General features: G+C 33.5%; 1 protein-coding gene across 1 annotated transcript; it reads left to right on the top strand.

The window, feature by feature from the left end:
* Positions 1–15,576: 15,576 nt before the first annotated feature.
* Positions 15,577–43,063, top strand: MS3_00005078 (uncharacterized protein; the record flags this gene model as incomplete). The annotated part of the gene is made up of 3 exons (XM_012943649.3): positions 15,577–17,262; positions 34,130–34,674; positions 42,401–43,063. Exons 1-3 carry the CDS (start codon positions 15,624–15,626, stop codon positions 43,061–43,063), a joined length of 2,847 nt encoding a protein of 948 aa, XP_012799103.1. The 5' UTR covers positions 15,577–15,623.
* Between the last annotated feature and the right edge of the window lie 29,026 nt (positions 43,064–72,089).

Here is a 72,089-nt window from a genome sequence, read left to right as displayed (position 1 = left end):
AAACAATACCATAATAAATGGATGATGAAACATTTTGAACACGTCGTCACTTGTTTTCTTTTCTACCAACCAATGTATGTTGACATGTTATAATGTATTATATATAAATAAGATTAGTAAATGAAGATGTACATATCATATTTAGTTTTATGTTAATTTGTACATTAGACTGATGAATGTTGGTGTATTTTCTTTGAATGTATGAAATGTGTGAAGAGAAATTTTTCTCAGTATTGAGTTATAAGTGATTTTTAAGGTTTGAATCTTACGGTTATCAATGTTAATGATTGTAATTAATCATTTTATTTTAATATACATAGAACATTAGCGAATCACCTCGATATCCCCATTAAGTTCATAAGCATTTTGAATTAGTAGTTGACAATGGCTAGCACTGTGATGCAGGATTCTCATTTCGTCTAAATTCAAACACGTCGATTCGATGTATCGAAATCTCAGTGTCGATATTCATTGTGGGAAATTGAATTCGATATCCTCAATTCAAACGTACAACGCTTCATCGACTTACTTATCGATTTCACTATCTAGTGTAGTGGGAATGAATTTTATTTCATTTGTAAGTGTTTGGAGCTTCGTATTGTTGATATTAATGATATTTTTTGTATATAAAACGTGTGCACTGATGTTATTGACTGAAGGATTTCCTTTTAGAAAGGACATCATAATGAATTTTGGTGCCCAGTTGAATTCATGTGTTTGTGACAAGTGTTTGCAGTCTTCCATCTTTGTATTATATGAGAGGTGTGATGTCTTGTTCACAGTTTCTTTTGTTCTGCTATTTCATTGTTCGAAATTGTGTTATCTGTTCAATTCGTTTCGTCTTGACATTATGTTGCATGAAGTGACCTTTTTGTTTTTTATAGTTTGTCATTAGAGTTTTAATAAATCAATGTGAAGTTGTATACAACCAGGTTCTTTGATAAGTTTAAATAGAGCAAGAACAATAATGTTTGAGTTGTATATTGAATTCATTCTATTTCACGGTTTATCATCATTTGCATGCATGCTAAAATTACAATTATCAATACAAATCACGAATTGTCTATTCGGGAAAACCACCACATACAAATTGTATACCCGAGGAAGTTTACTACAAAATACGGAAGAGAATGTCTCAAGGATGATCGCCAACCAACTGTTTGAAGGCAATCTGTCTTCATCCGTCTTCCGTCTACGGGGGATGAGATTTCAGGGGAAATCGGTAGGTGGGTCAAGGTGACACTGAAAAGAAGCTCCAGTGCACTTCAGTTTGTTTCTCTTTATAACACCAGGTGTTAATTATACCATTCACATATAGATCAACACACTTCCGATGTCGCCTCCGATTGCATTTATGGATTAACATGTACCTGCGGTGGTAAGTTTATAGGAAGGACAGATAGAAGGACCTCCACAAGGTTTTCTAAACACATTCCTAGGAACCTGAGGCTGAGAAGGAATAAAGATTTTACAAGTGCAATTTTCAAACATCTAGATGGCCGACATGAGATACATGTAAGTGATGTATTCAAAACACAAATCTTACTCTGCTGTTACACGTTCCGGACCTTACCTGTTTATACAGAAAGAAAGTGGGATTAGCCTTTCCTTTCCATGGTATTTAGAATTTCAACTAATAACCTCTAAGATTTAAAATATTCCATACATCAGGATGACTTCAGAATGATTGTCATCTTAGACGTTTTCTACTCAACAAATCCATTCCTTCTTCTAGAGTCATTTTGTTTGTAACTAACCTTTCTTACTAGTATTATTGATATTGTCACTAGTTAAGTTGTAACGGGATTAGAATCATCATGTAGGATATTGTTAATAGATTTTGTTTTCTTTCTATTGCAGGGCAACCAAGAATAAATGCTTTAGAAGAAGAAGAGCAAGCCCTGCATGCACTAAACTTACAGGATGACTCATAAGACCATTTTGTAAACCAGCTCTCTTTTCTGTACATAATCCGCGAGTTTTAATTTTCAAATAAACGACTAGTGGTCTCCATTCCGTGTTCTCTCTGTGATGTGAAGTGTTCAGTTAACATTGTGTGTGTTGTGGCTTTAGGCCTTCCCGCCTTCCAGTGACTGATGATTACACGTGTTAATAGTTATCTTAATATTTTCATAGATCGTAATCTCTTCTCTGTGCTGTTGTAATATTGTGGCTTGGACTCATGGATATGTGTTCTAGGTTCTACGTTGTTGATGGCTAACTGACTGACTTGATGACCGGTTCATGTGGTGAATATATTTTTTAAATAATTTTTACCACGGCTTCTTTAATTGCTTACAATTCAAATGAACGTACAAAACGGATAGACAAACTTACAATCAAATACAACTTTTATGATACAAGATGTCAATTAGAACACTGCAAGTAAAACGATTATTTTGGTATTTGTACTATACTACTTATTTCAGTTTCAAAATAAAATGCATATTGAATGATAATAATAGTTGTTACATTTCAATGAGTATAAAGTTGAAGTTTTAAGGTTTCACGTCTTAGTGTAAGGTGCTTCTTCTCAGGAAAACAAATCAGTCACATTTTTCGAATCGGTACAACTTAAAAAAATATTAACGAATTTGTGGTAAAGTGTACTTTAAGTGCCGAGCCAACGGGAATGGAGAGTGATACATTTTAATTTTTGCGCAAAATCCAAAGACCATGTAATAGAACTACCTTCGTTTACTCTTCGAAACGCTCAAAATAATAACGGGGAATTACTTCTTGATATCATAGGGCAAAATGGTACTTTCAAACGTATCAAATACTTGTTTCCATCTGGTTAGGTCGAATATGACAGGCTAAACGATGCAATCCCTAAACGAACATTTATCTGGTGTCAACATAGTTTATGGACAAAGTAACTCGTCAATGCTGGTTGGATTTTTGCGTAAACTTAATCCATCCATATGGCTATAGATCAGTTTTGCATTTTTAATGATATCAGTTAGTGATGAAAACCTTAACCCTAATCTTTTAATTCCAACCATAAGTCCCTAACTCTAATCAAGAATAATGTAAAGACTTAAAAATTTATTTCTGTCTTTTCAATTATTGAAGAAGATAGACAATTTTCATCCATATGGCGAATTTATGTCATTTTTTTCTCTATTTACAGGCAGAGTAATCTGTAGAGGACATCAATAAAAGTACTAATTACGTCAAATCTCTCTGCAGTTTGTGATACTACTGTTTTCTTTTACATTAATTATTTATTTATAAAAGCTGTTTTGTGATTGATGAGATGTTAACTGGAAATTAGTCTCAGTTGTTTTAAATTCCTCTTCATACTATACGGTTACTAAACTTAGTTATGAACAATCCTGAATCAGTATCTTGTATTTTTGGTAAAATTCCTCCTTAATAAATCAGTCGTAATAAAGAAGAATATAGTCTTGTTCCGCTTCAAAAAAAGATATTTGACAACAGTGATTATTTGCTACTTTTCTTCATCTTTAAATATTGTCGACTAGTTGCACTCTTACAAATGTATGGCAAAGCACTTATTGTTTCCTTTCGGTTCAATTGAGTTTTGTTCCACAAACGAATAGATAAAGAAAATATTATTTAAACACTTATGGTATCTTGTAGAGTCGGTCATTATTTTAAGCCCATATACCTTATTCTAGCTTTCGGACAGCCCAATCTATTCGTTCTACTTGAGTCACATTCTGACCTTGTGTTATTTATTCGCTTATCAGTCTTGATTGTTTTTATATGAGTGAGTAGGTGTATGCACATATTTTATCCCATTACTCATCACATGTCTGTAACCTATTTTTGTGTAACTATAACTATTGATTAACGCTTGGTTAAATGAGAGTTGGCTTACCAGCCATTTCCACTCCTCGTCGTTTCTCTTCTTTCTATTCCATTCGCTTTATATACAAAGTATATGTATTCAAAAGTCCATTCTCGTTATTCGACTTATTTGATTCCGCTGTTGACTAACGCTATTTAAGTCAATGATTATATACGAGGATAGGTGATGACAAACATTCATACGATCTACTTGGAGTCAGATCCACGGGCCACTAAAGTGGAGAGCGCTTTCGACAACATCGTCCGATCTAAACGACGACAAAATTCAAGGGCCCCACAACCTCCGTTTCAATTATGTTGTGTAGTAAAATAATGATAATTTTAAAAGAAACATTAGTAAATAACGTGATTAATATTACATAATTAAGTAATTGAAGTGATTTCAAAAAAGGTTATTGAAATTACTGTTTAGTGAATAAATAAGCAATTTATATGTCTGTTAATATGGTGCTACCATGTTTTCATGAATTGTATTCTTTTACCGATTTAGTGATATTTTATCGATCTTTGGGATTTGTGGGGATTGTAGTATTTTCAAAGTTAAATTCATAAATCGGTTCAAGCTAGACAACCATTGAACACCTGAAAGCACTAGACAGCTGTTTCGTCCTAGCATGGGACTCCTCAGAGGTGCGCATCCACGAACGCAAGACCTCGGTCTCGCACGCAAACGCTTAATCTCTAGATCAGTCAGCTGGCATCTAAATGTGTTAATGTCTAACTTTGATCGGATGTGAGGCAGATATTCACTTCAGACAATGGATGAAGTGTTGAGCAAGATCACGGATCGATTGAAGTTAAACACTGATATTTATCGGGGAAATTTAGAAAGCGTATTTCCCTCAGTTTTGTTAACTTATCATTTGAACGTATTGTTTAGTCTGTTTTATTGAAAAAGTTTATTCAAACGCTAATGTTATTCAGTAAATTTCTGAAGTTTAAATATTCAGAAAAAACAACATAGGACCGAAATTCTCTGCGATGTCTTGAATATTCATCAAACATGTTATAACTAATATTTTCGGTCATTTTCCGGCTCAGTTATTAGGTGATTGTTGTATATTAGAGTTAATTTTTCTTAAATATTTCATTTTAACGCCTAACTGTCATAATATTGACAACTAACATGTGCTCACTAGTGACTAGCCTCGTCAGGGAACTCTCGGAGTTCTAGTGAGAAGCCATGACCAGTGGAGCTAATCCGTGTCGGGTAGAGACAGGTATCTACCTCAGTACAATGGAAGATGGTCGCGCAATTTCATGGATTGGTTGACGTTAGACATTAACACCATTGGATGCCGGCTCAGTGGTCCAGTAGGTTGAGCGTTCGCGCGCAAGACTGAAGGCCCTGGGTTCGAGTCCCACGAGCAGGATCGTGGATGCGCACTGCTGAGTAGTCCCACAATAGGACGAAACAGCCGTCCAGTGCTTCCAGGTTTCCAACGGCAGTGCAACACCAATCGGTTCATGATCTTAATCAAAAACTTAATAATCTCCACAACCCCTATACTCACAATAATTGTGTTTGCATCTGGTATGTGGTCTACGCTAGAGTGACACATTCATATAAAACAATTAAGAATAACTTCAAACACTTGAGATGAAACTTTTACTGGAAATTACACTAATATGCAGCACTCAATCATTAAATGAAAAGAAAAATGGTTGAAAGCGATAATTACAACATAGTTATTGGACATTGAAGGGGAAAAAACTCTGAGGTAGATTCTTTGCACATAATCGGCTTGTTCTTGTATTCTAATTTAACCATTAAGTTATTTATAAAGCAGCTTAAAAGTCCATTATTTGATAGTGTTATGAAATTTAATCTTTTATGGATTCGAGTTAAGTCTGAAGGTACTTTGTGTGGTGGAGGGAAACATATAGAGTAACAGTATATAAGGAAATATGGAACAACGCAGAATAAGAGAATAAGACAACTGAAAGTATATGTTGTTAGAATGTGATATCAAATATGTTTCAATGTCTGGAGACAAGTTCCATCATGATAAAACGGAGTCATAGGATGGTGAACGCTTAAAGTATGTCTTAATTAGTTGTTTGGTCAGTTGATGGAATAAATAACATTTTATTGACATCAAATGTTAATCTAAATATTCCCACAGTTAAAATCACAAATTGACCTTAGCTAGAATAACACAAGTAACCTGGAAGCACTAGACAGGGGTTGGGTCCTAATATGGTACTTCTTAGCAGTGCCCGAGCAAGACCTTACATTCCGGAATCGGACCGTGGACCATCGGTATTGCGCGCGAACACTTATCCTGTAAATCACTGGGCCGGCATCCACAACATTGCGTAATTAGCAATTAAGGATAATATAAATATACTTACGACAGGAATGAAATAACGCTGAAAGAAATACCTGGAAGCGCTTTATGTGCACTGTAGAGGAGACCTATATTAAGACGGAATGGCTATCCAGTACTTCTAGGTTTTCAGTGGTGGTCTAGTTTAGATCGACTCATGAATTCAACTGTTAAAATTGCTATAATTTCCACAAATCCCCATTCTGAAAGAAATACTGCAAAACCCATTCAATTAGCCGATAATAACAATAAAATGTATATTACTTGCATATATATATATGTTTTCATTTTCAAGTATGAACATGTTACCACTAAGTCAAACATCATAAATTTAACCTTTATCACGAGAAGATTATTCACTATAAACAATACCTATCGTTAAACGTATACATCAGAAATACAGTAGTAGGGATTTTGACTTTTCTCTGAGCACTATCATAACATTATGTGCGGTAAATTATGCATATCTATATAAATGGCCTGACAGGTATATACAACTTCTCTACACGCATGGGCATACAGAGTAGGAATGCACACACGTACACGCGGATAGATGGATGGATAATAGTTGTATGATTAGTATTTAATGTAGTACTATTAATTCAGGAAATAATGTGTTTTTATCCAGCTGAACGTGAGCAAATTCATCTGTGCTGATAAACTACTATATGTATATTAATTTAGTGACAAACAGTTGCTGTGGTTCATTTAATAACTATCTAACTTGTCACTACTCGTCAAATGAAATGCTCTACGTGACTACTCTATAGAATTTTAAGTAACAAAATAAATACAAATGAAGGGGATAATTATAATTTTTCTACATAGATGCTTTTTGCGACTAGACTGGGCTTTAATTTTACCACAATGATAAACCGACCATCTACTTTCTTCTATGTATAAGTGAGTAAAAAAAGAAAAAAATGTGAGCTTTCTGAATCCTTTCATCATATTTTATTGGTGTGCATAAAATAATAATGAGAAAGAAAGTTTTTGATGGAGTTTTGTTCTCTGAGCTGGATGGTTTGGTCGTGAAGAACAAAACTCCATCAAAATCATCCACCTGAGCTACAAATCTTCTCCACCATCTGAGAAAGAAAGTATAATTATGACACTAAAACTGATAATATTGACATTTTGTACAAGAAAAGATATTATATATTACTGATTCGACTACTGATTTATCATTGATGTTATTCCAGTATTGTTATCTGTTCTTACTAACTATAATAAATGATGTAAACTATCAATATTCAACAATTTCCATAAATCCTACTATTACTAATAAGTATGTACTTAACGATGACTAACTTCAAGAGGTGACTCCAAGAGTTCTAGTAAGAACTCGTAGTCAATGGAGTTCAGGCATGTCGATTGTGAGATGATCGTACAGCATTGTGAACTGATTGAAGTTAAAATGTAAACTGTTGAATACTGACTCAGTACTCATCAGGACTATCACTTTCCCCCTAGTTTTTTTTAATCTTGAAATAAATTTATTTGTGGAGTTAAAACTCCCTTTGTCAACATTTCAATGAAGCATGTCTCTCAGATGTGATATGCTACTATCAATTTGAAGTAATCAAATTATATAGTTTTGCGTCTTGTTAGTACTGAGAAAATGAAGAATTTTCTATAAACTTTGAGTCAGGATACCTAAGATTTAAGATATTCTATTCTTATTTAAATATAAAGTGCTATTTCTAACACATATTTTTTAGATAGATTTATTTTCGTGAAATCTCAGTGTTATACCATAGTATTTCTACTATAAGGTCTCATCACTTATTCCACATAATCAAGGATTTTCTTCCTACTTTAAGGTCATGTGACATTTTTTTAGATCTGAATGTAATCGGTAAAGTTGTGCAATATACCATGTAAGATGTAAATTCAAAGGAGCTTGTATTGCATTCTCTAACGATAAATCTACAGATAATCTGAAGAATAATAACAATGTGATTTAATGTAAGGGCTTTGTAAAGATTATTTGGTTGCATAGTTTACATTAGGATCGTAATTAGTTTAGTTGCAATAGTAAATATACATATTGATTATGTTGAAAATATTGACAAACTGCAAAGATTTCTGACTAACTTGACATTCTGAGAGTTATTTATGATGTGTTTTTTTCATCTCGATGAACATTTTTATCTCATAATTGATCTGAATTGATGCTTAATTTGATGACAGAAAGTAATTTCATTAGGTGACTGGATCACTTCATTAATCGTAGGAATGTCTATACTGAAATGTTTTAATAAAATACAATAAATCATCTTAAATTACTTTGGTTCTATTCATCATTTTCAAATACATGTTTTAACTATATTTCGTAATTTGTATAACATAGTAGTTAGAGTCCTTCTATTTTACAAAAGTAGTAGGTCATAATGTGTGTAGAAATTTACTTACATTCAAAAATATTTAATTGTTACCTAATAAAAAAACGATTACTACCAGCATTTCTGATACACAGCATTGACACAAGTGTATTTGTGTGAACTTTGGATGCGTATATAGAATCGTATGTAGATGTAAATTTGACACATGGTTACTTGAAAGGTAAACAAGTGTTTATTTGTGAATTATTCATTATATAAAACGTATTAGTAGGACCGGAAAGAGAGAACGAGAGCGAACGAGCTAGTGAGAGAGAGAGAAACTCATCATGATCAAATTATTGACCTTGTAAGGTTATACTAGAATATTTAAGCCTATTTTTGAGTATTTCAATTAATTTTTTGTTTATCTATTTACTTAGTTGATGATTCAGACTAAACAAAATGAAAGATAAAAATGAAAAAACGCCGAACTTGGATACTAATAGTGATAAGAATATTTTAAAATTTATGTTTATCAAGTTTTAAAGAGAAATTTTTATTATGAACTGACATCTATGTACTAATAATCTGTAACACATCTAATTGTAGTAGTAATGTACACAATATTAAACCCGGAACTTTGAAGTCTTTTTCATAATGAGCCAGTTAGTCGAAATCTAACAGTCCAAACAATTTCAAAATTATTGAATTCGTGATATAGCTCGATTTTCTCTCAGTGTTATCAGTGATTTACTATCTTAGTGACAAGTTGATTTATACCGCTACATATAGTAGAGATGCTTAGAAAATCTCAGTTTATGAATAAACTTTTTTCCAACTAACGTTTCCATCTTTTAAAAGTCAGCCAATTTATGCATCTCTCATAGTTGAGTGTAAAATGTTTTTGTTTACATCGCAATGTTGCTTACCTGGTAAGAAACTATTTCGGTGGTTGGTTATCACTGATACCACATTTCTCGATTCCCACTCCCCGTTCCCAATCATAAATCTGATGGAAGTTAGACATTTACACCATTGGATATCGACTCAGTGGTCTAAAGGTCAAGAGCTCAGCGTGGAATCTGATGGACTTGATCTCGGTTCCTTGTGGGGTCGAGGATGTCCAATACTTAGGAATCCCATCCTCTTATTTCCGCTGTTATTTGAATGGTTCTCCTGGTCTCCCACATTGTTCAGATATTCAAAGTACCTATATTACTTGTTTCTCTAGTTTTCAGAAGGGTAATTGGTTCAGTTATTTTCAAAGGATCTAGGCTTTCATCATGAGGTGTCTTAACTCTTCTTAGTGGAGACTCTTCAACTCCCAGGGCAGAGTTTTCTCTGGCTAGTGTGTTTTAAGAAAGTTTCTTTTCTGTGGGATTGAGTTATTAATTCCATGCTCAATCTTCCTAAATTATCCAGGTTTGTGACCGGTAGTAACCATCGAAGGGTTCCAAGAAGATTTGAGGGACCTCCTGCCAGGACGAAACAATTGTTCAGTGTTTCTTGATTCTTAGCGGTTGCCTAACTACAATCGATCTGTAATGTGACTCATAATACATTTCTAACTCTGTCGTGTCACAACTAAAATCCTGTTTTAATTTTCTGAAAGTTGGTATCTCGATTCAGACTCTGAATGTAAACTCGAAATTAACGCAATTAGAACTACCCTTTTCCAAAACTAGAAGATTAAATCCTAGACTTTTATAATACGAACCAATCCAATAACTCTCACTCAAATATTTGTTGTAACTATTATTTTATTCCTCAGATCATTTGCTAATGATTCGTTGTAACTGTTTCATAATTTATTTTCATTAGTGACTTTTAATACAGTTAACAAATTTACTTGATCATATTTCCCATCTAATTTTATCTGCGTTCAGTGTGAATTTAAGTGATTACTAAACACTACCATAAGCATACATTATTATTTAATTCGGGTGTTTATGACCAGTATTAATCTCAGTTCTAAATAAATATCTCCTTTTACATATTTAAGTTTTTTGTGTTTATGATACCACCAAATTATGGAGTTCATTAAAGACGACCAGATGTGAGGTTTTCTCCTTAACCAGTTACGTAAATGACCGTCAACAATGACCGGAAACCTTAACTCCTATTAGTTCATGTAACTCCCTCTAACCTCAGTGTTCAGTCAGAAGACGAAGATAGAAGGCTGATATTTCTTCTATCATTGTATTGTCATACTGACTTTAAAAATCTCATCAATTACTTGATCATAACTCATCATAAATGAGAAATCACAATTTGTTCATGACCAAATCATGGATGTCACAGAACTCATCAATCGGTTCACAATTAATTAATAATAATAATTTAAGAAAGATGACAATTCATTAATGGAATATAAGTTTATAATAGGTTCAAAGGTAAAAATGTCGCAAACGAAATACTTAACAAAAGTTATATATATATATATATATATATATATATATATATATATATATATCAACTGTAGAGCAGTTCGAACAGTTTCTCATTTCCCAACTGTTCGCCCACTACCCAACACCAATTTCTTCATTTTCTTTCAAATAACTACTTGGCTCTGTTTCCTACTTTTCCTTCTCTTACTCTTTCTGTTTATGACTCATCAACATAATAATTTCACTGAAATCACAAACCAATCCAAATTTTGCAATCATTGAAAACCTGGAGGCACTGGACGACCGTTTATTCCACTATGGGACTCTACCATCAGGAACCGAATTCAGATCTTTCGACTTTACGCGGGAACTTTAACCTTCCTCATACCCGACGCGGTTGAACACCACTAGTCGTGACCTCTCACTAGAACTCAGGAAATTTCCTATATAAGCTAGTCATCTATGTGCACAGTAATAATAATAATAATAATAATAATAATAATAATAATAATAATAATAATAATAATAACCATTAACCCTTTTCCATTGCTCTCATATGGTTAAGCTATTCTCTTTTTCTCTCTCTTACTCTACTGAGGTGTGAAGTCTGGCAGTTTGAACAGGTAGACTTAATCATGCTGGGTTCTGTGTTGTTGTTTGTTCACTTAACATATAAATATACATACAGTTACTAGGTAAGTGGATTACTAGCTTTCTTTTTAATTTTTCCAAATTCCCACCATAAATAACTTCGCCTTTTTAAGGAAGGCAATCTGATCAATGTCTGTTTCGAATGGAGACTAGTCACTTCATTTTCACAATTGACATGTGTTTTTAATTTTATGGTATATATATATATATTGACAATTGAATAAATCATCTTGTTTTATCTTGATTTCTAAATCAGTAGTATATCATGAATATATGTTTAATTGTTTATTAGTACATGTGTATGTGTGAAAAAAACCCAGTACGCCAACTGTGATAAAACAGATGAATTTCTACTTCACAGATAAACAAAGAACGAGAGAGAAAGGAAGAATGATGATCATACAATAATCATCATTACTGATATAGGAAGTAAAGAAACCTACCACAATGCTGTCAAATTATTTACTGAATTATGTGTATATTGTGGAGAAAAATATCATATTTCATTGAAATTGTATTTATGCTGTCTTAACGGTGTTGATGAAAATTAACAGTTCGTATAGGGGCACGAATGCACGCGTTTATATATATATATATATATATACTTATGTACATGCTTATTATTCACATATCTTCTGTACTGGTACCACTTGACTTCTTTTATAATTCTTCTCTTCGTCAACTTTCATATTCGAAATAGACAAACAAAAATTATAATTAAATAAATGAAATTACATTTTGACAGAGCACAGTAACTAATTTATAATAAGTGAATATATTATAGTTTGTTGTTTATATTAAGTACAATTATATACAGTGAATATCTGTAACATTGAGTGGTGTTTATCTGTATAACTTTGTATGTTGTATTCATTACAGATTGATCACACTTGGGGTATCATTAAAGGTCAAGGAATTGTATGTGACTGTTTTTTCTAGTAAAGGACCCCTCAATAGCAATGACCCATGACCTTACCGGGGGTCGAATTTAGAATCTCCAAGTTTCATTGCAAAGTATTTAACCATTGGAAACACTAGGTCCGTGTTCAGTGGTACAAATACAACATTAATTAAGATATGGCAAGATGATCATACAATGTTGAAGGTCACAAATGCTTCGCTCCCTAATTATTCAGACTTCAGTAGTCACTACTTCTTGCTAGAACTGTGGGAGCATTTTGAGGTAAACTACTTGTGAGCTGAGGTTTTTTTATTAATCGATTGATTAAAAATAGTAATAGTATTTGTGAATATTAAACTGATAAAAAGTTGTTGAGTCTAATGATTGAGCCCATAAGCAAAAAAGGACATCTTAGTGATATAAAAATCTTGAGTCGATTGAGATTTCAATGTGGATAAAATAATCCATAAAACGAGGTTTTACGTTATAAGTTTACTTAAGCTAGACAATCAGTGAACTATTGAAAACCACTGGAAAGTTGTTTTATCCCAATATACGGTTCATAAGCGGTGCACATTTACAATCTCATCCGATGATCAGAATCGAAGAGGTACTAGGTATTTTGACGAGCATATTGTCTTTAGACAATCAAATTGCGATCTAGTGATCCAGATTTATAATTTTAATCATTAATAATTATCTCATTCATTTAGTTAACTCCTACTGATTATGAGTTCTGAATAGAACTTTGGTCAATCTTCTTGAAGTCATTAACTAATGATTTAGTGAATGTCAGTCCATTAAATAAATTTTATATCTAAACCTAACAAACTCCATAAATTTTTCTTCCTGATAATAAGCAATTTATTTAGAAAGAGTTGGTAGATTTCTATTCATAATTTTAAGGCATATTTTTGTATGTAGACTGTTTGAAACAGGGGTCAAACCCACCCATATAATTATTGAACTTCAATTCTTTTTTAGCTAGTGGTCAACTTTCAATTTTTATTTGCAGTTAGTTCATAATACGAACTTGAACTGGGAATATGTTACAGAAATTCTTTTTTCAATCTAAATCTATTTTGAATTTGTATAATTGTTAAATCTTACAAAGGTTAGAATCTTTGCAAAAATTGTGACCATAACATCGCAAGGTATCTTCTGGTTGAGGACATCTAGTTCTCATGGGGAGTAATTAAACATTACAATCACCGGTATGGTGTTTAGTAGTAAAGATTTAGAATTTGAATAAATTCAAAAAATGGCGTTATGACCAACCAATAACATTGGTGATAACTGTTTCAGTATTATTGTACTGTATTATTAAAAACCAATGACACTGACTGGTTACCGCAGCATATCGCGAATTATTTAAAGCTAGAAATGCACATCTTTGGATACTAACACAGTGGTTACAATTGAAATGCTCGCATGACCAGGCCTGGAGATTTACTACTTGATCCCTAACAGAGTCATGAATGTACAATACTAAGGATTGTCATATCAGGACGAAACATCTATTTATTTCATCCTTGTAATACCTAATTGGTTTCATGAACATTTTGAATCCTACAAAAGTTAATGTTGTCAGATAATTGAAGTCAGTTGATTAGTTGTTAAAAATCAGAAAGAACCGAGTAGCTATTTCTTGTACTTTAACAAATAACATTAATGAGTACATATAAACTTACTCAGGATCCGACTTAGGACTATCCCAATTTATAGCTAACTCGATAGCATCAGATCACTAAATTGAAACGCATTATAGAATGCTCTCAATTTTTATTCGAAAGATATATTACTATTTCCTGCTGTATGCGAAATCTCACATTTACGTGATATATTTTTATATTGTTTCAATTTAGATTTTTAGTAAATAAAATTCATCAATTAGAAACACATTTTCACTCTATTTAAAATGTTTTTCTACCTTAGACAACAGTATCATTTACATAGGCAGATTATTAATGAAACAGCTATAAATATCACGTACATCGATTAACGCTTAAAACTAACTTCGTCCTCTTTATGGTAATTTTCTAAATTCACAAAAGTTATTTTCATGGTGGGTTGCAAATATTTATAACCATCGTTCAGAATACCTTCTAATTTGTTTAATTTAGTCAGTATGGTTTGTTAAGTTATGCTTTAGTAATCATTTCGCAGATTTTTATAAGTCCGTTGTTTGGTTGAGAACATATTTATTGTCATCACATCAACTAAACATATAGAACTTTTTTGGAAATTCCTTTGCTTTTAATGAATACTGCAGATTAGGCGGTAACTCGGCGGTTAAAGCACCCGACTTCCAGTCAACAGGTTACACGTTCGAACCTCGTTCTATTTATTTTGTTTGCTGTGGCCACCTATTACAAGCCTTCAAGCAGAATGTGGTTAGAAGCCAGGTAGATAAATCAGTATCTGGTAAATGGTTACTAGTTTAAAAAAACACGAAAATTACCTTAAACTCTTCTATCATTGAAGTAACATTTAAAAAAATATATGTCCATATTCTTTTAGCTGACAGCAGCAATTAATTACATCGAAGAAAATGAAGTTTCTAGATTACAAAAGAATATTTCTGTAACTAAGGGAGTGAGTATAATTTGAACTATGGAGAGAATTCATCCATGTCTAATAAATTATTATGCAGATAATACTAATTTATCTAATATGCCGATATTTCGGATCAAGTGTAATGATTATTGTGACTTAAACGTAATTTCACTGAAAATATCTTCACAGAATAAATTAGCTAAATATACATTGGTGCACCACCACTTTACTTGGCGTACAATGTTATTGAATTGCTATTCACTTTGTGATCACTATTATTATCGTTTTTTGTTACAGATCTTAGTTATGCTGTCTGGTGAAGAGCTACAGCCACAGTAGTGTCACGTGACTCCTGATTAGAACGTACAACCCTGGATTTATCCAGTCTACTACAATTTCATTGGTGTAATAAAATAAGATGCCATCGAAAAAGTCTATTCTGTCTAGCTATCAATTGGCCAATTGTATTACTAAAAATATATAGAATTTTGATTGGTCGATTCAGAGTAGTCTAATCGAACGCTAATTTTTGATTCGCTAACTAAAGTTGACATGCTATTCGAAGAAGCAAATCGTCACTACACGTGTTTTCGATTCGGCTATTTCGCGCATATTGCTATAAGACACTCCTGCCCTAATGGGTGATGATAAATTGGATCCATCTAAAGCTCGTAATATTTCACAAGATTGCACTGGACAGCTGGGACCATTTTGCAGCAGTTTTGAAGATCATACTACCGAATCGGATTTATTACATACATTCGAGTTACCAATATCACCAAGTCAAGATTTATTTGGTGAACCTACAACATCAAGCTCCAATAGATATTCTCCTCCCATTGGTCGTACAACGGTAACTACTCCATCTTGCTTCTGGAAAAACTGTGAATCTTCTGTTCATCAAGTTTGTGTTAACACAGATAGTGGATTTTCTAGTTGGACTGGAGGAGGTGATTCTAAAACTAGATCTCCATCAAATCTGATTTCATCTTACTGTGCCTTACCTCAATCAATTTTTTCATCACTGATATCATCCGATCGTGAAAGTGTTTTTATGCTGAATCAATCTGATCAAGCTAATTCGCCTTGGAGGCTGACACATTTAAACGAATCAGACGTAAGCTCTAGAAACTCTGTTACTAGCTCAAGTTCATGTCTAAATAATTTACCTTGTGCTAGTGAACTTAATGAAGAACTTTCAGATAGAATGTTCGTTACAAGTATAAGTGATATGATAAGAACTTCGCCAACTTGGTCTACTCCATGGACTTGTTCAAATAACTATCCTCATACATGCGAACCATGTAGACCAGTATCACAAAATGTTGTAGATATGATAGATTCGTATCCAGAAACTATTCCTCTCTCTGATTTATCATCATTTTTCTCTCTTGGATTGAATCCCGAAGGTCAAAATGCATGCAATGATTCAAACGGTTTACAGTCCCCCGATGACATTAATGATAAAATTCATAAAACAGAGAATTCCGGTAATTTCTACTCATCAAAGCCATCATATTCTGTTTGTACACATGAAAAAAATCCTTCTCATTTATTTCGCCCAATTCCTATTCGCGAAGAAAGCAAAATTCATGGGGATTTGTTCAATTCTTCAACTTTATCTTTGATAAATACACATTCTAATCGACTTACTGCCGTGCATCCAAATAGAAGCACTGATATAAACTCCAGTGCTTCTATTTCACGGCAATCACAACATGCAAACTGTCGGCCTAGAACTATATCCTATACTGCCTACTTAGACTCATCAATTAGGAAACCACAAATTAGCAGGCCAGGTTCTGCACCATTACAACGTGAGAATTTATTTATTCCCGAAGAAGATTCCGATTCAAGTGAAAATAATGAGCGTTCAGAAGAAATGAAGGACAGTTACTTCGTGCATAAACGCCGTAATAAGAAATCAACATCCAAAATGTCTACACGTAGATTTTCGCAAAACTACCAGTCTAACTCGTGTGGTCATTGCGGTACAGATATAAACGAGAATAATTTTGAGGATGCAAGCATCCTTGAGAGTGCCGATTCTACGAACATGGGACATCACAGTAGATATACGAATTGTATTTATAACAGGGCAACAAACGTAGCTGGCCAACATATATATCCAAGAATAAATTTAGATAGTAACAATTTACATATATCTCCTGACCAGTGCCTTACAAATTTATCATTATGTCCAGATTATAGATCAGTTCAACATGATGTAAGCCGTTCAAACACATATGGGAAAGGTTATTCACCGAACTATACTGGTAAATTATATTCTTTTTAACTGTTATGCCCTTTAAACAATCTATCCATTTTCATTATTCAACGTAAGAACGTATGAGTTTTTTTATATCATCGTCCTAATTGAAGCTAGTATTTGTGATGCTCGCCTTATCTACAAAGTGTTTTTATGCCCCACTGACAAGTATCCCCGCATGAATATAATATTTGGTGTTCATTAATTCAGCTTATGACTTGATATCCATAGAAAAACATATTGTGACAGAATCCAGTTCACATCGAATCAATTCCAACGTTTTTGACACTGTTTTACAGTTGAACCGATTATCTGCAAAACAGAGGACGAGTTTGCTAAACACCAGTTCGTTTCTTTCTACTTTATAGGTATGAAATATGACCATTAAGGGTAGGATATTCGTAGGTTATTAGCATTCGATTGGAGTGTCGTCGAACCATTACCCTTGCATACTGGGACCACTAAGTGAGTAATGTATATGTCAGGGGCACATTACTAGGTAGAGATGGTGATTCGATTGGTAAGGTATTAAATTTATCAACTGGGGTACTTGAGACGTGCATTAAGTATTCCCAACCACCACATACTTTGATGGACAATGTTGTTTGATGCAGGACTAGATTAGAAGGAAACTAGGGGATGCCAAATCAAATCGTGGCATTAATTCATGAGTTCATTGACTGTTGGACTAAGGCATGTAGGTAGATGCAGATTGTTTTGAGTTTGCCCGACTACCGTAACCAATGGTTTGAGTCTGGGTAACGTGGCTCAGAATCGTTTGCAATGTCACAAGTGCATTCACTTTTTGTCTTTTCTCAGCTCATGAACCCCGAAATCTTACACCTTTTCCCTGTGTTTATTATCAATAACTTTCCTCCTTGTGTCAATCGTCTTCATCAATTGTCTACTATTAATAGTGTTGGTACTTTAAAAAACTGAATATTTGTTCTGATTCTCAAAAATAAAAGAAACCCTGGTTTCACGTAACATAACATTCCCATAATCGCAATCTTTATTTTTGTAGTATGGTTTAAGTATCATTTAACTGTGTTTAGAGGAAAAATTATCAACAAAACTGTTTTGTTAATCCATTTCCTAAGTTTTCATAATATGGTAATATGCTTTGATTTTATGGAAACCGATCATCTGCATTATGTATATAAAAGGTTAAAATCAAAATATTTCATTCCTTATTAGTAGTATACACGACTGTTGTAAAATAAAATTCACGACTAGGAAAAAAATTCGTGTGAAACTGAAACACTAATCTAATTATATATTATAAAAAGCTTCGTAATTATAGGCAAATATCTATGAAGTTATACTATCTGAAAGAACAATGATGTTGAAATACATGTTTATTTATCTATTTTTTCTAAAGAAATTTGTATTATTGAATAATTGTACAGTTAAGTGGTGTCGGTAGTAGTATGGAAAACTACTAGAATGTTTTCTATAACAACATTTCGAATTGTCGTTTCTTATTCCTATATGAAACTTATGTGAGAACAAACAGTTGTTTGTTCCTTTGTAAACGGATTTGTAAAGTACTAGCCTTATTCTGGTCTGGTTTACGTGTGTAAAAACATTGAATTAATTAATTGTTTGAAGTAGACTCTTATTTTCGGGTAGAAAATTGTTAATTTCTCCTTCTTTATATAACCATAAGTCTAATGTAGCAGAGATTACAAAAATAACAGCGAAAACAATAAATCATCTTATTACTTTTGTATATCAAGACTGAAAATACATAAAATATCAAACCAACAACGTAATTGTTTATGTATTTATCAGGCAAAGAAGTATGCAAATAGTTTTCGTCACAAATCGACCTCAGGTAAAGATCCATTGAACAACTGTCTCGTATTAGTTTGAGATTTCTCAAGACCTAAAGGTCCTGGGTTCGATCCCCTGTAGTTAAGTCGTGAGTGTCATCGAGTTTTCTGATGGCCACACTGCTTCTGCTTATTAGGTTGGATTCCAGTATTGAAAATTACCCAGCTTTAATCTGTTTGCTATCATCCAATGTCATTTATAAATTGCCATCTCACGTTCAACTTGGTTTGGACAAAATATTTAGAAATGATTATTCGTTTTATAAAAAAACGATCTGAGGCGTAGAAATAAATATAAACTAATAAATCCTGAGATTTTGATTATCACTGCAGTTTTTTGTTTTATTCTTGAAACTGATTTGTTAGGATACTACTGTCTTTCAAATCTTTCAAAACTGAATCAGTTTTATTCGTACTTGATATTTAAGTCCTATATAAATTATTTTAATCAAACAATTTACGCAAACCCCAACTGTTTACTTTAATTCACTAATTATTTACGCACTCATACAGTAGATGACAACAAATATCTATTGTGTCTCAATAAATACCATTGTATTCATGTTAATTTTCATGATGCATTGAAATTGTAATCAATTTATATATAGTTGAAGGTTGGAAATACTTTACTAGGAAAATCGAGGTAAATTTAATAGGATAAATTCTGTGAAAATTGATGACTTATTATCACTGGATCTTAACATCGGTGTAAGAGTTAGTATGATACTCGAGTGTTGGCGACGAAATAAATGCGGTTTTAGTTGTTTTTTTGTGGCCGATCGACAATCGATTCTGCGAATTATGATTATTTCTTGTTGTCCATCGTATTTGACTTCGTCTTCTTTTTTGTGTGAACTGTAGGGTAAGACAATATTTATTCGTTATAAATGTGAGTATGACACATTCAAAATTACACAGTGTATTGTGTGTGTGTTATGTTTGGTACACATACTTAATGTTACTCGGTTAACTCATTAATTTAATTTTTATGATGAATTATAATATTTTCAAAAGATAGCTGATGGTAGCGTGGTTGAAATACTGGGGGGGGATGCCTATTGGAAATACTTCAATAAAGTTTCTTATATCCGATTCGTTTTAACGAATTAATTACATAAGTGAATCGTATAATGGACTCATGGGCTTTTTCTGAAAAGCTGATAATCTTTCGTACTGCTTCATGCTAAAAAATTCAAGCAGGAAAATCACGATGGTTTGGTATATTTTCTTTGTTGTCTCTATCGTAGGGAGACGCGGTAGGCGTTTCTCTAGAGTTCGCGAATCAAATATATCTTTTGTACTAGAAAAAAATATTGTCGTGGCGGAACTGGTTGGATGAAAATATTCTACCGCTAAACACTTAAAAAACGTATTTATACCTATTTTATTGAATATTCACAATATAGATGTATATGAGATAGATGTTTATTGCCTTATTTGAATATTTTGTGCCTTAAATTATTAAAAAGTCAAAAGTCAAACACACTCACCAGGTATATGAGTATGAGGCACACTCTAAGTATGGGGGATAATGATGTTGCCCAGTTTCCCGGCCCGAATTAGGTGGGACGGGTTTCAAACCTGAGATTCGGTGGTGGAAAGTAGAACGCCATAACCATTGAACCATAACTCCACTGCGAAGCGTTAACTGTAACCAAGTAAGTATATGGTAAAATGAGTGTCATTATCATCAAAGCTGTTTGTAGGTGTCATTACCAAGGTTTGACTTGATAATTTCGAATAGATTGAACATTGGGTAGATTGCTATAAATAAATAATATATTTGTAATATCCCAATGAGTAGAAAAAATAGATTGTACAATTTAAACTCGGATTAATTTTGATTTGGTTATTTGTCCTCTGAAGAAGTGGCTTACACTAAGTCACGAAACGTCAGATCTAATTTTTCTACTCATTGGGATGTTACAAATATATTATTTATTTATATCAAAGCTCTTTATTTTCTCAAACTTGATCTTACCCATACTCTTATTAGTATCAATATATTAAGTGAAATTAATCTAGTTTTTAGATTAATTAATGTGTTCAGATTTTTGTTATTGTACGATTGTTAATAAATGTGTATTACCATTACCTATGAGTTTTATTTACCATCTGAGGATTGGTAATACTTTTTTGATCTCCCATAATTCAGTAGGTAGAGAAGAAGCAGAGTTTTAATCCATTAATTATTTGACATTAGATTGTTCAAGTCAGTTGTGTTCATGATTCTCACTGTTCTTAGATTCATAATAGTAGCTAATCTAACTTATAAACCATTGGGTTACAGTCTGACTACTGACCCCCAGATCTTATCCTAAATGTTGAGTGAGGAATTTTCTATTTATATTTAATGATTTGGCTTAAGCATGTATATTTTTTACATTTAACACAAGTGGGAAGTAAAGTAGTTCCAACAAGTTTATTAAAAGTACGAAAAAGTTGTGAGATATTATTACCATTATTGTTATTATTATTATTAGTAATATTATCAGTTATAGTAGTAGTAGTATTTTTATTATTTTCGAGTTTCTCGCAATATATTGATAAAAAAAGTAAGGAGTTTGTAAAATATACTTAAATTCCTTCATTTGATGAGCCGTTAGAGTGTAATGAAGGCCAAAAATTAGTATCATTCAAAGTTTTGTTAATTACAATTTGTACTAAGCCTGTCGGATACCTTCATGGTATTCTTGTAACTGTCAGGTTGTAGGATATGTCAAGATTAATAGATACAGTGTATGAAGCTATTGTTGTGCATTAAGTTTAAAGTGAGTTTTATGCCGGATATATCCACTCTTCCTTATTAGTTTTTCTATTAACGGTGCGGTGACTCAGTAGTGGTTAGTGTATTCGACTTTCAGCCACTGAATTGCGAGGTTAAACACTACCTCACCTAATCTGATTTGAAAAAACTGGGCAGTATTACTGGCCCTTACAATTAAGGTGTTGTTTTACATTATGTGTACGAATCCGTACCTGATGAGTTCACAAGAAAACTTTAAATCACAATTTGTTAGTCTATATTCTATATGTGACTTATCAAATTACAAGTAAACTAATTATATTTCAACATTTTTACCCTGTTCACTTATAATATCTGAATTTACTGCTTCATACTTCAATATTCATATTGCTACACTCAGTCTGAATAATATCATTAAATAGTTCATTTTGACTGAGATTACCCTCAGTTTTCATCGTTGAATAAATTTGCTGTGACCATCACTTTCAAGAACTTTTTCGTCTATTTAGTGGTGGGAATGCTAAATACTAAAATGCTATTTCCACCAAAGATTTCATTGCAAGCATCCAAATTATTCTCAACTGTTTGACATGGACATGTTGGTGCGGCACAACTATACTTCCCGGATGAAAACAAATATAGGGGATATAAAGGCTAAAATGAATTCTCTAACGAAAATTACAGTCTCATATACTACACTCATTAAATAGACGGAAAAGTAATTAAAAGTGCTGGATACAGAATTGTTATTGAACATTAGAAATATCGCGGATAATGTCTACCATTATCATCTTTATTGTGGTTGGTGTAAGTCTTACTTGATTAAAAAGCATGAATATACATAAAGAACACAACAGATTACCTTGTAAAATCGTATATTAACAGTGTAACGATTTTCGATCTGAAGTCTTTGAGGCGTTTGAAATCTTCATATAGTTGAATATTGTATTCGATGTTTATTGAAATCGTTTTGAATAAAGAGCAAACACATTCACATTTTTTCATTCTGTTCTATGAATATTTTGCTATATATATCGTAACTAGTTTCATATACTCGACTTTGTCTCTCTTAATAATGTGAGAATTGCCTTTATTTCTACACACACATTAAATAATTGAAGGAGTTTTATGGAGATTGGTTTAATTTGTAGGTTGACTTGGTGGTTCAAATCGCTAAGCGTTCAATAATATGACTCGAAAGTCATGAATTCGATACACGATATAGTGGGGGGTTTGTACTCCTGAAGAGTGATCTAGTACTTCCTGGTCTTCAGTAATACCCAAGTCTACATGAATCTGTGAAAAATGTAACTTAAATATTGATTGAATAACCTACTTTTTCATTTCTTCTGAGCTATTTTCAATCGGATTTCATTCATATTTCGTTTTTTGATTACTTGATTAGATTAGTACATGAGTTTTGTTAATTCGAATTTAGTTTTACTGGAATATGACGCCAATGATCTAGTTATAGTCAGTAAAATAAAATTGGTATTTAATCACCACGCTAGGTTATGTAGGCAATCAGTCAGGTAGAATGTCATAAATCCCTCACATGAAAAATTTAATTGAAAGTTAACTACATGAATTTATATGTCTCATAGAAAGAATTACATTGGATTAATTTCTGTTCTACTTGGATCTAATTACAATTAATTCAGAACAGTAACTATCATTAGACTAAGAAAATAATTATTTGTAAAGAAAAAACAAAATCATGATCTCTGTCAGGTTGTGGATATGCACTGCTGAACAATCCCCTATACTAGGACGAAACAGTGCTTTTCGATGGTTATTTAACTTAAATCAGCTCGTGATTTCGACAAAAATCAATCTCATATATATACATAAACATATGGATAAATCAAGCATAAAAGTTGACTGATAGTTGTAAAAAGTTTTGTAATTTTTTGGTTGTTGATTTCAAGACTGAATTTGGTCATTCATTGCTATTATGATGGATTTATTGAATAGAGGCATTTACAATTCGATTAGATTTCGGTTAGTGGTTAGCAATGGAATTTAAGATACATGTTACATCCTTCTTTGATCTACATGATCAACCAAAACGCCTACCTCAGATCGAAATTTTAGCTGATGTAGGAAAAGGTTAGGCGAAAACTAGAGGCGACCAAACCAAGACATGACATCAATTCATAAAGCTATTGGTTGTTGATCTGAACAATGTTGATAGATACAGACTATCTAGTTGAGGTCCATACTATAGCGGGAATTCATAGTTGGTAACGTTGTATGGTTTTGCTCACAATGAATTACTACTATTCAGGTGCATTCACTTTTTATCTTTCACTAAGTCTCGAGCTTCAATATTATTTCATAGTTTTTATTCTTAGACTTCATCCCCTTTTGAAACTACATTTCCTACTGTGCAATCCTTCTTAGTACATCTACATTTGTGTTCATCTTGTTAATTCTATCTTGTCATTTTGAAGTGGTATGGGAATTTAAGCTGTTGCAAATTTTTTGACAGGTTCTTTGTTAATTATGACTGTCTGACTGACTGAATAATTCGGTCTCGTCAACTAGATATACGTGTATTTCAATGCTGATATTCACACTCACCTTTTAAATCCAGTACCTATGTCTTGTTTGATCTTAAGCAACTCTTGGTAGATTTTCGTCTCAACAACTAGATAGTCTCTGACAGAAAGTGACTATAACAACTTGAAGAAGGGTATTATCTCTTGAAATTCCTTATTCTTTTGAGTTCTTTAAATTTTTTTAATACTTATTAAACATAAAGTTGGTTTTGTATAGATATTTGAATAATTTGAGCAACAGGTTTAACAGTAATGAACTCTGACGTCATCTAGTAAACTAAGGCAAGTGTGGGGTGGCGATGAATGCCCTCTATATATTTTAATTATTCGACGACTGTGCACACCCTAATTACAGATTTAAATATTTTTACACTTTTCTTACTATAATGTTTAGTTCTTCCTTGTTGTAACAGAAGGATATAATGTCTAGTGTAACTTATTGTGTTATTTGGGGTAAATATTTTCATGAACAACTTAAACAGAAGGTTTAATGGTGCCGAACTGACGTCGCCTGGAAATATCATTCATTATAAACTAGAGAAGGGGTTGGTACTGCGATAAGTATCTAGTTTATTTTGATTATAGGACCAGTATACACCCTAATTACAGACTTAGATATTATCCATTTTGACACCGTATTTTCTAGTTATAACAGAATTATATCGATGCCTAGGGTAGTTTATAGTGTTATTCAGGATAAGTATTGTTTTGAATAGACATATAGGCAAAATATATTCGTTTAATACTCTTTGTTTTAAATTCTAGACTTATTGAGATTTGAACATGGGAAATGTTGAATGTCAAATTTTAAAATGTTTACATTCAACTGATTACCTCATCCATTATTTAAAAAAAACGCAACAAAGTTCATCTATATGTTAATATTCTTATGAACTTTGGTGGGTATTATCGTTCCTATTAAACTGAATAACTCAACATCGTCTTGTTGTATGTTAGGGTAGCAATTGACTTACAAATGTCCAAATAGATTTAATAGTTTGTTAAAAAGCTCGCTTTCAACCATGTCTGGTAGGAGGAAGGTATTCACTGAAGACAGTGAAAGATAGTCGCACAATAATGTGGGTTACTTGAAGTTAGACTTGTACACCACTAGGTTACAGGTCAGTGATCTAAAGGTTAAGCGTTTGTACTCGAAACTTAAGGTATAGGGGTCTGATTCCCGGTTGCGGAGTCGTGGTTTGGCATTATTTAAGAGTTCCATAGTAGGAAGAATCTGCCGTCCACTGTTCTCAGGTTTTTAGTGGTTGTCTAAATTAGATCGGTATGTGATCTTAACTCTTCATTTACTGTGCCCAATTTTCAGTAACATTGAATAATTAGAGAAATAGAGCTCTAATAACCAAAATACTTCAACAGACAGAAACCACATTTTAAATGAATGAATCCCTCACATTTTTTTAAAAACGAAGGGAGAGTAATTCATCTGATGAAGTATGTTCGAACCACACTTCACTTCGGTCTCAGAAAGTCAAGTAGTACCGTCAATCTTCATGTACACAAACATCACATTAGTCACTATTCAGTAATTAACCGGTTGCAAATATCTCAGTACTTGAGGAGTTCACTTTCGTCCCGAATAGCTCTGTGTTAACGTCTTAAATCGTGAAGTTGGGTAATGAGGGCTCAAATACCACGGTGTGATCATCAGTTCCTTTGATGACGTGATTTAACTAACACCAAACTTAGATCAGTCAGGGTTTCCTGCCAACTACTTTCAATCACCCAACACTAAACGTGTATCTGGAAGCTGATTTCGATAATCTGAATATAGTTGCTTGGTTATATTTTTCTGGTTATTAATAAATAATGATAATAATAATGGGGAAAATCCGGATAATTGACATTCAAGCATATTTATTTCACACGTGGTAAATAGGTTGTAGCCATCAGTGGAATAATCCAGAAAAGCTAGTTTGTGACTCGTCATCTGGGTGTACTCGCGTTCCGGTGCTGATGTTCACAGTGATATTCTGACGCACTCCCGTTCCTAGCGTCTTTTGCTTTAAACGGCAGTGGGTTATCCTCTGAGCCACTGAATTTAGATAGCCATTGATTTATTCATCAAATGTGATGGTTGTTATTAAGGATTTGAATTATCGTGTTGTTAATATTTACGATTGCGTTTTTGATCAGTCTCCATTAGTATAGATCCATTCTGTGTGGAACGCCATCATACAGTTATTTTAGTTTTTATTTATACATCTATTCTGTGAAACTTGTAACAAAAATGTATTTTTCGAGACAATCCGTGCAAGATTTAAATATGCTAACAAACACCAATTAAATTTCAATTGTTCTATGTATTTTAGATAAATTGGATTTGATTTGAGTAGCATTTATTGCATTGTATCCTAATAACCAAATATTCGTTTAACATAATATAATATTCAAACATTCTAGGTTGTTTGCGAGAAACCATTGCAGTTGATTACTTTTAAATCGATTGTAATCTCGAAGTAATCATTACATATATATGTCTACTACTATTATTCATTTCATGAGAATTTTTCTAACTAAAATATACTTTCATGCAAATCCACTTGTCTTTAAGTAAAATATTAATTTGGTTATTTTAGTAACAGAAATATTAGCTTAGTGAATATGACTAAAGCACTCGAGATGTTTTTAAGTGTTCGTGTTAGAATGTTTCCCCCCACACCACACATGTACACACCAGTCTAAACGAGTTGACATAATGTACTTTTTGTTTGTTGCTGGAGTGGTTGAAAGCAATTTAATAGATGATATAAACGTAGGTTACCTACTAGTTGGCACTCATTACCAGGACACATCTTCAATTTTAAGAGAACTACTTTTTCCTGTAGGATTCGAACTCGTGTTATCTAGGGTTTTTTTTGGAGGTTGTTAAATTTTGTAGTCTATGTCACGAACTCGACTTAGAAAATTGTTGAAAACGAGCAAGTACTGTACATTCGCTCATCAATCTTTATAATTCTTTTTTCCCCTACACTTAACACTTAATGATATCAAATTAAGAAAAAATTTGATGCCTAAATTCACACATTTTTTCTTAGATATTAAAGGATACATTTGAGATTTTTGTGACCACAGAAGCAGTTTAAATATAGTCTATTCACATTCATATGAATAAAGAGTGTATTTATTAATTAATTTGAAGAGGTATAATATGCATATTTACATAGTTGACCTTGAGATAGTACTCGATTGACTATTGTTCATCTATTTACATTTTTAAATGTACTTAACAGAAATTAGAAATATTTATATAAAATGATAAATACAAGTGTCATTTTGTTTAATTTACCCATACACTATGTATTCAAGTCTCTCGTACACACAGGCATACGCACTTATTCACTCACTCACTCATTGAATCCTTCGCTTACTTACATTACATACTCATGCACCTTACAGTGTGTTGATCACGTGAGCATGTACATTTTCGAATTGTTATGTGATTTACTGCATTATGATATTTTAAAAAGTAATAACTATCTGTTAAAGTTCATTCATGTCAAAATCACTACTAGTACTACTATTACTACCACTACTACTACTACTACTACTACTACTACTACTACTAATAATAATAATAATAATAATAATAATAATAATAATAACAGTAATAATAATAATAATAATTTAGAACAGTCAAAATAACATTTTTTTCTAGTCATACATACTCAACTTATAAATTCCTCAAGGTCATATCAAACAAGAGTGTATTATATCCATTATAGTTTAAATGAAATATTACTTTTCATATCTGGTTTTTAGAAACTGTAAGAAAACAAAGCCGGGGGGGATAGATTACTTTAAAATAAACTATTTTAGTCTTAATAAGAAAATAAGCAGTAATTTTTTTGGATTATGAAGAATATTTTTTAGCTCAAGATAAAGATCCAACAAATGGTGCTTTTCTCTGAGTTAGACGGTTTGAAATGAAGGAACTATGATACCCTATCCTATTGATAAAAACTACATTGTCGAGTAGCCCATCCTCTTGCGATTCGTCATGAGTGCCAACTTACCGATATGTAGTGATGCATTCCAATCAGGGATTAGTGGGTTCTTAATCAAGCTGAACTCTGTATCACATGAATAAACTGTCTACTCCAAACAACATAACACCAAGAAAAACGTATTTGAAAGTGAATATAATTTTCATTATGAAAACTGAGGGACCTAATGGAAAGTTATATTTCATCTTAATTTGGGATTTAGTACAGTGGATAATTCATTCTGTCTCTGAACCTGGGATCAAACCTAGAAATTTCGACCTTCTTGACAAGTAACAATAACACCTATAAACTATTAAATTGAAATCGAACGTTTCACGCATGTTCGATTTCGATCAATAGTTCTTTGGATTGTTGTCAATGCGAGGCGAAGACTACTTCTACCAAATTTTAAAAAAAATCTCTACGAAACCATTTTTGTCGATGAGTTATTTTAATCAAGAAATGACCTAGTGATCAGTGTTAACGTTAGCGATAGAGGCACTAAGTAAAAATGATAAGTCCGTTGATAAAGTTATGAATCGTCATTGAATAAGATGGTGTTTGGAATACGTGTCGTTACATATGCCCAACCACCACCTACTTTAAACCGTGTTTTTTAGTGTAGGAATAACTTGGAGGAAATATAGAAACAGCAAAACTAAGATGTAATATCAATTCACAAAATTATTGACTATTGGTCTGATCAGTGTTGGTAGAGACCCACTGTTTGGTTGAGATGTTCAAGACAGCCGCGATCAGTAATTGGGAGACATTGAGTGACGTGACATACAATCGGTTACAATAGAGCAGATTCATTTACACTATCATGCTCTAGATGTTGACTTCTAGTTTTCCTTCTAACATACCTTTTTGTTCTGTATTTCCGTGCCATATTCTCAATCCTTAGTCTTTTTCATTAACATTGCTACTATATTATTTCAGTTCCTTTGCTATCCATATTGTTGGTTTTATCTCATCATGTTAATGTGATCTAATGGAATTGGGCTATTGTACATTTATCTCAGGCTCTAATGTTGATTATGATCAAGTGAGTGATTGACTGACTGACTGACTGACCGGATTCTCAAATACACTCACAATATCACATATAGAAGATCAGTTCTGAAACGTTGAGTGTAGTCGTGAAAATTTCGCTTGTATTCTGTTATTGTAGTATGAATTCATTAGTTTTCATTTTTCAACCTCGGTTAATTAATAAAATAGATGACCATGTTGTTTAGTGAATAAAAAAGGTAAGGAGAGTTCAAGAGTCAAATTTCTAACTAGGATGAATTAATTGCTCAATTTTGTCACCGATTCTCCATAATTCTTCAACCGATTTCAGTGTGGGTAACATGTAAGGTTCACTACACCATACCATAAATATTTAAAGTACTGAGAAATTCATTATATAAATTGATTACCATCTCGGTAGTGTATTATGTGAATACAAATCTCAATCCATAGCATATCAGCACTCTACAGTACAATAAAAATTTGTTTTGTAGATATGTTAAAAAAAATCAAGTGAGACACTAACTTGAAATTCCAAGCTAGTTATTATCAAATTAATATTGTAATAAATACTAGGACAACATTTACTAGTCATAGGCATAGTAAAAGAAAATATCAGCACGGCAATGCATGGGTCAGACTCTTGTGTATGATGAGTCCCAAGTAAGAAGGAACGCGCATTTTGAATTCCATTGCTGACTACTATTTTTAAAAAGGTTTAATTACTACTTAGTTATTTCACCACATAACCTTCAGCCATCAGTTTATATGGGTTTGTGTACCATTTTCCTCCGTTTGTTGCCGTTCTTGTACATGTACCGTACTGAAAGAGCTCATTAAATCGCGACTTAATATTAGTTTTATGGTTTAAATCACAAGCTAATCTTGGTCAACCATGCAAAAGCACAAAACACTAGCGAAGTGTTTCGTCCTGGTACGGGGAACCTCATCAGTGTATACCCATGACCCCATGAGGGACCAAACCCTGGACCTCTAGGTCTCACGACGATCGCTTAACCGACATTTTACATATATGACTAGTCGATTTGTGATATTACTTAACCATTTCCAAACGTCATTGATGTGGCGAGGTAGCTAGCTGCCCCACACTCCACTAGTTACAGTTTCTCGCTAGAACTGTGGTAATGGCTTTTCAAAATCGACCGCTAACTAACACATGATTATTATCGCTGTTTTTTTAGTGAAATCTGTAGAATAGTAGTTACTGGTTTGTGTTAGTAATTTTCCTCTTCCGAAAAGTGTTTACTTTTATCCTCTTTATAACAAAGTGACACGTTTCTTTTTTATCATCTAATATCATCTCAGGTCAAAACTTTTTTCGAAAACAAAAATCTTTCATTTTTATGACCTTAACTAATAATACATTTAACATTCACTAACCACTTTCTTTTAAAGAAAACAAGATGGTCAGTAGATGAGTAGTATAATGGTAACGTCTTTTTACATTTTAGAGTATGATGTTGATAACGACGATGATATTTATTGGAGGATTTATTTTTCTTAAAGGAATTTACATTGATTACTCATCATTATTTTTTGCTTATTTATAACAATCTGATTATCACCTTCCCTCCCTCTATGCATCAACGTGTATGGCTACTTTTTTCCACTTATACATACATATATTAATATACACATACATGGAGATATACATTCACACAGGTGAACATATGTTTTTATATTTTCGGCTTATTTTCGTGAAAATCTACTCTGAGTAGATGACGTTGACGTTTCATATATATATATATATATATATATATATATATATATATATATATATATATATATATATGAGCTGAAATGTTTTGTTCATATATATTTATGTATTGAATATGAATTCAGTTTCGGTATAGAGAGTCACGAAGTGGTAATAATAATGATAATAGTAATAATAAGAAAAAATGATCTATGTATGACATAGCAACACTAAATGTACATTTCATTCCATTATTTCATGTACGGTTGCTATGACTTTGTATGTAAAAAACTAGACAAATATGTACCCCTATCCCAAATTTTGTTTGAACTGAATATTGTGTTGATCAATTGGATTTTTCGTTAAATAAGCTATTATGGTAACAGTAACGTCACTGTCATCTAAGGCAAAAAAGAAGAAGGAATTTCATTCTTTTAGTGAAGAATTTTTCATTAACACAATGAGTCTTTTTCTTTCAACTAGAGGGGTGAGTAGAAATGATTTTATTCCATTTCTATTTTTTCTCTTACCCCATAAGTGTGTGTGTTAGGGAAAGACAAACAATGCATTGGATGATTTTGTCTATATGGAAAACAAACTACTATATTTAGAAAACGTGTTTAATATTAATCAGATTAGAGACTTTATGACGAGATTTCACGTTGATTTTACAATAGTTTTTATCATGGACTGATATTATGATCAATTAAAAGTGTCACTAAAAACTAAGACATTGTTTGGTACCTTAGAAAAAAATTCCTTATTTGGAACTCAAACTGCAATCACAAATAATTGTATCCTAGGGATTTTAATTTATTCAGTAATCTCGATTCATTTAGAATATCTAGTTGAAATTAAATCATATGATCACTAGTAACTAATTTCGAGGGGTAATTTTCGTGATTTTGATGAGAAGCTGTAATTAATGGAGTTCAACCCTGTCGGCAGTGAGATTGTAGGATTATCACAGTTTATAAATAACGAAATGGTCTTAAACCACCATTGAGAATCTGAGAGCCCTGGGCCCCTTTTCGTCCTAACGTGTGGGATGCCTCAGCAGTGAGCGTCTACGACCCCATACGTGGATGTCGAACACAGGACGTTCAGATTCATTTTATGTCGTTTGGTTCTCGTCATCTGCCTACAACCTGGAACATTGAAAGAATTCCAATTACAAATTGAGTTTAAATTGCTTGAATGAAAGAGTTTAGTTAAAAGCTGATGGGATGACACATCAGTATTATATAAAAAGGGTATCAATAAATTTAATGTACCAAATAAAATATTGTGCATATGTATTTATGTAAAAGAGCATTCTACAACATTGATGGTAACAAAAGTCCAAAGAACAAGAAATAAATGGTTACGTAATGAATAAATGCTGATAATACGTAAGAATAAAATGAGTTAAGTTCAATTAATTAAAATAAGATTACTAATCTAAAAGACAGTCGAAATGAAAAGACGTAACTAAGTAATTAAGTGGAAGGGTTGAACAAAATTTTGTGATGTAATGAAGAAACGATTGTGTCATCATGTCTTAGAAATATTAACAGTCATCTATTTTGAACACATAAATCAGGTTTCTGACTGTTGATAACAATGGCTTCAGCAAAACTAAGATGATTGGCTGCTTACTAATCACTTTGATAGATTTCAAGGTACCGACCTGATGTCCTGTGTCCATGATATGTATAGTAATTGTGATACTTAAAGCATCTTCTTTTGTTCGACGACTTCGGAAATATATTCATACAACCTAAGATATTCTCCCCTTTCTGTTCGACCAATGTAGCTACTTTGGCAGGTATATGTAAATTTGCAGACCTATTTAACTGTAGCATAGGAAGAAGTACTTGTCGACCTTTGATTGAATTATTGGACATGTTGTTTTGTGGACTTGTTAGCTTGATATACCTGTACCTCAGTGTTGATATTCATTACACTGGAACTCAAACCTCAGTAACTTTCACTTAAAACCCTCAAACCATTATCCACTAAGCTACTGAATCTTCAGATGGTTACTGGCTTGCGACTTTACATCATTATTTAGTCGAGATAAATTTAAAACAAGGAAATTTATGCGCAGTTAAAAAAATAAGATGATTTGTAGGTTTGAGCAGTCTATCACAAGTAGGAGGGTGAGTAGGGTTTATAATGTTCTTCAATTATTGATGTACTGGCTTAAATTAATTAATTTATTATTTTTGTGCTTATTTATAATAAAGGAAAGATACGTTGACTACAAAACTGTACTTTTATAGCAATGAATACATATTTCGCCCAGGTTGAGACTCATCAACTCAATAAATTTACATTTTAATGGAGGCACAGTCATAAGCAACGTGGAACCTGACACATGTGTGCGTCAGTCCAAGTTAACATATTAAATCGGTACATTAAAATGACATAGCCAAGACAAAAGTCCGAGTAGTAGAAGCAATGACAATATCAGTGGTAGTAGAAAACATTAAACATACACACTACGTAATTAAAGAAGAAAGGATAAATTTAGAGAAAGAAAAGTATACTACAATTTTTAAACTTAAGATGTAGGAGAAGTCAAAGAGTAGATGCCTCTGCATCACTGTAACTGATTATAAGACATGTTATTTAGCATCTCCAACCATTGGTTACGATAATCACTCAGACCATAGCCAGATAGTCCGAATCTACCAACACGGCTCAAACGAATGGTAATTTACTTCATGAACTGATACCACGTCTTAGTTTGGGTGCCTTTAAATTTTTTTCAAACTTACTCCTACACCAGCCAACATCATTCATTGAAGTTTTCTGCGGTTGGGTATACATAATGCATATCTCAACCACCCTAATCAATAAAGACTGACTAACTCATTAAATGACTTGCAAACAGGTTACATGTTAATCTAAATACACTGGTGTTTGACTTAACACTAACTTGCTTACATATATTCTTGAGGACGCTCACTTTTTTCGTTAATTTCTGTTCGTCTCTTCTTTATCTCTCTGTAGTCGCTCCTCTCTGTTCCATCATTTCACTACCCACTTCCCCCATGATGAATACCATGCCAGCAATGACAAATAATCTAAATGAATTGAATAGTCACAATAATAATATACCAACATTACAATCGACGCCTATGCCTGACGTTGTACCCCGATTCGGGTTACATATGCATAGTAATAATGATACTATTACAATTACATCAAATATCACTTCACTTCATCATTCTTTATTATTACAACCAAGATGTTCATCTGTTCCACTTCTACAGCCAACAACATCATCACCAACAACTTTAGGTTTTAACCCAAATTATTCTCACTGTCAATATCGTCGGCATCAACAACCTTCAGATCACCATTATTACTGTGATCATTGTAATTTATCAACTGTACCACAATTCATTCACAACGGTGGAACAAACATGAATTTCTCGTCTACATCGATTAATCCAATACAACATACAAGTTTATTAGCGAGACGTTTGGCTTATGTTGCAGATGAATTAATGATAGATTATTCAAGAAGAAATCGATCGGGGTGGTATAATTTGGTAAGTTATGATATAATTTTCAGCAAATAAATAAATACTACGTTTGAAGCCGTCTTATGGAGATCAATTTAATTTGTAGCTGATATTTTTTACAAACGGATCTCACCACAGGAGGGGGATGCCATTAAGAACCAGGAAGCATTGGAAAGCCCCTGTTTCCCGGTATAAAACTTCCTAGGAATGCGTAACCGCGACCCAAATAGCGTTTGTTGAACCGAAAATCTTCAGGCGTCTTGGCTAATGCTTGGCAACTAATTCCACCGGACCGGCGTCCAGTGGTACTGTTCCAACTTCAATGAATTTGCGATATGATGCAATCATTACCCAGTGCCACTGATGACAACCGTTTCACTCTTGACATGTATATGAACTTCACCTGTGCTTCCTGGTTTTCATTATTGCGCTAAATGCTATCAGTCTGTGATGACTACAGGTTACCAGATAAATACTTGTTATGTGTAAAGAGATTGTAATAACCCGTTGTTGATATTCTTCACCGAATTTTTCCAGTCCTTGATGTTATGTATATATGTTTATTTAGTGGATAACTCGATATAACTTTTTGTTACAAGTTTTTATATACATCTGAGTTCTGCCCAATATTGGAATCGGAGATGTACACTAGTTTTATGCTAATTAGGACTTATCATCACCTGAATATTGTTATAAATTGTTGAAAGGTATGACTGACTTAGTCTAAGCAATCCTTGAAATCTAGGAAGGACTGAATAACTGTTTTGTTTTAGTTAGTATCTCTTTCACTGTGTTGTACATTCATAAACTCACATAGAGTACTGATCTGATTCAGTGATTTAGCAGTGTTGTGCTCTCCACAAGATATGCAGGTGTTCTATTCAATCCTTTGTTTTACGTTGTGAAACTGGATATATTACCATTGAGTTTCAAACAAACACCAGAACATCTACCTAATAATTCCTGATATTTAACGATTCTCCATTGTCCGGTATCAGTTTATGCAAAAAGTCACTTTAAAATTTCATAAATTCCTGTGAAGCATCCAACTAAATTTGAAAAAGAAACCTGTTAATGGACCTAATGAGGAGTTGATATCTGGTAGTTTTAATCCTGAATTATTGTGTTCATCATATCATCTAAGTTTTAATCATTGATTTCTACACAAAAATTGTGATTGATTGAATTACAACTTGTAAAATACAATTTCTGTAAACTTGTGTACATTTCTTTGTGTGGAATCGTCACAAATCCCTTAGAGTTTATCAACTATAAATACCATTTCTACTTTAGTCTATAACTATTAATAAACTTCAGAGATGAATTAAATCAAAATTGAAACAATATTTACTGAATGAGAATTGAACAAATATTCCAATTGTACATGACAATCAGTTGTTGTAAAATGAACTTCTGGTCTATTTAGTAATCAGCTTGCATAAATTATAGTCGACGGAGTTTGTTAACATGATTATTTTGAGAAAGATAAACTTATTTTTGTAAGATATTTCTTGATAAATGTGACTGAACTCTTGAATCGGTTTCCTAAGATCATCTAATAACCCCAGGCTAAATCTACACGACAACTTGAACACGAGAGAAAAGGAGCGAATTATAGAAGGAACGCCTTACTTCAGGGTTCATTTCTGTACAGAAAACTGAAGGTATTTCTAGCATTGCAGATGACCCTGGACTTCTGGAAGGTTATGGACCCCTACTAAAAATAGTAGCAGGGTAGGTAATCATCGAATCAGAAATGTGACACATGACTATTCACTTTCTAGGTGTTTCTGAAAAACTTTTATTCAGTGCTGATTGGATAAAATGCATCCCAGAGATTTTAGGGCCTCTCTGGACTATTTTCAAAGAATATTCTGGATCTCCCCAACATTTCTGATACCTGGATTGTTTTGTGATTTCATTTGAAATTACTCAATAAATGTACATTGGTTCAATTTATTAATATACACTTTGTCTTACCATTCGAACATTGAGGGGAGAAATTAATAGGATGAAAAGAAACAAACATAGGAATCAATGTAATAATATGAAATAATTGTATGTCACTCGAACCCTGCTTTGACACCCTACATTGGGTTTATATAACCAAAGCGATATTACTAATCGTTATACAAAACGTTTGACTCAAATTTAAGTATGTATGTGTGTACCTTTTAGTGGTAAATTAGTTTGGATTAGACACATTGACCAGTCCAAACAAAGACCTCCCTGAAGTCTGATACACTTTCAAAATTCTTCACTTTATGGAAAGAAAACAAGATTTGCACTAACTAATATTGTCTTTTTTTATTCACAATTATCAATGATTAGTAGTTTATTAGCCTACTGTGGTGTTGTTAGTAGTAATAGTAATCTTATTATCCGACTGGATAAAATCTTCCTCTCCATAAATGGTAAACTTCCATCAACCCATAGTAATGACTAACCACATGCATTCAGTACCATTATATATATTTTCGTTGTTTTGGTTTTTTCCACACATTTTTGTCATAGACTTATCTATCAGTTAGTCAGTCAGTCAGTCATAAGTAACGTAGAAATCGATGTTGTGTGGTGTAAGAGCAAGCTGGAAAAAGGCTAGGGACAGCCAAATCAAAACATGGCATCAGTCCATGAAGTCACTAACAGTTGAACCTATCCATATCTGGTCGGGGTCCGCATGATTATCGTAACCAATGGTTAGAGACTTTGAATGACATGGCTCAAAATCATTTGCAATGGCGCAAGTGTATTCAGTCTCTATTTCCCCCAAATTATGAGCTTCTATATTCCTCATAATTTTTTTCGTTTTTATTTCACAAACTTTTATCTTCTTTTCGAGTTTTATCTTCAATGCCTAATCTTTCCTATTACCACTGACACTGTTACTACCTCTATTATTCTGGGATTTGGCCTAAGAACTTCTCTCTGTGCTACTAAGGTATGGGAACTTGAACCGCTGTACATACGTACAGGTCATGCGTTGTGACTGACCGAACGTACATATATGCACATATATGCATTAGTCCAAGTTGGCACATTACCTCAGCATATCGAGATGAAATTAGAAGTATCAGTGGCAGTAAAACAAATTAATCATAGAGAAGGTATTTGAAGAATCTTGAATATGCAGAATGACGAGTATAAACTGATTTCGAAACTTAGGATCTAAGGAAAGACAAAGCGAATGCATCTTTGTCATTGCGACGGATTCTGAGCCATACCAGTCACCGTCTCCAATCACATTAGTCATGGTTGTAGTGGAGATCAGAAGCTAGACCCATGAATAATCAATGGCTTCATAGATAGATGCCATGTCTTGATTTGTCTGTTCTTAACTTTCTTCCAATCCAACACAATACTACCCAACAATATACATCAAAGTAGGCGGTGGTTGGACTCACTTAAAACATGTCCCAATCACCTCAGTTGATGATAATATCCGATCTTGTGAGTCAATTTGCCATCTTTGACTGCTACCCCACATCTAACCTTGACATTTCTCACTCAGTGGTCTCAATATTCACGTGGAGTGCTAGAACGAACTAAACAAGCTTTCTGAATCCTTACCTATTATTCATCAGACACCAACCTACTCAGAGCTGATTAAATTTGCAAGATAAATAAAAGTGGTCGACACGTCCATCTACCTCACACTCCTGACCATTATTAGTTCAAGCGTTGTCGAAACAGAGACAATGATCTCTAGTGCAATAGGATAGTAAGCATTTGAATAACTTTGTTCCATTTTTATTTAATAAAATTGTTTTAGAGTCTTATGCTTCCACAGACGGAGATTGTTCTGTTCTGATAAATATGTCTCAAATATATATGTGTTTATCTCATATCGTTGGATTACTCATACCTACCAACTTACTAACCTACCTACCTATACCTCCTATCTTGTAACTCATCTTTACTAATTTTTGTTAAAGTACAGAAGAATAAATTTCTTACAATATATGAACCGAATCAATAACTTGATATGGCTATGACTCACTTAGTCATTCACTCATTCACACACACTACCCATTATCTAGATAAATAGTCAATCATCTCAGGTAAAAGATAGTACATATATAGATAGATATACACTGGCAAAATTTCTGTTTATGTATACAAATCTAAGCATAAAACAAGTATCATGTGCTACAAATGTAACCTTGAAATTTAACCTTGAAAGTCAAGTATAAGATTTGCTTTCATTATGTATTTTTTGTTTGAAATCTTTTACATTTTTACAAGTTTTCAATAGTGTATTATGGTTTGACAAAAAAAAAGAAAATGAATTATTGTAATTAATTTTAATTTGGTCGTTTGTCATTATAAAAAAAATTAAGATGAGATAGCAACACTTTTGAAAAGTGTGTGAGTTGTCTATTTGGTTAAGAGATTATTCTTACTGTTTTCGATGTTCAATGAATGTATTGTGTTTTAATACAACTTTAATCATCCAATTCATTCAATGACTGAGTACTACATATGACAGTGGGATTTCCACCAAAGATTTCACTTCAAGCTTTAAATTCCACTACATTTGTGCTTTCCATCCAGCATTTTCTACTGCACTGTACACTGATTTATCCATAGCAAACAGTTGTGGATAATTTCAGATGCTTTGAATAAAATCTCTTTTGAAAATTACAGTTTACTGTACAGTATGCACCTACTGAACGCAACGTCCGTCATTGGACATTGAAGACGTTGCAGATGACTTCAGTTGTCAAAATAAAAGTTTCCTGAAAGGCGAGTTTTGTTTATAAATGGAGAATATTATCTGTAACAAATTACAAGATGATTTTTTGTCATGAACTGATATTCCGTGAAAAACTACTGATAACTAAAGAGCGTTATTCATTTTAAATTGAAACTTTTATAGGCGCGCTCATATTTAGGGCAACACACACAAAAGTGAACTTATAACCTTCAGGTCTCTCGATAAACACAGCGTAATTGAGCCAGTAAATCAAAATCTGGTAGTTCACACAACGAATTGATCTTTGTTCTAGATTCAGCTCTAATGAGTACCAATATTTATGTTTACAAATAAACAAATAAATAAAAAGATTTTCACACTAAAATGAAACGGTTATTCAGTGCTTCTTAGTTTCGAATGCTTGTCCGTAATGTAAGCTATAAAAATTCAACAAACTTCATAAACCCACTTCACTAAAATTAAATTGGTCTTGTATACAGTGACGTAGTTGTTAGAAATGAAAATCTTGTATCGATATTTTTAACTGACAATTAGGCACCAGTATGAATTCATCCAGGAATTCTATATTTTTGAATGTTATCTTCAGTGAACTGGATTACATTCAAATACTGTTAAATTATTACTTTTAATTAGTAGTAGCAATTTACGAACTATGAAATTTAACAAGGATTATTTATAACAAAGAGAAAAGAAATATTTAATTCAACAAATGTAGTTTTAGAAGGGGTTTTGTGGAGATTGTAGTAATTTCAATAGTTGAAATCATGAGTCATTTGAAGCTAGACTACCATAGAAAACCTGGAAGCACTAGAAGGCCGTTTTGTCCTACTGCGGGACTCCTCGGCAGTGCGCATCCACGGACCCGCTCACGAGATTCGAACCCAGGATCTATCAGTCTCGCGCGCGAGCGCTTAACCATTAGACCAATGAGCTGGCCGGCATCCAACGGGGTTAATGTTTAACTTCAACTAATCCACGAAATTGAGCGACACATCCACCATTGTCATCAGTGAGTTACTATTTCACAACAGAGCCAGTCGAACTCCACTGGTCCCTGTTTCTCACTAGAGCTCCAGGATATATATGCAGTTGAAATTAGGCGGGATCGTGGGTGGGCACTGCTGAGGAGTCCCACGGTAAGATGAAACGGCCGTCCAGTGGTTCCAGGTTTTCCATGGTGGTCTGGCTTCAATTCACTCATGATCTCAACTATTGAAATGTAGTTTTCTCGATAATCAGATTATTTTATCATGATTGACTCTTAAAATTATTATTATTATTATTATTAGCTTTATTCAACATTATATTTTTGGTACAACATAGAATTGTCAGCATAAAGTATTTCAACAAGTTTCCTTTTCTTATACCTTGATCTATTGTGACGATAAATTTTGAATGATGACCGGTTAGATGTTAGGAGTTCGGTAATCCACATTTGATTAATGTTCATTCGTTTCAATGCATATTGCCAGCCACCATGATGTCGCTGATTGTACCTTTTTGTATCACGTATAGCGAAAGGTTGTAAACTTTTCATAAATGCGCCTGAATAAATTGTGCGCACAATAGACATAATGATGTGCTAAAACAAACAACAAAACAGATAACTTGATGAAATATCTAGATCGGAGGAACAGGTAGCCCAGATATTCAAGCAGGCCGCCTGACTGTGGAATGGTTATTTGAAATTGTGTGTATTTTTTTTAAATTGGCGAATACTTCAATGTTAATTTAGACACACACGTCAATGATGCTTTATATAGAAGTGAGTTCCTCTTGAATTTAATTAATCTAGCTGTGAGAATAACTGAATTTGACACATACAATTTGATTGGTTTAAAGTGTGAAATAATTTAACAGTATTTTTTTTCAGGAATAATTTCTGATGATTAGTGGATAATATTGACTTCAGACTACTAACAATTGGTTTATCATATTGTAGTGAATGTGAATTCAAGTGGGTAAGGCCAATTTATTATTTAGTGTACAATCACACAGTAGTTTAGTAAAATGTGAGAATCATACATCAAATACATCATTTGCACATCTTCGAATTGTCTCTTACAAGCTTCGTTGTTCTTTCATTTCCGTTGTTATCTTGATTGTTCTCAGTTTCCTTCTCTTTTCTCTCCATTTCAATCTTCTCAGTCTTTTTCTCTCAGACATTCCATTTCCGACTAATGTTGCATACTACTTATATCTACAAACATAAGTAGCATACACCACAATGTCAAAGAGAAGAGAATTATCAAACTGTTACACTAATGATATTATACCATTGTTATAAGTTTGTAATGTTTCTTAAAAAAAAACACAAACAAATGTTTCATAATATACTTACTGGTTAATAGGTTACACATTAATTCACCAGGGTATAACTATTCATATCTCATTAAAATACATTTATTCTCACCTGTTCTCAGTAGTTAACTCTTAAGTTTATTAAATGGGGTATTCGACAAAAAAACAACTACTTAATTGTCTGGCGCCAAGTTCATTAACAATACCATATAAACATTTATTCAATTCAAAATAATAGTAATGATAATAATTACCATTATTATTATTATTATTATTATTATTATTATTATTATTATTTTATGTAGACAATCTCAAAATAATTCTGAATCCACAAGTCATTTTTTTAAAAATTCCATGAGAAGAGCTTATCATTGTTTGTATTTATTCAGTCAGTCAGCTGTAAGCAATGTAGAACTTGGAAACTCAGAAACTAGGTGTAAACAAAACATGGGTTAACATCAATTACTAATCTCGGTTATAGCACAGATTCCAATTAGAAAGTTTGCACTTCAGCCCAATAGTGATTGACTTCAGAGACTGATATTTGTCTTAGTTCATCCCTCTCCATAGCTTTCTTCCAACCCATTCATATAAGGACAAACTACGTTGATCGAGGTAGGCGTTGGTTGGGCATATGAAATGTATAGATTCATTCAACTTTATTATCAATAATAATGTCCAATGTAGTTCTATATATAACATTTTCGTACTGTGTTTTTTTCATTTATCAAACAGACAACCGGGATCTTATTCAACTATGGAATTAGAACAGCGAATTACAGTATACAAGCATTTTGGGGATTTTCATTGAATCTATCTTCATTGTTTACATTTACAGTCGATTATGTATTACAAACTATACGATTAATTATTGGCCAATCGCCGTCACCGCAAAACAATACAAATCCATCAGAGAATATTGCTAATCCGTCAATAAACTCTTCAAATCAATGTACCGTTTATTCCAGACAAAGTATATCAAGGCATAGTACTAATAATGACAATGATAGCGGGGCCGTTGTTGGTAATTACTCTATATTTCCTCCACATAATCATTATTATGTAAATGAATCTAATCAATCTGATCTTAGGGATTCAACTCTGTCCCTCCCCTCCTCTTCCTCTTCTTTTTCTCCTGCTATTGGTAGTATCAATCATACTGCAAGATTTTGTCAATTAAGTCCCTCTACTCAACTGTCAACATTGCCATCGTCTTATATATATCCTTACCATCACAATTATTATTACCATCACCATCAGTCCACAACATCTCAAATGCTTCTATTTCATTCTACTGATGAACAAAGTTCTAATTGTTCAGAAACAAGGTCAATTGAAACTGATCATTCGTCTAACTGTATGGCGGAAATTGGCATATCGGATTCGGATAGTAATTAAACTATCTTGTAATGATAGAATTTTAAACGTAATAGTTCGTCCTAATAACTAAACAAATGATCTTTTTCAAAAAACGCAGTACTAAATTAAAACATCAACCATCTATTTATCCCGAATATAATGCATAGATTTCAAGACTAAGGACAAGTTTGTGTTTTTCCGTTCTTTTTTTAACTATATGCTTAATATTAATGAGTTTAAGACGAAAAAATGCAAATCCAAAAATAACGACAAAAATAGGGCAAAGATTTATATTAAATTTATCTCACCCACAATACCACTACTTTTTGAAAGTGAATAACAAGATATAAATGTATGAAAAAAACAAACTATTTTTATTTGTTCGCACATAAACTACTTTGATCATCTCTTCATATCCATCATCATGTTACTTCAGATTGATTTCTCCACTCTTCTGAATGTCGATTCATCATCCCATATTGTGTAGCCTTGGACATTGATTCAATATATTTACTCATTTCCGATTGGTCGATTCTCATCGTATGCCATAATGAATGAATTTTTGTCAGCCAATCAGAATATCGAAGTGGCAGGTAGTCAGTTGACTGTCAATAAAATTATGAATGATTCAATGGACTGCTAGACAATTTCTTTTTGATCGTTCCTTTTTGTTCTCGAACAGAAACATATTTTCGACCAAACTGTTCATCAAATTTGTATTTTCCTTCTACTTTCTTATTCTATATTATTCTTATTGCCTTAATTGAATCCTGATGTTGTTATACTGAAGTAGAGGTATCTTCTCGACCAATTTTTTTTCAACCGGTTTCCTTAGTTGATTGGATTGTGTAGTCTCTTATGTCTTTTTTTATATTAAAAAAAACGGTACATTCTTATGCACTGATTATTCAATACAAATACTTGCATTTTGTTACATTGAACAGTACTCTTTATACCTATCATATTTGTTTATACGTTGTTATTGTTATTAGTGTTATATATATATTTATATTTCTATATATTTATACACATTATACACATACACTTAGGGGTCAATCTGTTTTTTTCTCAAAAGAATAAATCATAAAGTAGATTACTACTATTCTTGGCCGATTTTTTTATACGTCGGTAGGTTTCAACAAACAAAGTGGAGGACAACGAACAACACTTTTATAGTCGAGAAAAACTCTCCTTTATTAAAGGAAATAGGCTCTACTTTTTGTTTATCGATTTACATTATTATTATTATTATTATTATTATTATTATTGCCCCTATACATTTTTTAATTTTTTTTAGAGATATGCATGTATGTAATTAGTGCCCCTTTTCTTTCTCGTCTGTGAAACTAAAATAGAATTCCTATTGATCGCAAAAAATAAATAAACGAGTGAATCGAAATATAGGATTGTTCTTTTTGCTTTGTATTTTCTCTGTACATTTGAGAAAAAGTTGAGCACACAGTTACTACTATTTTGCTGTTAGTTAATTAGTTTTGGGGAAATTATGATGAGTTAGTCATATGAATCTGTTCAGTGAAAATATACATGAATGAAGGTTATAAAAACGTGGTTTTATCAAATTCAAGGTATCTTATCCACATATCCTTAGAAATACTCCCCATTCATGACAATATACTTGTACTATCTCCGAACTCAGTGTTCCAAACACCCCTGGAAATGTTTAGCAGTCAAGCTCTTCACGTATCTTATTGCCTTACGTAATTTCGTCGAATATAATTCTCGTGCTAAAATTATTTCTGGAATTCGGAGAGATTACAAGACGTCAATGGTTGTTCTTACCTTACCATTCTTTCTTGTACTCTATGCATCAATCGTCAAGTGGTTAGTCCGTCAGTATAGCAACTTCAAATCAACAACCCGACAAACATATGGAAAATAATAACGAAACCAATAGAAATCTAAGCATAAGAAATACAGTTTATAAAGGAACAAATACGATAGAAGCAATAAACGATGCGAATGATATGTAACTCCAGATTTAACGGGAGTTATAGAATAAATACAACTGGGTTACTGTGACAGGTTTTGCGCCGTGTCACTCATTTTTTCAAACCATTGATTAGAAGCATCTCATAAGACTCAATCAGGAGGTTCGGATCATCCCACATGGCTCAGATTAAGACTCAATGGCTCCATAGATTCACATTATATTCTCATTCGTACATTCATTACTCTTTATTTGCGGTCCACTCCCATGTCGGCTGATAAGCCCTCAAATACCCTGGTACGGCTAAGAAGGGATAGAGTCAGCTCTACATCTCAAAATACTCTCACATGGCCACGTGCATACAACCACTGTCAGACAAGTCTTACTCACTGCCTTCTGACGCGCGGGTGTTTTTTACGAAATTGAGAGGACGGGAAACGAATGTCCGGTAATTTGAACGGGTTGGTAGATATGGAGGATCCATCCAGGGAAGTTGGAAAACCCTGATTTTAAGCAAATGGTGCACATCAGCTCCAGTATCCTGAAGGAACAAATGTCGTATGAACCTATTACTGATCGTCGGCTACCATGGGACTGTATCTCCTTACGTTGCTCCACTACCTTGTGTATTAGACCTTCAGGTGAATGGCTTTTGGTGTTGCCCCCTAATAAAACCACCAGTTTCGGTTTTGGTACCCGGGTAGTATCACAGCCCTCACACAAGTCAATGATAACTACTACTGGCCTAGTTATTATTGTATGGCGTATATGTATTTGGTGCCCCTTTGTAGCAATGTTTATGTATTTAAATAAATACGGCCGATATTTCACACTGGGGATGAGTTGGGCACATGCTAAACTCTTAAGTTAACGAGTGCTTGTAGTTTTATCAATGGGTTTGTTCTTTTAACCTAAACTCAAATTTATTTACTCCAAAGCGAATAGTTTCCAGTAAACAAAAGCATTGACTAATTAGTTGAATATATATGTTGGTGAACTCTGTCACTTATTTACGAGAAATTTAACTTCCATGTGTAATTGATCGAAGATGGAAGTGAAGGTCATCATAACGATCAACCATTGATGTTACTTCACTTCTGACCGTTAACTCAATTCCAGTAAAACTTTCGTATTTCAAGCAAGCCTAAAATATGGATTACATTCACTTTGATTCCAAGAACCATTTGTTTAATGTGATCAGTCATAAACTAAACAATTTATAGATAATAGAGTAAAAGTATGATTGATCAACTTTAAAAGATACACACTAATATCTTATTTTAAAGCATAACAAACACTGTAGTATTTTATTTCCAGTGTTGTATAGAATTATGTCAGTCGATCAAATAAAATTTAGCCACTAAACTTTAAATCACTTTACCCTATAGTATTATCATTTTGAATACACTGAATACAAAACAACTCGACTAATTAATGTATCCAAAGGTAACATTCTCCAGGGTGAGTTTCATCACGAACTAATGTAAGCTGTAAAAAAAACAAAAAATCGAAGAACAATGGATCAATCATTCTAGTCTAGTTTTGAGTCTACTTGTTGTAAAACTTCAAGATCTTGGGTCCCACCCCTTGTAGTCTTGCTGATGAGTTCTGTTATAAGAGTGACAATACTCAGGTAAAAAAATAATTATCTAGAGTTCATTGATATTTCTATGGTCTATCAAATGTTTGACAATCCATAGATATTAGTGTAAAGAATCTGTGAATATTGTTGAATTTCATAGTTCACAATACAAGCTAACCTTAGACAACTATTGAGTACCAAGAAGCGCAATACAATTATTTTTTCTTCGTATGGAATTCTCATGAATGTTCATTTGCGACCCTACCAAAGATCGGAACCAGGATATCCAGGTCTTAACCTTCTGGCTACTGAGTGGATATCTAGTATACTAGGTTCCTAATTTCGATCGACTCGCGATTATGCGCAACTATCTTCTAATGCCACTGGTCGATAACTATAAAATATGTAATAAAAACTATCTTTACATTGATGGGACCACCAATCGGAAAATAAATTTGAGTTGGTCGGTTAGAAAAAGGTGGAAATGTTTTCCATCATTAATTTACGCGGTTATTTCTTTACTTCCATAAGCCCATATTTATAGGAAGTGGTTAGGTTATAAATTAATGTTTTAACTCGTTGGTTGGTGAGATGTAAAGACTTTGCTACTCTCGAATATCGACTCATATTCGAACATAATCTGAATACTCTTATTCTTTTGGTGGAGCAATCCGTGTAAAATCTCTGGATATTTTCATAATGTAATTTTCATTTGGCTAATAATATATCTGTATAAGTAAACCCACATTTATGAATTGGAGACTAGATGCTTACTCTATGATCTTGTAGCGGTAAATAAATCCCCAAAATCAATAGCTCTGTAAGTCTTCGACATTGGATGCTGACCAAATTAGTTTTAATGAACTCACCTATCTAAAGGTGCTCGGTCATGCATCCACACCAGATCACGAGTGAGAACGCCATGCTCAACATTCCCTGCAATCGCTAGTCAGTCTAGATCAATCAATTCTCGATATATTGATAGCCTATTAAATATATCTTCGAACCTCCTCGCTTCTGACATTTGATTTTACTAGGTGGGTACGATTCATAATAAGTGTTACTGGTTAAAGCGTTGTCAAACTCCAAATACCTGTGACATCTTCAATCTAAAGAAATTTGATGTTATATATAATAAACTGATTAACGGATATAATAAGAAAGATTATTCATATTTTGTAAAAGAGAGGACCTTGAATGATTGTTTTAGAAGTCAGATTTATGATACAACTCATTCAAACATTTATTTTAATATGTTAAAATGTCAATTGGTCATTGAGAGAAATGTCACAGTAAAGATTTTATACATAAATGAAACAATTCAAAGAAATTTTAAAAAAATTTATTTCCAATCGACAATAATTTTCTGTAATCATAGACTAGATGTTTTCTAATTATATTTATGCATTTCTGTAAAAAAATAAGGTGGAGGGATAAAATCGCATTTACAATTCATCACTGTCGTATTAATCGACTGGGTTATATTATATACAAACTTCTTGTGAGAACAAAAAGTGAACGTTTTTAAACAAGTCAGTAAACTTTTAGTTATAATTCTATTTAAGTTGGATAATAGTTGTTAGTAGAATTCAGTGAACTAGTTTCGTCCTATTTACGATTAGTCATCTGGATATACTTGAGTCTCAGTGTTCATACTAGTTGTCAAATCTTGTACCTTTCTTTTCAAAAGACTATGAGTAAACCGCTCACCCAATGAGTTCAGATGTATGTCTAAAAAATAGAACGATTATTTACGGTTATTAACATCAACAACGAAATAGGACAAACCCCTTCAAAATAAAATTCATAACTGCTACACAAGCTATCCGCTGTTTTAGGCACATACTAGTTAGAATTTTAGTCTAAACTTTACAGAAAGAAGCTTGAGCATTCACCACTAATCGGTCTTATTTCTTTAATCTTCTCAATAATACTTATTACTTTGGTTATTTTAGTGACAATTACTATTATTACGTGCTTTTAATTCATATTATTGATTATTTATGGTTGTTAAATTTTTTCTGTAATTTTCTTTTGTTCGTTGCATTATTCTTATATATGATTACCTGTGGTGTTTGAATTAACTAACGATCCTATTCTACTTGTTGAATGCTCGATTTCAAATTCTAAATACAATACATTCGTTCGTGCTTGTGTCTTAATTCTTGATCCCGACCGAAGCTGCTACCTTGACGCGGTGGTCTGGCTAGCCTATCGTGATGATCCAACCGAGCTATATTGGCTGGAACATATGTTCCTGTAGGTTCTACCATGCCGGGCAGGTCGATTGGAGAACGGTAAGACTAAAAGCAGCAACTCAAGGTCTGAGGGTGAAGTCGTACTGCTGACTGTAGAGGGGTGTGACAGCAGTAAGGTGTTTCCCTCAGACAACCAGCATCTGTAGCGATGCTGCTTTCCCACAAGGAGGGGTGGGGTTAGAAAAGGTCGACCTTAAAAATGTCACACCTCACCTTACCTCACGGATTTCTGTCTACGGCGGTAAGGCCCTTTGAAGAACGGAGCAAACACATTAAAAACCTTCCACGAAAAGGCCGTGCGCCACTGGCCTCAAGCAGTTGTCCCTTGGGCTCTGCGGTCACGCTCCCAGGTCTTTAAGACCAACACTAATCTAATTTCCTTTTCAGGTTCCTCAAGAAATACCCTTCCACGGTGTGGGCAGCCGGGAAGTGACACCAACCCTCATACCCGTAACAACACACGAGACCAAGTTGGTCACATTCAAATCCTTCCTACACCTCCTAATACCTCTCTTATCTCCGTGACCAACCCTCCTCACGTCTCTTTATCACCTCGCACCGCTAGGGCAAACGATTCGAGTACGCGGAACGTTATTCCTGGTCTCCTGAAACCACGCTCCAAACTACACGTAGGAGCTTTTAACGTCCGAACACTGTGCCAAATAGGACAGCAGGCTTCCTTAGCTAAGACTTTGGGATCTCGCGCCATCGATGTGTGCTGCGACTCCGAAACGCGCATACAGGATCCGAGTAGCGTCATTCACTTGACCTCACCATGCCAAAATAAAGAACCGACTCGATTCACACTTCGTGTATCTGGAAGCCCTGATTCTGCTTCCCGTGGCCTCGCCGGCGTAGGTATAGCATTGAGTTCTAGGGCAGAACTAGCTCTCTTAAAGTGGATCTCAGTAGACAGTCGTTTGTGCGCTGTCCGACTAAACGGAACAGTGAGGATCCGAAAAGATAGGGACACTCGTCGTTGCTTCTTCGTCGTCTCTGTCCATTCTCCCACTGACTGCAGCGCAGATGATGTAAAAGATGAGTTTTACAGAAAGCTCTCCGATCTTCTCAGAAAATCTAGGCGCTCGGATGTAGTAATAATGGCCGGTGACTTTAATGCTCAAGTAGGTAAACTAAGCGATAGGGAAAGACACCTGGGTGGATCTTATAGCATCGTGGCTCAAATAACAGATAATGGCGACTGTCTGTTGCAGCTATGCTCAGATAACCGCCTGTTCCTTGCAAATACTAACTTTAAGCATAAGGAAAAACATCTTTTAACATGGCGACCCCTAATTCGTCCCAACGTTGGACCCAAATAGATCACATCGCTATCAGCCACCGATGGAGGGGCTCGATAGAAGACTGTCACTCATTCTGGAGCACATGTTTAGATTCAGATCATGCTCTAGTACGAGCGCGTATCTGTCTGCGTCTTACTGGACGTAGGAAAGACGCTGCAAGGAAACCTCTTAGGGGCCTACTTAATGATAGTCAAGCTAAGAGTATATTTCAGGAACAATTAGAAAAACAGTTAGGCAGCCATGTATGTGATGCCCACCTCGAGGCAGCACGGAATGATATACGAAAAGCTGTGGAAACGGCAGTGATATCTGCTAGTACGGTAACCTGTAAGGTTAGGGAGAAACACTGGATCTCAGCAGCACCTATCGCACTGATAGATGCTCGTGAACTCATTCCATCTGGCTCTGAACATAATGAGGAGCGGAGTCAACTTAAGCGCAAGCTGACAAGAAGTCTACGCAATGATCGTGAACAGTGGTGGGTAGCGAAAGCAAGAGAGATGGAAAAGGCAGCGGCAATAGGTAATAGCAGACAATTGTTCAGACTTGTTAAGGAAACCGGTATTAGGAAACCGACTGTTAGCGAAACACTCTCAGAGAAAGATGGATATATTATACATTCTCAATCCAGGAGATTGGATCGATGGGCAGAACACTTTAGGGATCAGTTCAACTGGCCTTCAGCCACACTTCAGTTTCCCAAGATCTCCAGTCAACCTGAATGGCAAGTTAATGTAGGTCCTCCGTCCCTTTACGAAGTTGAAAAAGCCATAGGAAATCTGAAGCGAGGGAGAGCAGCAGGCCCTGACAGGTTTACTCCTGAGATTTTTAAGGATGGTGGTTCAGTATTAGCAGTGAGATTAACTGAAGTCTTAGGTAGAATTTGGGAACTGGACGTAATCCCATCTGACTGGTCTCAATCACTGATTGTGCCAATCTATAAGAAAGGATAAAAGTCCTCTTGTGACAATCACAGAGGAATCACTTTGACAAATATAGTATCTAAAATATTAGCTTCAATAATACTTCGACGCCTAACCAAAGCTCGTGAAGAACAGACTAGAGAAAATCAGGCTGGTTTTCGACCTGGACGTGGTTGTATAGATCAGATATTCACACTACGTCAGGTTCTAGAACACTGACACACATTCAGACGCCCCACAATGGTAGTATTTCTCGACCTTAAGGAGGCATTCGACTCTGTTGATCGTAAGGTTCTATGGCAGTGTTTGTCACTGAAAGGAGTACCAAAGAAGTACATTAACCTTATAAAGGCTCTCTACTCGAACACAACTGGTAGAGTGAGAGCTTATGGCGAACTGTCATAAGAATTGAATACCTCGAGTGGTGTTCGTCAGGGTTGCCCACTCTCTCCATTCTTGTTCAACTTTGTCGTCGACGTACTTTTAGAGATAACACTCTCCTCATCTAAATTTCCAGGGGTTGAACTTCTACCAGGAGATTCACTTGTTGACTTGGAATATGCAGATGACATAGTTTTATTTGGTGAAGACGCTGACAAAATGCAGAGTCTTCTGACCACTCTAAGCAACAATGCAAGCATGTTCGGGATGCGATTCTCCCCCTCGAAATGCAAAATGTTACTTCAGGATTGGGTTACATCGACACCCGAACTAGTGATAGAGAGTGAAGTAGTTGAGTGTGTCGACCGCTTCACTTATCTTGGAAGTCTCATCAGCCCTTGTGGTCTGGTGTGTGACGAAATCTCAGCACGGATACAGAAGGCTCGACTGGCTTTTACCAACTTGCGTCATTTATGGCGTAGGCGAGATATCCGTCTATCAACCAAAGGACGTGTTTACTGCGCAGCAGTTCGTTCCGTCCTACTTTATGTCAGTGAAACATGGCCGGTAAGAGTAGAGGATATTCGTAGGTTACTAGTATTTGATCATAGGTGTCTTTGAAATATTGCTCGTATATCCTGGGACCATCGAGTAAGTAATGCAGTTGTCAGGAAACGGGTACTAGGTAAGGATGGCAAATCGATTGATGAAGTAGTGAAACTTCATCAGTTGAGATGGCTGGAACATGTGTTACGTATGCCCAACGACCGACTGCCTCGATGTGCGATGTTCAATGGTATAGGAGTAGGTTGGAAGAAAGCTAGGGGCGGCCAGACCAAAACATGGCACAAGTCCATGAAGTCACTAACAAGTAGACTGAGTCATATTGGTGGGTGTAGACTACCTGGTTGGGGACCGCGAGATGATAGCAACCGATGATTAGAGACCCTGAATGACATGGCTCAAAATCGTTTGCAATTGCGCAGGTGCATCCACTCTTTGTGTTCTCCCAAATTCTAATCTTCTGAATTCTTCATGTCCCTTTCTTTTTTTCTCTTTCCAAATTTATTTCACTGTAATATACTCTTTAAATAATATCTCCAAACACTAATTTTCCTGATTACTGCTTATACTCTTATTACCTCTACCACTACGGGATTTGAGTCGACCACTGCATCTGTGTGCTAATGTGGTGTGGCAACTCGAACTGATGTACGTACGTACGAAGTTCTACGTTGTTACTGACTGACTGACTGACTTAATTCTTGATTCAATTGAGTTAATTCTGGGATCTCTAGTTCATACTACAATTCAAATAATTCAAATATTATATTACCGTATACATATATCTAAGCGATCCACCTTTCCATTTGTCTTCAGTGTTTATTAAATTCAGAAACCTTGTAGATTTTATTGTTGGTACTGTATCATTAAGAATTAATTAGATTAAACTATAATATTGAATATTTTGTTAGTTTTGAAACGAGTTGAATTTCACTAGTGTAACTATACTAAACTGAAAACTTTGATAGACTATAAAAGTGACGTTGAGAAATTTTACCCTATTGTTAGTCAGTCGGAATGCAAGTGATCTTAATGAATAATTTAAAACTGAAAACCAATAAGAATTAGCATGTATATAGCACTTTTTAAATTATTAATAAACTTATGAAGATTCAAAATAGGGTCAAGAGTTTAAAGGTAACAGTAAGAGTTTGGATTTCAATTGATTAGTCTCTTTCAGGCATATGTTCAATCTGTGTGGATCGAATCCACATCACCATCATGACACAAGATAGTAACGAATAGATACAATGTGATTAGCAGTGGAATACAGGACCCATATTTCATCTCACATGGAACTACTCAACTGGATTTACCCGAATCACACAGTTGGTGTTCAATTCAGCACTCAAACCTAATACCGTTCACTTCTAACACAATCTCGTTGTTCACTTACTACTGAGTCCACATAACCATCAACTTGTTCAATGAAGTGAATTCGAATTCGGATAGAAGAGACTGATCAATCACATTACTAGATATCAATGAGAATATCTGAACAACCAATATGAGATGAACTAAACTTGACCTCACTACACAGAACAGTGTATATGTGTAGTGGATAGTTAATTGAATAACGAGATTGTATTTGAAGAGAACGGTAGTGTGTATGGGTTGTAAACTGAACACCAACTCTATGATTCATTTATATCCATCTGACTAGTAACCAATCAGATGAAACCTGTACCGTTACTCTTTAGTGGCCCATGGATCTGACACCAAGGTGATTGTAATGATTGATTGTTATTGAAATGTACATATACTTTGTATATAAAGCGAATGGAATAGAAAGAAGAGAAACGGGGTGCAGTGAAGATGGCTGGTAAGCCAACTTCCATTTAAACACGCGTTAATCAATATTTATAGTTACACAAAAATAGGTTACAGACATGTGATGAGTAATGGGATAAAATATGTACATACACCTACGCACTCATATAAAAACAATCAAGACTGATAAGCGAATAAATAACACAAGGTCAGAATGTGACTCAAGTAGAATGAATAGATTGGGCTGTTTGAAATGTAGAATAAGGTACATGGGCTTAACATAATAACCGACACTACAACTCCACTGTTAACCACCATCCACTGCTACCAGTCCATGTTCACCACTGAAGTGATACAAATTTGATTACTAGATTAAAAACATTGTAATTGCTTGAAGTTAAACCTATGAGTAACGAAAATCGGATAAGTATTACGGGAAAGAAACGGTAGTTAATTTTTACTAGTATTTAGTAGAAAAACAATACTGGTTAATTTCTTTCAAATTCTTTTTTTCTTTGAAATGCACAAAGTTTTTTTTCAATAAATGTAGATTGTAATGTTTGGTATCTGTAATGATGCTCAAAGCTATCAACATTGTTTGAGATTTGATCAACGGATACATTCTCACAATTGCAGATACGTAAATCATTTTCGACTTTTGCCTATTGTCCATCTTGGAGTTGAGATTATAACCGTTTGATGAAATGTTACTTCATTTTTGTGAATTTACCTGTATCGACCATTAAGTTAATAGACACACTTTGTAAGATACTATAACGTCTACATGATTCATTAGGAGAGTCTAAAATAAAGTCTGACTTATTAGAAGTGTAGGGTCAATGATGAAATAACATGATACTGAATACTAGTCAAATTATTTAGTTATACTCAGCATGACTGAAGATGAATCGCCAAACGGTAAAATTGTTTATCACATTTGTTCAAGATTAACAACGATCGAATTAATTGAGTTTGGGTATCGACAGATGTATTAGCTTGATCACAAATTTCCAAAATTATTCTTTACCCCACTATCCCAATAAATCCAAATTTACTTGACAAGTCTTTAGACTATTGAGAGGGCGAGAGAGCCTGATCATGAAATTATGATCGAGAACGTTAATGAAGCATTGGAGTTCGTGAATTTCATGCAAAAGTATGTAACTTAAATATTTATTCAGCCACTGGCTGAAGCCAGTAAATAAATTATATTTGCATGCTCTTTGGATCGTCTATTTGTTGTCCTAATTTTTTTTCTCTTTTTAGTGAATTAATTGCTTAATCCTACAAATAGACGAAATGAATTGATTTCTTTGATAAGACCTATTGAACACGAGTCAATAATCTTAGAAATCAGTGAATAAATTTCGTGTATTTGTATTTCACTAATAATTATTAAACTTTAACTACTACTACTGCTTACATGAATGTGAAATTATATTCCAGTCATTAATAATATCATATTGTCATCCAGCCGTTATCACAATTTCACTGACTCAATCTATCAATTGACCTTGAGATCTTAACCGTTAAACCAACTGGGAGATAGTAAGGAGAGGTGCATGATTCCCTCTGTTAAGACTTAAGATAAGAATATGGAATTTAGAAACCTCAATTTATAGCTGATATTAATAGGTCATTAAATCTATAATCCTAATTCTCTAGCCCCTACTCCTAACACTAGTATCTAACCTAATTTGGATATATTTACCGTGACCTTGAAGTTATCTGTATGTTCACCGTTGAATCAGCAGTCTAGTACGACTCTATTACAAATAGCATATTAGTTTTTAATTTGATCACTAATTAGACAAATAATTCACTTGATCTAACTATGTAATTTCATGATTAGCTTCTGACTACCTTGTAAATGTCTGTGAATATCACTAATGTAAGAAATTCAAATTATATGTAAACATACTATTCACCTGAATCTATTTAACGTATAGTAACTGTTACAATATATAAACTATGGAGCAAATGTCAGTAGTTTTCATTGTCAATGTAGTAATATGAATTGATACATGAAACTATTAACAAAATGCTTAGAATAGTTTAGATAAATGATAAATCTTAATTAGTTGGTTAATTATTTATTTATTCTATTCAACTATCTATTTCAATCCAGTCATGTGAAATAAAATTCTTCATTGAAAATATTTATTTTAAAAAAAACTGATATAAGATGGAGAAACTTTACTCTTTACTCTTTATTCAGTTATCATCTATCACATGAATATCAATCTAATTTTGAAACAAACAAACAAACAAACAAACAAACAAAACAAAACAAAACAAAATTGATGATTAATAATTTTATTTTTTCATTGAAAAACATGTAACCTCATCTGTAAATCCATAAAACACATGTGTAAATATTATTTTATTTTATAAGTGGACATATTAAATGCACGATCATATCAAGCATTTGTTTCTTATTTCTGATTGGTTAAAAATTTGGTCGTCATATTGATTATTTTTTTTCTAAAAAAAAGGAAAAAAAAACACCTAATATTCATCAACTCATCAAGGGGTGCACAGTAACATAAGTCACATGAATCAATATATATATATTGAATAAGCATGATTATTGCCGGTTTGAATTTCTGTTTCTATCTAATTGTTGTGAAAGTCAAATTGACAAGTTTATATCATCATAAAGTACAATTTTTTATTCAAATGACAATCAAATAAAGACAGAAAAACAAAACACAATTAAACATTGGTTATTTTTTAAAATTTGATTTGTTATAGTTGAGGTTATTATTGTTTTCTGTTACAATTCAAGTTGTATTTTCATTCTCTTAGTTTCTTATGTAAAACTACATTGTTTTTTTTATAGATTAAATTTGATTCTTTGTAATTAAAGCAAATTTCAATGAAAGCATAACAGATAGTACAATGATTAGAAAAAAAAGTAGACAGAAAAGTGTGTATATGGTACATATTTAGATTTCGCAGTCATATTTGATGATGATACTAATTTGTAGTGAAGTAAAAGATGTAAGTAATTGTGGTTAGTATGATACCGTGTGTGTAAATCCCATCAAGCATAGAATTAAATATCAAAACTGTATTAGGTGAGGTATATCTTGAACGTGAATTTGTGTGTGTACGTGTGACTAACTGATTAAAAGTCAAGGACTAATATTCAGAATTAACACAACATTCGATAATATCAATCAAATGATTATGTACCTATGCTTTCATATCGTAGCTGTAGTGATTATTATTTGCTAAAAGTAAACATGAAACTTGATTAATTAGTCCGTTCTTTCAGTGTATTTATCGAAGGTTGATCACAGTCGAAGAACTATTGAAAACCAGGGACAGAATGAGACTTATCAACAGTACATATCCATGACTTAACCAGGGCTTGACTTATGAATAAATCTGTCCCCTGATCAAGAATGCAGTATGTAGTTGCAGTAAAATTTGTCATCAATGAAATATTATTCATAAGGATTATTATTTATTTATTTAAAAACATGAAAATTGGCGCAAGGAGGCACCAAATACATATGCGCAACATAAATCATTCGACTTGTATGAGGGCTGTGATACTACCCGGGTGCCAAAACCGAAACTGGTGGTTTTATTAGGGGGCAACACCAAGAGCCTTTCACCTGAAGCTCTAATCCACAAAGTAGTGGAGCAACGTAAGGAGATACAGTCCCATGGTAGCCGACGACCAACAATTGGTTCACACGACATTTGTTCCTCCAGGATACTGGAGCTGATGTGCACCATTCGTTTGGAATCAGCGTTTTCCAACTTCCCTGGATGGACCCTCCATATCTACCAACCCGGTCAAATTACCGGGCATTCGTTTTTCCTCATCTCAATTTCGTAAAAAACACTCGCGCGTCAGAAGGCAGTAAGACTTCTCTGACATTGATTGTATGCACGTGGCCATGTGAGAGCATTTTGAGAGGGAGAGCTGACTCTTCCCACTCTTAGTCGTGCCAGGGAATAATAATGAAGAAATTCAGGCCATTGAATTTCTACTCATTTATTTGATGGTATCTTGCTGGTTTTAAGGTTTAAATGTTTATGTACGATTTGGTACATGATCATGAGTGGGAATTGATAAGGAGTTTAAAACCAGAATGAAGTGGTTACTTGGCTTTTAATGTCACTTCAGTTGATATCATTTCGTGATACAAATGACCTTCAAGAGCTGGAAGTAACGAGTTCTCATAGTAAATTATTATGTTATTAGGTGTTCGAAGGTAGTTGGCAGGAAACCCTTGTTGGCCTAGGTTTCCTGCTAGTTGGCACTCATAAGCATGCTATACCTGGAACCCAAAGGGAATCGATGTTCGTTTCTGAATTCGAACCGGTGAGATCCAGGTCACAGGCTGAGATACTATCATTGAACTATACAGATAGCTACTGACTTCCTGTGAAACTGCAATATCTTCCAGTTATTGATCACCAAGTAGTGAGCAATGTTATGTTCGTGAATTTTTTAAATACTGATAAAATTCTGTCGATCAAGTGGCAGTGTTGCCAATAATCAAAGTGAGCCGATATCATGTGCACTGTATTGAGATTTTAGGTAGTTGGATTTAGTCACTAGGAGACCCTGCTCTACCTAGATTTTATGCTGGTTACAACTCGTCAGTTAGGTGCCACTCGGACTGGTGATCACATAACAACTTGAACAACATAATTCGATCAGTGTCAAAAGATTAGACAAACATGATAATCGTAACTGCTCAGTGATCACTCAGTTGTTAAACATTATTCCTGTAATCGAAATTCGGATTTCAAGTCGGGTTGCATTTATATTTTAAAAATTTTACCAGGTACAATCCTTATTGATCAACCTGAAACATTTGAATGATCAATCTGTCACTTATTATCAACGTAGAACCTGTTGCGAGTGTGCATCAATCCAAGTTGTCATATTTCACATCAGTACAGTAACACTAAACCAATAAGATGAAAAGCATACAATAGAAAATAATATTGAAACTAATGGAGATGCAGACATCAGAAATGTATTTCACAAAGGCACAAATACGGTGGAAGTACAGAAGGTTATATATTATATTTAATCTAAGATTTGGTGGGAGATATGGGATGAACACAACCGGACCACTTTGACTACTGATGCACTATGCCGCCACCCAATGTTAATAAACATTGGCTAAGAGTACTGGATGTGACTCATCAGGAGGTGTGGATTTTCTTATATAGGTGAGAACAAAAATAATGTGATCTTTGCTTATCCTATAGTCTCTTTACAACCTTCTCCTTTGGTAGCTGGAATTTACTTCTGAGGACTCCTCTTGGAACCCTTCTAGAGTTAATTTTCATCTCGAGCTCAAGTGGAGGAGTATGAATAAGCAAGAATTGAGCAGCCGCATTCCGTAAGGAATAATCTCACTAAAATAAGGCTAATCAGGATAAACTTTCAAACCACCTAAAATCTACTTTGAGAGTTAAAGGATCTTCATTTAGAAGAATTATGATCCTTCATGGTGAAAGCTGAGATCGTACAGAAGAAACAGGGCTGATGACAGTTCTGACAGCCAGAGAACAATTAATGTAGGTATTTGAAATGTCCACACAACATGGGAGACCGGAGGACCAATCGAACAACTGCAGAGATGAGATACAACTTGTTGGTGCTTAGAACAAGGCAAACCCATTGGACGCAAGCTGGAAAGAAAAAGATTAGCTTTGGGAAAGTTGGTGTTGTATTATGGTCATGAAGAAAAAAAGTGATTCGCACACGCAAGGAATTGCATTGATAATGTCCAAAAAAGCACGAAGAGCACTGATAGGATGGGAATCTCGTGGATCCAGAACGATCAAAGCATCTCTTAAGACAAAGAATGAATGGATCACAATGAATGTTATCCAGTGCTATGCACCCACCAATGATAGCAATGAAAATAACAAAGATCAGTTTCATGAGGGAATGCAACTTATCGCAAAGAAGTACCCAGGAAAAATCTGACTATGCTGGTGGAATACTTCAACGCCAAAGTCGGAATGGACAACGCTGAGTATGAAGATAACATGAGATGACAAAGAATACGAGAAAGGAACAATAATAGTGAGAGATTAGTCAATTTATGTAAACTTCGAAAAACTGGTTATAAGTGGTACAATATTCCCACACAAACGCATACACAGAGCTACACGGGTTTCACTGGATCACATTACAGTGGACCAGATCGATAATATTTGCATCACTAAAAAATTCAGAAGGACAATCGTAAACGTGAGAGCAGAGAGGGGAACTAGCATAGATTCAGATAACCACCTGGTTGTGGTCAAGATGAAACTAAAGCTAGAGAAACGCTGAACAACTGAGGAACCAGCGATGGAAATGTTTAACACAACCTTCCTTCGAGATACTGACAAACTTAACGAACTCAAGATAGATCTCAACAACAATTTCCAAGCCTTACAATATCTGCTGAAAGAAGAGGAAACTACTATAGAAAACAGTGGGAAAGAAATCAAAGAAGCATTAACTTCAAGGTGTCAGCTGGTTCTCAGCTGCAAGAAGCACCAACATAAGGAATGGAACTCTATGGAGACCCTGGTCAAGATTCAAGAAAGGAAGAACAAGAAGACAACAATTAACGACAGCCTAACAAGAGCAAAGAAAGTGAAGGCACACACCGAATATACAGAAGGAAACAAGAGAGTGAACAGGAACATTGGAGCCGACAAGCAGAACTACGCGGAAGATCTAGAAGCGACAGCAGAAGAATCTGCAAGAGAAGAAATTATCAGACGACTATCTGATATGACGAGGAAACTAGCAGGGAAATATAGTAAATCGGAAAGACCAGTCAAGAACAAATAAGGCGAGTCGGTCACTGGGATTCAGGAACAGAGAAACATGTGGGTAGAGCACTTTGAAGAACTCTTGAATAGACCAGCTCCACTGAACCCACTAGACTTTAAATGAGCACACACAGACATTCCTATAGCTGTCACTCCACCAACGATAGAATAAATCAGGATGGCCATCAGATTAACCAAGATTTGGAGAGCAGCAGAACATAAAAACATACCAGCTGAAGCACTGAAGTCAAACATAGGAGTGACTGCAAAGACGCAGGAAGATTCAGGAAGACTCGGGTGGAAGAATAAGTGTCGACAGACTGTAAAGATGGATATCTTATTCATAATTTAAAGAAAGGAGATCTGAGCTGGTGTGGGAACTACAGTCGGTATCAAGGAAATTTTTTAACAGATTGTTGTTGAACTGGATGAAAGATTCAGTAGACGAACAATTTCCAGATCGATAGGCTGGATTCTGTAAGGATTGGTTGTGCACAGACCAAATCACGACACTATGGATCATTGTTGAGCAATCAACTGAGCGGAACTCGTCACTATTCATCAACTCCCTTGAATTTGTCAGCGTAGATAGTAAGACATTATGGGACCTTCTTTTACACTAAAGTGTACCTGAGAAAATCGTCTCCATCTTGCATATCTCCTACAGTGAACTGAATTATAGGGCTGTATTTCCACAATAGTAGGCCTCAACATTCACAAAGGAAAAAGCATGATCCTAAAATACAGCTCACTGAGCAGCCACCAAATCACACCTTATGGGGAAGCTCTGGTAGAAGTGGGAGGCTCTAAATACTTATGTAGCATTACTAATAAACAAGGAGGATCTGATGCATGTCCGAAGACACTGATTGGCAAACCAAAGGCAACATTCTAACAAGTGAAGAATATCTGGCACTCAAGAGAGCTATCACCCAACCCCAAACTTAGAAATTACGAAAAGAAACTGTAAAGGGATAGGAAACACTACAAAAAATTATTAAACTGCATCACAAGGCAAGACCTAATTTGAACTTTGAAAGACAAAGGAAAAAGATACAGCCCAGAGAATACATAGTGATGGGAATTGAAGTCAAATATCAGAAGGATGAAAGGACTTGGTAACAACTAGAGAAGAGAACCCAGGATAGACTTGGTTGGAGATAACTGTTTAGCGACCTATGACCCAAGAAGAGTAACAGGGCTAGGTAATTAAGTGTTGGGATAGGAAGTAGGTAAGCATATGTAACACACCATAGTCACTTAATTCTATTAAAAATTGTTTATTTATTTACATAAATTTCCTCAAATTATTTTCTATCAATGTCATGTGCTCAGTGGATATTGTTAAATTGAGTTCTATTCTTTAAAGTATTTTAAAGCTGATGATAAATCAATGAATACGTTTGGTGAATATTTTTTTATGCTTCACGTATTTCTACTCAACAATGAGTTTATGTAACTGAACACCAATCACCCAGTGAAATAGAATGTATTCTGTTCAATGTATGTGTCGTAGATTACGTCACAAACTAACCTTAAAGAAACATTGAAAACTAGAAAACGCTGGACATATGTTTTATCATAGCATTATACTCTTCAGTAGCTCTCGTTGATGACCTCATCGGGGATCAAACTTAGAACTTCAATCTTGTACTTGAGTGTTTCACCTCAAAATCACTGTATGAAAACCAATTGGATGCATGTCTGATTCCATTCCATTCGTGATGATCAAATCAGTTATTAATTATTGGGAAGAGGCATCTATGATGAATTTTTACACTGAAGAATGTCTGTACCATGAGAGCCAAGGAAAAATAGGAAACTATTTTGTTTATCTATAGGACTCATCAGTGCTGCATATGCTCTCTTGTCAGGGGTTGAACACAGGTTTAAAGCCAATGTGTTACCTCTAAACCACTAAGTTGGGATACAGTGATTTAAATTCCCAACTTCAACCAGCTCATAATGCTCCTTCATGTTCACCCGTTACTGCCTGTGTCAACTCACTGACTTACTGACCCACTTGTTCACTTACACACTCTGTTCAGTGAAATACTTTAGAAGTAATAAGCGTATTTACGAACTATAGAGTTGTCTAGGTAATTGATTTATAATGTTTAATTTTCTGGATGCATGATATTTAAACTAACTTTTTATTATTTTAAAAGACTGTAATTTGATAACTGATTAATTTTAACTTATGCTCTAACTGACTGTCATCAAACTACATTAACTACTGGTGATATCATAACATCATTTGCAGAAAAAGATCATCTCTGTGATGGAGATCATCTGAAATCATTTACTGTTTCTTCATAAGTTACTATAAATATTTCAGCTGCATATGAGATCAGTTGAAAGCTTGACATGTCCAAGCTTATTATCGAACAATGTAAGTTCGGGCCACAAGAAAAGTAATAATTCCTCTTAAACATACATCCTCCTAACGAATACCAACTAGCATGAAAGAGTGATATAAGCGACAGTATGTATAATCATCACTGTCTGCCCATAAGAATCCGTGAGAAAGGAAAATAAACCAATTAATACCCTCTTTTTAGCCAAATATAACAGAATATTTAAAGCATCCAATCTCAAATACATAACTTAGACACATTTATTATTCAGACAGGTAGAGAGATGATTTTTGACAAGACAGTATAAGTTTTGTAGTGATACAATTCATAAATTTTGTATAGTTATATTTATATTCTAATTGTACATTATATGAATTTGGAAAATTTTCACTAAGTTGACACGATATACATACTATTAATTGTCCAAAGTTTATGTCATCCGAGATGATTGACAGGGTGACTCTTTAAACTGGTGTAATAATAATCATAATCATGTTATATTATGATGATTACATGTCATTAAATGACCATAATAATAATAATAATAATAATAATAATAATAATAATAATAATAATAATAATAATAATAATAATAATAATAATCTTCGTCATAATATAAACAATCCATTTTGACACTAAACAAATATACTCTTTATCGTGAAAGTATACATACCAACGTTCATACATCAACAGGGTGTCTACTTAAAAAGAACTAGAAGTTCTTGAATTATGCCTTTCATTCATGTAATACTTATGGAAAATGCACGACTTAAACAAATTTTGAACTAGAACACTTCGAACAATATTATTTCCTATTGGTCCTCTATATTTAATACCACTACCTATATCAAATTGACCATGCCTGTGACCTGGAATGAATTCTTTAATTATTATTTTCAGAATATATTTATTAATATTATTATTTCATGAATTTATTAGGTTTGGACATTTTTGCAAATATTCTTTGGTTACTTATTAGTAGCTTAAAATATATACTCAATAAGTAGTAGCTGGAGGCTAGCGGTGGAGTAGTGGTACAGGTTTCATCTGATTGGTGACTAGTCAGATGGATATAAATGAATCATAGAGTTGGTGTTCAGTTTACAACCCATACACACTACCGTTCTCTTCAAATACAATCTCGTTATTCAATTAACTACCCACTACACATATACACTGTTCTGTGTAGTGAGGTCAAGTTTAGTTCATCTCATATTGGTTGTTCAGATATTCTCATTGATATCTAGTAATGTGATTGATCAGTCTCTTCTATCCGAATTCGAATTCACTTCATTGAACAAGTTGATGGTTATGTGGACTCAGTAGTAAGTGAACAACGAGATTGTGTTAGAAGTGAACGGTATTAGGTTTGAGTGCTGAATTGAACACCAACTGTGTGATTCGGGTAAATCCAGTTGAGTAGTTCCATGTGAGATGAAATATGGGTCCTGTATTCCACTGCTAATCACATTGTATCTATTCGTTACTATCTTGTGTCATGATGGTGATGTGGATTCGATCCACACAGATTAAACATATGCCTAAAGGAGATTAATTATTTGCGGTCATAAACATCAATGAGAAAATCCAAACAACTAACATATATGAGATATATACTCAGTAATTTACTCATTGGTAATTTCGGCCTTGATAACCTTAGTAGTTAGTGTCAGTAAAAGTGTTTTAAACATGTATCCTTTATATTAACAATCATTTTATGGCACCGTTTTGATTTAATCTTTTTTTTTAAAAAAAAAGAAAAGTAAAATACGACCAATATGGAAACATTTACTTATGCTTGACAATGTTTTTGAACAAAATCGAACACGGGATAATACCTCTTTACTATCTTACGAAGAATTTCTTTTTCTTTTCCTCTAAAAACCTGTCATCTATACCACCTGTGCAAAACTTAACATTTTATTTCAAACCTAACTTATTATCATCATCATCAATTATCTTCGGTTTAACAATAAGAAAATGTCATCCAATACAACTTTTTTTTCCCGTTTTAATAATTTTTTCCTCTCTTCTTTAATGACCAATTATTGTTTTCAAGAAGACATTGTTTACACATGTGTACATGTGTGCGTGTATGATTGTTAGAACTTGACGGGTGGCATAAAACTAATATGATATTTTTTTATTGCAAACCAGATTTCAGTATAAAATTAAAAAGTGAATTAAGTAGTACGGTACCATAATTTACTGTCTTTCATGTATTGAGTGACTATACCGACCGAAATTTCTTCTTTTTTTAAAAAAAAAACTTTTAACCTAAGAAATTGTGGATAATATGAGTAAACAACATAGGGATACAGTATACTCAGTTTGTATACATGTCAGTATTTATGTGTATACATTCTGAAGTGTATAGATGTGTTGATGTGCATGTGGAATGTTTGTTGGTTATTTGAATTTCAATCTGTTCACTTGATCAAATGTCAACAGTACAGATTATTTCCTTCCAAAAAAAAATAAATAAAAAGAAACAAATTTGTGTAAAACAAGTAAACAAGTAAGTAAGTAGGTAAGTAAACAAATAAAAGATTGTTTATTTTAATTTTAACTAGAATAAAATGATTTCTTTCTTTCAATTTAAAACTTTTCGTGACACTATGATAATATGAATAAATTTTTACAGGGGAACACAAACACAATCCTACATAAATACATACACACAATATTGTTTGTTGACTATAACAAACTGTTGGTATGTTATCATAGTAATAATTAAGTGGATTGACTAATTTTTTTTTATTGTACCGCCTATTTTTTGACACTCATTATGGAATAATAATAATAATAATAATAATAATAATAATAATAAAACAAAAATAAAAATAACGATGCCTATCTAAGCAAACAAATTGTATACATGTCCAGTAAAACAATGGTTGAAAGACCATATTACTTGTCTGAAGAGTAGTATATTGTTGTCATTTTTCTTATGTGAATAATTTTTTCGACATTAAGTGGAATGTTAAAAGAGAATGATACAGCTGTTTATTAAATATCTATGTATATATGTACATGTACATGTGCGTGTGCATATCTGTTTATATGAATATGTACAGAGGGTAATTGTAATTAGTTGATTAATTATTTCAGTTAAAAAGGGTATGATAACAATAAATAAAGTCAGTGGATATATATATATATATCGTTTAAGTCAAATACGCATCTGATGAAAGTGTCTGGAGTCGTGAAAGCTAGGATATTCTATTTTTGTACTGTATAGTATAGTGTTTTCATTTCTTTTAGGGTTAAGATCTTGACTAATTTTGATATTTTTGGTAATATGACTCTTAATGGTATCCATCCAAGAGGGACTTTTTGTCCTATATGAGACTCGTTAACTGGACATACCTAAATCCCGGTGTTAATGTTCATACAGTGTCTCAAATGCATCAACTGTCACTTTAAATGATCAACACATTAACTACTGATCTACTGAGTGCAGTCAGTTATCAACTTGTTCAATGTTTATAAAAGTATAGTTAGGGGTTTACTATTTTCCGTTTTTGATACTCAATACTACAATCGATCACACTTTGTTGTCTGTCATATCTCAATCCTGAACAGATTGCCTCGATTTGCCGTTATGTCACAAGTTTTAGTATATATAACATATCAACAATATCGGTAATGGTAAGTTACAAAGGTCGTGATTTCTCAAATTTTTTTTCAGTTTTAGGGATGAAGAATTATTTTATAGTTTCTCAAATGTTTCGTCTTCTAGTCGGTCAAAAAATTTTCCTATGAAACTCATCGACTCACATAAATTTGTCAAATGAGCGGGAGAAATGTGAAGTTATAAAAAAAAGCTGGATTTTGTCCAAAAATTCAAACTCAATTACCGACTTACAAATAATAATTTTTAATTCAATATGTGATATTTATCTAGAACCATTGAAAGTATACAATTCTTGAATTGTAAAGTGTTTGTGCCAGCAACAAGGAGTAACCGAACAAAAGTATGTTCTTCAAATAAATGAGATAAAATTAAACTATGAAATGTGCGTCATCATTTAGTAAATAGAACATTGTTATATCAAGTAATAATAATGATAATTACTAAAAATAGAGTGTACTCTATGCCTACTTCAGAAGTATATCTCTCCATATAAGTAAAGTTCACTTAGAAAAGTTCCCTCAAACAGCTCGATGTTGGCATAAAATGAAAAAACAAACAGGAAGGACAGTTTAACGTTCAATTTATCGGAAAAAACTATATTGGATTGTAGTAATTTTTGTTCAATCGGTTACAAGAAAGCATTGATCAAAACATTGTTTTATGTGGTAGAAAGAATATACACTACATATGGAGAAATGTTCCCAAAAATCATAAAAATGGATTTAACATCGATTAGGACAAGTGGGTCATAGCAACAACGAAGTATTATTGGACACAATAAATAAGTGAAATGATTGAGTAATAGCTCAAACTATTTAATAATTAAAAGTAGTATATTGAAAAACCTAGAAAAACAAAGAAAAACATCAAAAATCGTTAGATGTTTCACAAAATTGTAATTTTATGATTGTTCAAAAAGTTTAAATTATTTCTGTTATATGAAATATTGAGTTTGTTTCGAACTAATTTTTTAACCGTCGTCGTTCCTGAAAAATACTTAAAGGTCCAGGCGTAATGAGATGTTGCACTTTAATAAACACTGAACTGGAATCAATGCATAAAGAGTTGTGGCCAATGTCATTTATGTCAAATCCTTTCTAGTACTGATCAAATTCTATTGATCAAATCAGAATATCCTCCTGTAGTTTGAGTGATTCAAAATCTTTTCATATTAACTGGTTGGAGGTTGTTATTAGGAAGCGATGAATCTAGGTTTTGATAGAATTCTATTAGGACCAGGGACTAGACAAACATAATATTGATCGCTTCTCAGTGACCAGTCAATGTAATTACCTCAGTCCTACGGGAAATTTGTGGCTCAAATAACCCGGTGGTGATGTCTCAGATTGTAGAAATGCGTGATACGAATTCGAATCACATAGAGAGCATCAGTTCTTTTAAGATTCTAGATACGCCATACTCACGAGTTCCAGAAAGCAGGAAATCTTGGTAGTGTAGGATTTTCTACCAACTACTCCTAGCCACTTTAGACCAGTGGACATTTAAACAAAGTATTTACTAAGTATTTCATTTTAGTATGACAAAATGTAAATATTCCCTTTTAAGTACCTGACTGAACTAGGTTAACTAATAAATTACTATCTAAAATAATTCTACTTCAGTGAACATTTATCATTGGGTCGAACTTAATCAAATCAATAACAAAAATCAGTACGAATTATACAGTGTATTTTATATCTGTCACAATGCACTGTTATGAATAGATTTTAGTTGGAAGATGAATAAAGAATTAAGGAGCATTAAGAAGTTTCATTTGTCCCACCTAATATCAGTCTATGGTTTAAACTGTTTGTGTATAGAATTCAACCAAATATATAATATTTCTGACAAGCTAGTCATTATTATTTGTTCAATAAGTTCCAAAATTTGTCGTGCACTAGAAGAATTGGTTGATCACTGATTAGTCATCAGTATCACGTTTGTTTAATTTTTTAGAGTTGATAGAATTCTGTTGCTAAAGTTACAGTGTAGCTAACTGTAAATACCTCAGCCCTATCAGCGATAAGTTGTTACCCGAATGCTCAGTGGTGACGTTTCAGACTGTAGGGTTGGGTGATGAAGGTTTAAATCACACAGAGAGCATCCATTTTCAGAAGATTGCAGCTATGTTTTGTTGACGAGATTCAACCAGCAAGAGGCCTAGATTGGGAAGTTTCTTATAGACCACCTTCAACTTTTGATCATGCGTTAGAACTTTTAAAAATTCCGTATGCATAACTTTGTTTGAATTTTAAGCTAAATACTAGTAATGATCAAGTAAATCAATCTACTTCTCACCAGGTAGGACTTGATTCTAACTGTTTATATTCGATTAAAGACTTTCAGTTATTCACTTCCGATCATACAGTGTTATAAATGGTATATCAGGATGAAGAATTACTTTAACTGGTAGCCAAACTACAACTTGATTAGTAGAATTCGATCATTACTAATGGACTAAGGGAAATATCATTTTGATTACTAATACTAATGCTCTAGTACTATGTGATCAGTCAAAGTTTTAATATTCTTTCAATAATTTCAATAAGGGATTTATCTCTTCCTTGGTAGTGATAACAGTTTAGAATAAATCAAGTGAATTAAATGGATTCTATTTTCATATTTGTTAGTTTTACATAGTAGGTTGATGTTAGTTAGATGACCACTGACAACCAGGAAGCAGTGAATATCTTTTGTGTTCTAGTATGGGAGTCTAGCAGTTTACATCCACAATGGATCTAGGTATCACCAATCTAGGACTTTTAGGTATCTCAGTAAGGGCTAACAATTAATATACGCTTACTCGAGACAAAATTCGAGGGGTAATCATAGGAGCTCTAGGGAGAAGCCAGTAAAGTTCAACTAGTCGAGGTCCACACAAATAACATTAATGGCATTTGATGATGGTTACACAGTAATGAGAACTGGTTTAGGTTAGAAATGTAAACTACTGGATGTCAACTCACTATTCTAAACGTTAAGCGCTTTCTGGGAAGGATGAAGCTCCTGGATACAATTCCTAATAAGGTCATAAATATGCACTTCTCAGGAGTCCTATACTTAGATGAAACCACTGTCCAGCACTTCTTGGTTTATAATGGTTGTTTAACTAAGATCAGTCTGTGAAATAAACCAACAAAATTACGAAATTTCCATAACTCCAGTATATGAATACTCATTTTTTATGTTTTAACAACCTATTCATAGTTATATGTTCTTGGTGAATATTGTCCATCCATAGTCTTAATTTATTACAAAAATATTTTGATTGAGTGTGATACCTACCTATCTAGGTGTCCAGGTGCAATTTAGTCAATTTTATCTTCATCAACAGTTCAAACTGGAAAAAAAAGATATGATAAATCCCTTGAAACTTTTAATAAAATTGTCTGAAAAGTCAATAAAATGTTTATGATTAAATTACTCAATATAGAGGATTCAATTCCATCGAACACAATATGCTAATTTGTTGGGATGATCCAGAAAATTGCTTGCAAAAGACAAGGAAGCATCAGGAAACACTAAGAAGCGTTTCATCCAATCAGTGTTCACTTAAAGTCTTAGCCAAAAATATCAAGGAAGCGAAACGTCACATGCAAAGGCTCTGATTGGCTGGCTGCTACACTGCTACTATGTTTAGTAGCATTCCAGAGTCTTCTAGCGACCCAAGGACATTTAAAGTATAAAAACCCTGTATTTTCTGTATAAAAATGAACCTTGGAGTGAACTACTTCTCGTATACTTTGAGTCTTCTCTCTCGTGTTCAGGTCGCTGTATAGTTCTAGCTTAGAGGTTACAGAATAGCTTAGGAGACGAATATAGCGTTCAATCCGCAAGACTTATCATAATTATTTTTAAAAAAGTATGGAATGATAAATTTGAAAATGGTCCACAACAGAAATACCATATTGAATTTTGAAACATTTTAACTTGACTACTACAAACAATCCTATAAACATAAAGATTTTCATTCAATAGATGACATGTGTTGAATTTGTGATATACACTTTATTAAATGACTTGTAATTACAAATTAATTAACATTTGTAATCATATAAAACCTTACTGGGTGTTCCAAATAAATATTACTACTACTACTACTACTTATTAGTAGTACTATTAAATTCTAATACTTTACACATACAATATAGACAATAGATAAACTAATGATGAGACAATCAATCTTAACAGCAATAATAATAATAATAATAACATAATTAGCATAACGACAAAATAAGTAAATATCAATAGACATTGGTAAGAGTAAAATAACACAATTTAATTCGAATATTAAATTAAATTGTTGCTAACAAGTAATCACTTATTGTATGAATGTATCAGTAAAAATAAGATTTCTCTTCTTCAATAATTGTATAGACTTATATATGAATTTCTTTCAAAGAACAATACGTGTACAATGTTCAGTGTTAAATATACTTAGTTACTAATTCCTAACAATTATCCATTGACACTTAATAAGAATATGAAATATATACATTTGTAACCTTGTCATTTGTATATAAGTCAAATTCATTCGTCAATTTACCTTAGATACATGTCTAGAATTTGTTTAATTGATAATTTGTTCATTCAATGAAATTCATTATTAATACGTTGAAATTAAAAGTTCGAGAAATTTTGTTAAAAAAAAATTCACAATAATAACATATTGATATTAGTCAATGATATCTGGGCAATGTCGTACGAATTCATTGAAGTTAGAGAGATATAAACCATTGGATACCAACTCTCATTCTTGATATTAGCAATGGTTTTATAATCAAAGTCAGCCTATGCTGCAAGACGTCGTTGGGTGTATATATATATCAGTTCTTCTAACCTAAAGAAAGACATATGGACCATGAATTTGGTTAGGTACATAGTTGAGTTCTTTCAAAATCATGCTTTGTTTATAGTTCGTTTGCATTATGTCTTAATCCACTTCTTACTTAACTAATTTTTGTGCATTATATTATAATACTTTTCAATATTCAGTCACCAGTTCATTACTAATAATTTCTGAAGGTATAGGCTAACGTATTTAGTTGCTCAATATTCCAAAGTATTTACATAAAGTAATAACATTTACCGTATTTATTATTGTAATTACTTTCTCTCAATTCTCGTAACAGTTATTTCAAGTTTTTATCTGTTCCTTGGATATTTTTCTAAACACGATAGATTTCATATTTGTGTTCTTTATTCCACGTTTTAATTGTTAATTGCCATTATTTTACATTTTAGCCCCAACTACAGGCTGTCATCAAGATCATCTTATATTTTAGTTATTATTTATGTTATTATCGCAGGAAGCGTTGTTCTTCTTAGATATATGGATGCGTCAATTTCCACCTCATGAGTTGATTTTTGTAACCAATATATATATATATATATATATATATATATATATATATATATATAGAACTGTTTCTTAGATAAAGCGTTGTTTTAGAATTTGATTTAATGCATATATCAGTTATGTAGTTGGGCGGGTCTATAGATTCATCAGAATATTTTAAGGGACTCCG

The sequence above is a fragment of the Schistosoma haematobium genome, chromosome 1 (assembly GCF_000699445.3).
Source record: "Schistosoma haematobium chromosome 1, whole genome shotgun sequence".
Lineage (NCBI taxonomy): Eukaryota > Metazoa > Platyhelminthes > Trematoda > Strigeidida > Schistosomatidae > Schistosoma > Schistosoma haematobium.
The sequence above is the reverse complement of the archived record's forward strand: the minus strand, read 5'-3'. Positions and strand labels throughout refer to the sequence as shown.